Source organism: Polyodon spathula, chromosome 19 (assembly GCF_017654505.1).
Source record: "Polyodon spathula isolate WHYD16114869_AA chromosome 19, ASM1765450v1, whole genome shotgun sequence".
In the NCBI taxonomy this organism is placed as follows: Eukaryota; Metazoa; Chordata; class Actinopteri; order Acipenseriformes; family Polyodontidae; genus Polyodon; species Polyodon spathula.
In genome coordinates this window covers 29,727,730-29,792,652 of record NC_054552.1, presented here as the reverse complement: position 1 = coordinate 29,792,652, position 64,923 = coordinate 29,727,730, and the positions used below count along the sequence as shown (strand labels likewise).

Sequence of the window (64,923 nt, the reverse complement as noted above, 5' to 3'; positions counted from 1 at the left end):
GACTGGAAACAGAACAACATGGAAACAATCTTGGCTCTTGCCAACAGGCACCCATGTGTAATGTGGAATTGGAGCATGAAAACAAAGTTCACATTTTAAATGTTTGCCTTTTTTAAAAAACAAAACAGATATTGCAACAGGAAGATAAGGAGAATGGTGTTTTGTCTTACAGAAAAACAGAATGTACTTACATTGACATACAAAACACTGACGTTAGAAATGGTTCTCTCTTACCCTTATTGGTTTTAATAAACCATTACATAGGCAAGAACTCAAGTCATGAAATGAAGGGGAAAAAAAAACCTCACCAGTTTGGCTTTATATTGCTCTGCATCTGCTTTCATTCTGTCTTGCATCCTTAGCCAAGCTGCTCTTCTGGCATCATTCTGATCTCTGTTCAAACTGGGATCTAAAACATGACAAAAGAAAGTACACTTTTCAGATAAAATACATACCTGGGGTGGAAATCACTCATGGTAATGTGTTGACTAAGGTCCAATCTTGCTCTGTTAGGGATATTAGAGACTCAATCACTCATGGGTGTAAAGGCGACAGTCACTAAGCTGAAGCCAGTTTATCCTGCCACAAGGAGAAAGTAGCACACATTCCTTTCCCTGTTCATTTTTCTGTATTACAATTGACCCTGCATGCAGTATTTTCTAGCTATGTACAGCACCTAACAAGAGATACTGTAACACAGGAAGTGATGAAATGTTTGTTTACTTGACGTAGTTTCATAAAATGTCTACTTTATAATAAGATGCTACTTTTTGGAAGAGTTTGGAAATCAAAAATAAAACAATCCCTTGAGTCAAAAGTGAAATAAAGGATCAACATGAGACCAAACAATGCCAGGTACATGATACTGTTGTCATGGTAATTAAAAGGTAAGAAAATGTTTTTAAACTGCTCTGATGGGGCCGTGCACTTGTACACAAGCTCTGGTCAATGTTATTCTTTACAAGTGCAAGTAGATGTTATTCTGCTTTACAGGCAGGCCCTGTGCTATGTAAGGTGCTTTAAAATAAGTCATCCGATTGCTTGCTCACTGATAAGAGAATTAAAAAGCCCTGATTAGTATTCATGTACTGTACAGGATTGTTGCAGAAATGTCAGATAATCTATTGCTGCTCTGATGGGTGCAACTTGTAAGCAGGACTTGAGTTGCCTTTTCCAAAAAGAAGAAAAAAAAACTGAAATTCCCATCAGGTTATATACATTTTTTTTGCAGGATTGGAAACCATGTCGATCCATTCAAGCTTTTCATAGACAATCTGTTTCTGCAGGGTTGACTTGATAAGATTTCCATTTGGAAATCAATTTTCTTTGATGTTATTTTAAGGAGCCCACTCTTTGTCTCCAGAATCTTAGTATAATTCGATTTCTTTTTAAAACACCCTGTTTCTTGGAGTCTGCCTCTCATTTCTCTTTACTTAATATGATAGAAAAAAAAATTGACCAGTTGGTTTTCCAATTGCTGTACAGCTTCAGACAACACACAATGCTTTCAGTACCTCCCTATGCAAATTCAATCCATTTTACTTCATCTTTTTTTTAATCTTAATTTTATTTTATTGAAATCTTAATTCAATGAAAACCCTTTGTTTCCTCGCTCACCTCCAGAAAGAAAAACGGCAACAGTCATGCATGATTTTTTTTCTCCCCCAGGCAGGGGCTTTCAATTAATTTCAGTGTGTTGCTTACCACTGTCTCTTTTAGGCGATATATTGTGTTTCACATGAGGATCTACTGAAAAAGGGCTGGAAGGATTGACTTCACTTGTCCTGGACTGAAGAACAGAAAAAAAAGACTAAAGACACCTTAATCATTATAAAACCAAGCTTAAGGATACCTAATTATTACTATGTTTGTATTATTTTAATAATCGAGATGCAGTATGAAATGTATTGTGGGATGATTAACCTCTTTCAATCAATCAATCAAGCAATCAATCTTTATTTTATATAGCGCCTTTCATAGTGGACCACCATCACAAAGTGCTTTACAAGATTCAGTAACAAGAAGAAAATCCATAATAATAATTTAATCCAAGATCTCTCCTACTGGGTCAGCAGGAGCTGACTTCAATTGAGGTGAACCAAGGCTGGGTGACGGAGAACCAGAAGGGAGATACAGTTGCAAAGAATGCGGTGAGGAGGCAGGGGAGGAAAGACTAGCAGAACATTTAGTGTAAGGTGGGTTTGTTCTATATAGTATTGGGTATCCAGTTGGTTTAGTGTAGCGGGCTCTTGCCTAAAATTACAGCCAGCCTCCAATAACAAGCTAGAATCCACCCATTACAGTTTGAACAGATTGTGTATTAGTAGATTCAGGTTCTAATAAAGACAAGTTGTCCCATAGGTCTGGATCATTACAATATCATATATGATGTCAATTAGGCTATTAAATTGGACACTCACATCCCGCTGACTATCTGAACCTCATCTGAAAGACATTTCACACCATAAAGAAATAGAGACACAAGCAATGTTAACAATTACACCTGTTTAATGTCTGATTTATCACACACACACACACACACTGTTGATTAACAAATCACACTCATCTGGCAAGGAAATGAAAGCCCTCGAGAAAAGTGTCAAACCAATTTTCTTTTTCCTCATTATCTCAGCTCCCATTAATTAGCAAGCAGTAACTGGAAATAATTGGTGTGATCTGCTTGTAAATGATACATCGCTGGTCTCAGAAAGTAAGAAGAAAAAGGAGCGCGCATGTGTCGGTTAATGGCCTGCAGTTTGCTTACTTGGTCGACTGGGAGCTGTCTGGCCAGAGCGTTGTGCCGTTCTTGCATCCTCAGTCGAGCTGCCCTCATCCATTCAGCGTAGCTCTGGTTCAAGAGAAGTGCTTAAAGGGAACAGGGGATTTCACTGTGTGACGGCCTGACTCTAATCAGTAATGCAGTGCTAAATCTGAAAGTACCCGAACACCACTGAAATATTGAATTATCATTATACAATTGGATATTAATAATAATAATAATAATTGGTATTTGGATACTGAACTGCTAGTAACACGTATTATAGGTAATGCATTTATCTAATGTATACAAGTATTTCCACAAAATGTCTTTCTCCATCTTTTCACAATGTTTTACTTTACCTGTCTGTATGTCATTACATCACAGTAAATAAAAGGAAGCTGGAGCTGGAAATGTACTTTTTAGTATCATTCTTGAGACCCAAGCACTGTAGAACAAACATATGAATTGTAGACAGTATGAGAGGTGGATACAGAAATCTGCTCTGGATATACAGGACAATAACTAGGCTAGCCCAATCCTCCAGACTGTCAGCTGACCAGCTGCATGGTTTGGGCAGCTAGACTCCAAGTTAGTCACATATTAGCCATGGCTAGATATTTTAAATTATTTGGGTATTTTTAATAGTAACTAATTTATTTGGAAAACTGTTCTTGTACAATGCAAACTGAATGTCATTGTAAAGTTCCACTGTGTTTCACAAGCAAGGCAAAAAATAAGTCATTATATTACAATCATTTTAAGAGAGGGGTGTAGATTTATACCTGTAGAATTCCCTTGAGTACTGGAAATAGGGTAAAATAGGAATACAATCCTCAGATCTGAAGTGTTATCCCACAGTATGATCACACTGCACATATTCGTATTATAAATCCATCTGCACTGTACCTGGTGGCTTCTCTGCAAGGAGCTGGAGGTTTCCCTGTTGCAGGAGCATGGCATGGGTGCACTTTGAATAAAGCTGAGGGTTTACTTCTAAGCCTCGGTGTAACTTGTCCCTAGGGTTTGCTGCTGCTACTGCTGCTGTATATATTCTCATTGCACACCGGACTGGCTTTCACTTCCCAATCCAGCCAGTCATGTACAGAAACCATGTGCTATCTGTTTATCAGATGCTGTGTATGATAATTACTTACCAGGATCTTCAAAAGTTGAACTGCACTCCAGCTGTTATGGACAAAATAAAAAAAAGTAATAATTGAGATACAATGTGCAGACTGCAAACTATTCAAACAGACATGGGCACATTGATAAACACGTATAACAGGGTCTCTTGATAGATCAGCCTGGTATGGGTGTTAACTAATGCATTATTCTGATTATTTAGAGTGACTTTGCATCACTTTCTCTTTCAGTCATCCCATCACAATAAGCAATATTGTGGCCTGAATAGAGCACTAGGACTCATGACTAACCTCCAAAAACATCCGATACACTAGAGTGTGCCTGTTAACCTGTCCCCCTGCAGCTCTGCCTCTCATGGATGTAACAGATACATCAATATGCCATAGCAACATAAGACAGGCTTGGGAATGAAAAAAGGCATTTGTTCCATCAAGGTCCTTCCTTTCTTACCACACCATTGTCCCCTAAAGGGGGGGGGGGGGTCTCATTTAAAAGCACAGGATCTAGTCTTTTATAATGTTCCCAGTGTTTTAGATGCTACTGCGTGGTATGCTATTCTGACCTTCTGTTCTAAATTTGCTTTTACTCAGCTTCCATTTGTTCCCTCTTGTGCTACTCTTTGCTAAATTTGAAATAGTGTCGAGTTAACTTTATCTAAATCATTTATGATTCCACAGACTTCAGTCAAGTCCCCTCTTTCCCCTTCTTTTTTTTTTCTAGGCTGAAAAGATTTAATTTTTAATTTTGCACAAGAAGTGGTATTTCTTGCATCCCCTAATGAAATGAAAAACAACAGATACACCTTACTTGGTTTTCTTCCCTGGAACTCATTTCTGCTGTTTGCTAGCAGGGGGTATTTGTGGTTTCCTGTTTATTCAGGGCAAATGAGCCCTTAAGAAACACTAATAAAAGAAACTCCAGTGTAAATAATTCTACAGCCTGGTTCAGCATACTTCACACTTCATTAAAAGGTTTTGGCTACTTCACAGTGCATTCTGTCAAAGGTGCTGATACTCCTCATGGAGTACAAAGAAGGCAGCTGAAAATAGACTGATGCAACCGTTATTTAAAACCAACATTTCAGCTGATGCCTGCATCAGCATTGCATTTAGACTTGAAATAAACATTCCCCTATATACATGCCTCTTTCTTTCAGAAGGGGATGTGAAACTAAACAGAAATTGCCTTGTTTCAGTTGCGCACCAATAGCCTATTCCCACTGTTGCCCTACATAACATAAAATTGCCACCAAATGAACGTCATTGTGAAGCAGTCCTCTTTCGTTTGGCTATAGGAGCAGCAGGGCTTGCAAGTTTCTGTTCATATTCCTGATACCGCATAGCAACACAGAAGAGGCGGGCCAAGACGGAACGCCACACGTTCATAAAGCAGCAGAAAGGGTTAACCATATGACTCCATGTGCAGTGAGACAGTTCAGGCTTTTCAACTCACACCCTAATGCATTCTGGTTAGTGTAGTCCCTCTGTGAAAGGTACCTGAGAAAGGTAAACCGTACCAGAATGCATTGCGATACGAGTTGAAGAGCCTGAACTGCCTCAAACTGTCCTAGTGTACAAAGAGTCACATGGCAACCCTAGAACACCAGCATACCTGCAGGAGTGACATGAGCAGCCAGCCATGCTTTATCAACACAGCTCAGAGGCAGTAAGGCAGTTTACAACAGACTACACATTTAAATCAACTTGATGCGCAGAGTGTGGGCAAGAACTGAAACCTATCGGTCTGGGTTTTATTTCCAGCTCTGACTCACTGTTGTGTGATCACTTGACCCCCTTGAGCATCACCATTCACAATAACCAGTCAGAGAGGTTGATGATACCATTGGTGTTCCCATTAAATGATCAGAAAAACTATATTTTGGTTAAAAAGGGGAAATATGCTTACAAAACAAACATTAATAATAACAATGCCTGCCAGATTTACAGCTTTGAATTCGCTATCTAAAAAATCTCATTAGGGGCATCATGGCTATGCTTTGATCTTCACGTTTCTACCCATAGTTACAGCTTCTTAACCATCACCTGAAGGCTGCATCAATCAAATGATTTAATGAAGTCTGTGCTAACTGCATGTGTCAGAAATGTATGATTTGCTTACACTTCTGCATGAGAGACTGCTCTGTTGAAATTGAATTGTTCAGCAGGGCTAACCTGCCTTGTCACTGCCGCACTGCGTTTTTAGTTTTATTGCAAATAAACTAAAAGGTACCTATTATATGAAAGTATTAGCTATAGTATTAGCTGAAAGTAATTTAAACATACAGGTCTTTTTGGACTTTGACCATCATGTGCTTTAGTTGGTGTGTTTGTGTTTATTTACAGTAAACATTCTTATATTACAGTGTGCACACTCAGCCCCCCTTTTAAACCCAGATAATCACAGAGAAGAATCACAAACCATAGGAAACCATAGGAAACTGTTCAGGTTTATCATGATTCAATAAAATGACTAACTCAGGGCGCCATACAATGTGCACGAGACATTAAAGACAAACAAACAAAAAAAAACATTTTGGTCCAATGTATATGTGTTTGTTTTTTTTTTTTTTTGTTGTATGCCCCAGCAGTGGTTAATTTTAAAAATGTTATTGAGAGTTTCACCTGTGTTGAATGAAATGCACATCACAGAAGGAAAAAATCCAGACTGGCCTTCAGAATGGTTCTCAAAATGAACTCTAGAAGAACGGCTGAGAGGACTCCAGCAGCCAGGCCTCTAGCCAGTTTATACAGAGAGCGCACACTGCAAGGCATTCATCAAGCTGGCTTAAATAACCAGTCAATGGAAGCTAACAACACTGCGTGGGGATCTGTACACAACCTGGACTCATGGCGTCAAGATCTGGACGCGTGTGACTTTACTAGGATGAGCCATTTCTGTAAAAGATACACTTGAAGTGCATGTTGAATTTAGAATTTGTTTTTACACTTTTTCACCAGATGGTAGCATATTTTTGTAAAGGCGAAAAAAAGCAGTCATATTTAATACTAATAATCAAAATAATAGCCTCATAACCTGATAACGTATTTAACCTTAATCCATATGTGCAGTCCAGCAAAGAAGAGTTAAATGGAGCTCCCGTACACCACATCACAACATAATGAAAAGAGGGGAAAGTGAACGCATTTCATGGCACAGAATTAATTTACAAAAGAGGATATTAATGTTCTTAATCTAATAAAAAACATGTTTAGCACCCTGCAGCAGTGCTGCCTCTACACCTCACTGTTCTGCTTCTCAGGGAGCAGAAACGTGACGATTGGATAGCGGTCTGGCTGAGAGCGATATAATCAGGCAAACAAAAACTCTATCAAGGCCCCAGAAAGGATGCTGCCACAGTTCTTCAAGGCGTTTGAGTTCCTTTCAAGAATACGTCTATTATAATAATACTTTCTCACATGATTTATCAGCTTCTCAGACAGGTCTTTATCCCCCTTCTACCTATCATCATTTTTGAAAATGTTATTTTAATCAGCCAGCTAACCCCTTAGATCACTATTATAGGTGAAATCACAACCTCTCCCAATACGGACGGAAACATCACAAAGCATGGCATTTAAATGTGGATTCATAAAAAAACAAGGGTTTTTATAAAAAGGTTATTTCATCCATAGCTTTCAATGATAAAAACCTGAGTAAACTTTTAATGGATGTTCCAGAAAAAGATTATTGACGCACATGTATACTAATGTTTCTTTAGTTAACTAGCGATATGCTAGGGGATTAATTTACATGACTGGCAGGTAAAACATAAAAAATACTGAAAATACTTAAGATGACAACTTTGTAACACAGCAGGGACCCATGAACTAATATGCAAAAATTAAGTTAATGTTCTCAACATTTGCCAGTGACAGCTAAAAGAGCCATCAAGTACAATACAGCTATGCTCCAAGTACAAAAGGTGAGAGGAAACGTTTACAAATGAAACCAATGCAATGGGCATGCGAACACAAATCAAACACAGGAAATCAGCTATTTAATACAAATATTTTCAAAGAGAGCACACCACAATAATAAAACTTTTAAAAAATACTATCTTTTTTTTTTTTTTTCTTTAAAACACTTTCAGGGCAATTCACTTTTATAAGTCATTTGCATTTTTGCTGCGGTTTCTGATTTAATTTTTATTACACGTGTAAATGTCACATCACAGCTGGGGGAGTCTTGGTAAATCACATGTCATTGGATAACATATGATGGGGGAGGGATAAGGCTTGATTAAGGGGGGGGGGGGGGGGGGGGGGGATCCATTTGTAGGCCTGTAAGGCTGGAACACAGCAACCTGTCTGTTTTCAGCAGCACTGAGATTTACGAAAGCCAATATAATAATATTAAAAAAAATAATAAAATCCATCCCATCACGGTCAACACATATATTTAACATTTTTACAAATATAACAAAATCCAGTTATTAGAAACATAATTGAGTGTGTTTTTACTCCAATCTAAAACCCATATTATAGGTATGGCTCTTGATTCAGTTCTGAAATGGGATCGTTCTGACCCAGCAGTTGTATTCTGTGCAGTGTTAAACCTCAACATGCCACATTCAGCCTCAGCAATGCCTGCTATGAAACTGTTTTCCCGCAATCACCTTTTTTTTTTCCACACTGAGATTTCATTCTACATACACTGTATATTAAAAAAGGGACAACCCCAACAAAAATATCTTTTTTTTTTTTAATATTTAAACATGCACTTAAAATCAAGGCGTTGTCGGCCTGTTGCAGAGATAGATGGGTTGTCAGAGCGTTAATAGAGTAGCTCTACAACAGATTGTTGCTTTAATGTGGTCTGAAAAGTCCTTAATTTGTAGGGGGGGTGGGCTGCGTCTTCATCCAGTCATCAGACACGTCCGGCAGCAGAACTGGCGAAAGAGTTTCCGCTCACACAAGCGGTTCGATTTCACCATCTCGCAGAACACCTCATCAGCTAGAGGGCCAGTGTCAGGGAAACAGAAAGAGTAAAATAAAGTTCAGATCATCGGAAACAGGGGCTTGCAGATTCATTCAATACACGCTCAGGTCAGGTTACATCAGAAGAGACCATGCGGGGAAGCTGTTTGAAGGTTTAAAAACACATCCGGAACACAACATGCTACCTTTTTAAAAATCGGGTAACTTGTTTTGTTTGTTGGGCCTTTCACATCTTTGAAACGTCTGTCCTTTACCTTTTCAGTAATTTACTACATCCTGGTCAATCTGTATGATCACACCTGATACGGTCAAGTAGACAGACGTTTTGCAATGCATTCATTAGTGCAGTTATTTAAACTGTACTGGTGGTATGCGTTAGAATGCCAAGCCGAAATGAGACCACATAGATTGGGGTGAAGGTTAGGGATTGGTTTAGCCCGTTTCAAATCTGCACAACGGATCTCTAGTCAAACATCTACTTGGAATCTTAACATTTCTTGTACATCTCAGCTATACAGCACAATTACAAAGTTCTGGGACTTATACATGCTGCAGTCAGACCTGGATTTGGAAGTGCAATTTTTTTTTTTATCAGTGTAATTAGCAGAACACAGTGTATAAATCAATACAAGGACAAACACACAGTACATGTTTATCTTTTCAAGTTAATCTGGGGTTCAGGCAGTGGGAGCTGTGCCTGCGATTATGTAACTGAATGATTTCATGGTAAAGGCGTGCAGTGTACCGCTTGCTCTTAGCAACTGTTTTGTTTATTTGCGGCTGAAGATACTACAGTGTTGTGAAGCCAAGTCACAAGACCATGCAATCATTAATCTGGGTTAAAAAAAAAAACAAAAAAAACCCAGAGAGGATGATGGGAGCATTTGCTTAACATTAAGATGTTACACCATACACATTTACAGCATAAACTTGTATTAATGACAAGGTTCTTGTATTAGTTTGAAATTACAAAATTACACTTCTTATTCAATGATAAATTTTTATTAAAGGTTCCAGTGCAGTTCATCAAACACCATCTCGCTGAACAGATTCTGAAGGGCACTGAACCCTTAATCACACTGGTGTATATATATATATATATATATATATATATATACACACACACACACACACACACACACACATATATATATATATATATATATATATATATATATATATATATATATATATATATATATAACACACACACACACACACACACACACACACACACACACACACACCCACTTCAGCTTCTTTCGAACTGCAGTGTATTGAGGAGGGTATGAAGAGGAGTTCAAATGTCACCGCTGGAGGGCGCACTGCAGGCTCAAATGAACACTAGATTATAGCTCTCTACTTGTGGTTGTGGGGTCGTTTCTTCTCCCTTTAAGTGAATTGAGACCCTTTGAGGAGACACTCACTGGTATAACAAAGACTACCACAATCCCTTTGAATCACCGCAGTGGTGGCACGCGCCAGGCCCCCCTTTCCACTGTGTCCCTTTAATTGAACTTACCATTATTACACCTGACATTTGTTACACATGTGCCTCCCACTAAATTGTATCCATCTGTGCATCTGAAACAGTATCTTCCAGGGCCTTCGCAATTTAAACAATGCTCTTCACATCTGGCATGAAGAAAATAAAAAGAGAACAAAATCAAATAAACACACATGGCATTAAAAAAAAAAAGCAATCTGTATTTCTTGCTGCAGTTGAAGAGGTTGTGACAGCTCTAGCCGGTGTGGAACGAGACACTGCTGCCCTTTCTTCACATGTCAAGTTGCAGTGAGATGGACGATATTAACTGCCTGAGTAGATGTCTTGCAGTAAAAGCACTACCTTGCATTTCAAAGTTCAGGATTTTATATAGGAGGCCTTGTATACTTTCGTAAAGAGGTCCTAAATTGATTAAAAAACTAGGAAATGTAGAGCTGGTTTCACACAACCCTGATTAGCACTCATTTTTGACTAGCCATTGTTATTTTAGGCAAGGCAGTGGAGAATTTGGTTACATTGCCATATAGAATATGATCAGTCAAAGGGGCTTCATCCCAAGTTAGGAAAAGTCACAAAACGAGGAATACAACCTCATTTATGCTAAGTGGGAACCTCCACCAGTTGAAACCAAACCAAAACTAAATAAAGGAGACTTAAAACCAGTTAAAAAAAAAAAAAGACAGGATGTTACACAGTCCTAACGTTGCACTTTGTTTTTCTAAACTGCACACAGTTCATGATGGGCAGGGTTAAGATAGGAGAGCACTGCACAGTGTTCAGGTTTATTTGTCAGCAAACACTGACAGGCTACAGCAGCAGCACTGACTATGCGGGCTTGGCTGCCTGGTATCGTCAGGCTTCAGTCAGCGGCAGATTGTCTGCTGTCAATTGGGATTGATGTGGATGAGCACACGTTGCACTTCAAGAGTCCCTATAGTGTCTATCAGCAGTGGAAACAGACCATGGCTAAACAATATATAAAGAAAAACAAACCAAGTTACTTTAAAAATCTGGCTCCTAGCCAGGTTTCACCACTTGGAATTGTACCATTAGAAAATTCCTCAGAAAAGAAGAAATATTTTTGAAATGGTAAATATCAAAACAAGTGACAGGTGCCAAGAAAGAGAGATGAGGCGTGTAAAGGGATTAGCAAACCCCAACATGCTTGTGCTAAACTGAAGTCTACCAGAAGAAACACGTTTACTCATTAAAAATGCAAGAGATTAATTAATAAGACCTCACACAGGCCCAAATGCAAATAACATTCTGTTGATTATTTATGATGCGACTTGACAGTTACAGATTTGCAAGCTCAAAAGATAATTTGGCATAAAAATGAATTTAAATAAATTATAAAAGTGAGAAAGTACATGAAAATGACTGACAACTCAGACTACAAATGAAGCAGTACTGCTACAGGTGTTCTTCACTCGTTGGCTTCTCACAGTAGGGTATATATTGATGAAATCCTGTCCCATGTAGCTTTGCGAGGTGTGTTACCTGATCGAGGTCCTTGGCTGGGACCTAATCAAAACTTTTGACAACCCGCTAATCGCACTTAACAAAACCTGCATTTAATGGCTTTCTCTTTTTATGAATAATAGAAAGAAGATACTTTTTGTTAAGTGCAATTTGCGGGTTGTCAAAGTTTTGATCTGGTCCCAGCCCTTGTCTGCTAACACACATTCCCTTAAAACGAGCAGAGGCACTCTGCATCTGGAGCTTAAAGAGACAGGTCTCTGTACATCGGCTTTGTGTTCTTGCATTGGCAGGCTTTGTACAATCATATCTGAACAGACAGCAATTATTATTAAAATAGAAAATATGTGAGTAATGTTAACGATCATCCCTTAACCAATTACAGAAAAAATTTAATAAAATAATAATAATAATAATAATAATAATAATAATAATAATAATAATAATAATAATAATAATAATAATAACAATAATATATTATTCAAGCTCTTGAGCAGTTTCAGGTTTATTCACTTTTACTTACTATAGGACCATTTAAAAAATAATAAAGTTATTTACTCTGCAATTTAATTAATTGTTCTCAAGAGCTGCTGGTTTACCTCCAGCACAAATCAAGGGACTGCATGTCTGATTTAGAACAGCTGTTCATAGAAATCTACTTGTGTCTTGCATTCACCACACTAAAACACTGCAGCAAGCTCTGAGCAGGGACTGGAATTACACGCTGGGCTGCAGGTAGGGAAGATTTATAACCACATCTGCCAGTTGCTTCCTTTAAAAACTCACCTCAGCATTGATTTATAGGCATGGAAATATGGAGAGAGAAAAAAAAAAAAAATCTACCTACAACCTACATTTTGGAAACAGGTTACCTAGAAACCGCAATATAAATCATCTGAATTTCAGCTGGCAGTGTGACTCAACCAGCACAGGCTCTGAGCCTTAGCATGCTGACCTGCTGGACTCCAGTTCTGATAATGTGTAGGTCACATCACAGACTTGTTCAGAGAGAGAGTGCAGAGAGAGCTCTGTGGAATTACCAAGTATGGGACTGGCTGTCTCCATTTAGTGAGTAATAGGGAGGGCACAGAACCCACCAAAGCAGAATTTTTATATATGTGACAATGGATTGGCCACCACACCCTGAGCTTACTAGGTATCTGGATGGTGTGGTCCGCTGTAGTGTGATGAGGAAAAGCAACCCCAGCTGGTTCCGCCTCCCTAACCCCTGCAGCAAAGACTGGAGAGTTGGCACAGCCAGGACACTCCCCTGCACATCACACAGCCGTGCTTTTACCAGGCAAGCCACTCGTGAACCCCCACCACACCCTTCTCAACCCTTTCCAAAAGGGCGTTGCTGAGAAGGGCTGAAAATGAACTTTTCCCAACCCATTTCATTAGGAAAGGATAATGTTCCACTGACAACAGATCCTTACTACAGCAGCTATTTCCCGCAGTGAATTCATACTGGCTTGGGGTGCCACTTGCACGACATCAAAGACTTCTGCATGTATTGGAAACATGAGAGATGACCTAGTCTACTAGGAGTGAGTGAGGGGTTTAGTGGAGTGAAATGGAGATCCCCATCCCCTTGGTGCACGTGAGACAGCTTACTCATTACAACCTCTGCTGTGTATTTGAAGGATCAATTCAGACAAAGATATTTAATAAGCAATAGGCATGAGTGTGCTTAAAAGCAGGTAACAAATGTTCCTCCCCAGTCTTCTTTCATTCATGTAGCTGTGTCAATACATGGCGTATATCCAGGGAGCTGAAACACTGCTTTGATTTCGTGTAGCACCTACTTTCGGCAGACTCGCTGTGGCAGTCCGGACGCCTCCCCAGGGTAATATCCTTCAGTGCACGCAGGAACACATTTCCACTCCTGCTGCAGAAAGTCTCTGGCACACTGAATACATTCCTCCTTCCCAGGCCCTGAGCAAAGCAACACCACAAGACACACTTATTTAAACACAAAATAATTCAGCACATAACACGTTTTTGTCTTTCTCTCCTCATTAAATGATATGCGGGGTTTATGACTTGTATAATTTTTTTGTTTTGTTTTGTTTTTTTGGGCTGCTAGGCATTTCTCCCTTGATTGGTTCCATATTAGTCAAAACATTGATTAAAACATATTACAAAGACAACTTTGATGCTGGGGGACCAAGTTGTCTCCAGTCCATAGTTACCAATTATTGTATGTTTTTATTAAATGTTGTTGAAGCCGACACCCTGGGATCCTTCAAGAAGCTGCTTGATGCGATTCTGGGATCAATAAGCTACTAACAACCAAACGAGCAAGATGGGCCGAATGGCCTCCTTTCGTTTGTAAACTTTCTTATGTTTATTAAATATTGGTTCTTTTAAAATAAATAAATAAATAAATAAATAAAATACCAAAATAAATACAAAATAAATATTACAAGTTATATACCTTGATGACTAGTTTTAGAAGCTTACAAGGAAAGTTATTAAAAAAAAAAATCGACCTGACATTTATCTGTAGCATGCACGTTGATCTCCTGCATAAACGGCTGGCTATTATAGAAGGGTACATCTGCAAAATGCATTCTCTCTATGCAACATCAGTGGAATCGCATGATCTTACGATTAACATTCTCCACGAATCGTCAACTTTTGGAGTAACGACATAACAGCAGGTGGTGATCTCTGGAAAGCGAAGCCCTCCAGTTGTGTGAAGTTAACTTGTCTGTGAACTGCCCTGTAATTCCATCCAACACCTGGAATCGCTACTTGACCTGCAGTCGTGCAACCAGATCAGTTCCCAGACTGTGTCTTTATACACAGAGAATCAATGATTCCAGATTTGCCGAGCATGCAGCCAAGTATCTGGGGCAGACAGGTCCCTCGGCCCTGCAGTACTAGGTGACCCAGCGTGTACTGCCTTAGCAAGCCTGCTTCACAATGAACCCTTTACCAACTGATGGAAAGTGCTGAAAGCAGAGGCTGAGCAGCACTGTGTCAGCAGCATGCTGCTTGGGATTGAGCAGAGCAAATGCATGGAAGTGTATCAATACACCTAGAAATGAAAAGTGACATCTCTAAATAGGTACTGAATTGACTGCATGTAATAGCTACAGACAAGTACTGTTATTTATTTATTTTTAATCTTTTGAACAGTGGAATGCTAATCACCTGTACAAGTAGAGCAGGACAGATGGCAGGGACTGCATTTCATTTCCTCCAAGTTAAAATAGGTGCCGTCTCCACATTCAGGAACACACGTCATCCCAGCCAGGCTGCAGAAAATCAGGGGGAAAAGAAAAAAAAAAAAAAACAGAAGAATTTCAGTTACTCTGCTCCATGGAATGCACTGCCACCTCATATCAGAAGTGTTACATGAAATGATATAAGTCTGTAAATGTCAAACAGCTTTTTTTTTCTTGCTAACATGCAAACACTGGAGCAAGCTGAGCTGTTCAAATACAAACTGAACTCATTAAAAACAAAACTGGTCACATTTACCTGAACCCTTCACTGCAAGCAGTGCATCTATCGTAATCTCTGAAACATTTCTTGCAGTTGTCGTGACATTTCAGGCATTGCTTCTGATCTAATAAAAAAAAGGGCAAACAACACTCTGATGCATATATCATGTTTCACTTCATTTTTGACAGCTCATTCCTATAAAGCCAAATATTTAGGATTTGATTTGCTAGTTATACAAATATCATTCGACTGGCTGCCCAATGCCACCCACACAAAATAGAACATCACCCCCCCCTAAAAAAAAAACAAAAAAGAAAACACAGTATTATGTTTCTTTGTATGCGAGGTAAAAAAAACACACCCCCTACTACCTCATATAGAACAGTATAAACAAACCACAATCAACACCTGGTGCCATGACAGCTCACCAACGGATTTATTGCACAGTGTCAAAAATCCACTTGAGAAAAAAAAAAAAAAAAAAAAAAAAAACAGTCTGTTTAATAATCTCCATTCGGGGAACGAGATTTGTTTTTTAGCGATAAACAAGTATTATTGTTTGTCGTGTGCTTTATATTGTTTGGTGTAAACACACACGGTAGCCCTGTATAGAACAGTATAAACAAACCACAATCAACACCCTGGTGCCATGACAGCTCACCAACGGATTTATTGGCACAGTGTCAAAATATCCACTGAGAAAAAAAAAAAAAAAAAAAAAAAAAAAAAAACAGTCTTGGCACAGCTTTGTTAATAGATTCCCAGCATCAGTAACCGTTTCCATTCAACACATATTCATGGGTACAATTAGTAACGTCAATATAATAAACGATGTTTTGTAGGCACTCTTTTTTTTTTTAAAGAAATCGCTTCCGTTCATTGTCGGAGCTGTGCACAAAATATCCAAACTCCACGATTTAATAACTTTCATTAAAACACTGTAAACAGCTTTCTCAGCTAGAATCAGTCAAGCCGCAACTTGATTAGATTTACAACCGCATTACTTATAATAAATTTCTCTCTGGATAAAGTAATTATAAGAATCCTTTATACTGTAATTACTCACTCAAAAAAAAAGAAAGAAAAACGACCCAGATAAAGCCTGCTACCACCTGGCACCACACATTATGTGCTGAAGTTAATGACTCCTATCTCTTACTGTCGTCTGCGAAGAACCCCGATGGGCACGTTGCTGAACAAGTGCGGGCTTGGTCATAAAAGAAGAGGCCCCTTCTACAGGAGGTGCACTCGTTCTGGGCCCTGCTGAAACACGTCTCACACCCCTTATAGCAGCGTCGGCACCGCCTCACTTCAGCATCACTGTAGAACCCCAGGGGACAGGTGCTCACGCACGTCCTAAAAACACACAAGAAAAACCACAGGTCACAGAAGAACACCTCCAGCACATTGGTAAATCAGTCCCAGTCTGGTTAATGCTCCTCTGCCCCATTGTCTTAGAACATACTTTAAACCAGTCCTGGTACCTGCAGTGCAGGAAAGTATGTTATACTGAATATAATGCTGAAGGTATTGCATTGCAACTATTTTCTTACTTGCCAATGTTATATTAACTTTTACAGTAGTAATTTGCTTAGTCAAATCAATGCGCCCTGGTCCCAATTAGATTCAATAATGAGGGTTTCCACTATGTGCACATTAATAATAAAACATATTACATACCCCCAAGATGATTCATATCACGGCACAGACACACGGCATCAGTTTTAATCCTTGGATTCAGATAAAAACTCAATAGGGCCAAATGAGAGGTCTCTTCTATACTGGGGAATTACAAGTTTACTGGGGAGCTACAAAGACTTGAACCTACAAGTTAAGCTGCACCAGACATCCCATAGTTCTATGCATTTTAAAACGCATACATTTATAATAAAACACAATACTGTATGGCTTCTTGTACTGTACCTGCCGGACAAGATGTTTCCAAGGCTGAAATGGATACAGTTCAAACAGTGATCAGCATCTGGGCCGTCACAGCCCTGATCCCCACATTCGGAGTGGCAAGGACCTACACAACACAGCAACACATTGCTCAGAAATGCAAAACACCACAGGACAGGTACCACAGCTAGACCATCAATAAGGATTTCCCTTTCCCAAAAAACTGGGCAGGACGCCCATTTGAGAGGATCTTAAAATGGAGTTCTAACAGAAAAGGCACAACAGTATGGATATAAAAGAGTACCATAGTAACGGCAAAGTGTAATAAAGCACGGCAATAGAACAGGTAAGCATTGTACAGAATAGAAAACGTTTAGAAGGGTTTAAAAGAAACACAACAGGAGTGTTCTACCTTCAGAAACCTTTCAAGGTGAAGACAATGTACAAGAAATGCAGTTTTGAGCTGCGTAATGAACACAAGGCATTGACGCGAGCAAATGGCTGGGAAAGTGGGGATTACTCTGCAGCTGTTTAAACTGGACACTCTTACCATTGTACTCATCCTCTTCCTCCATGATCTCCTGCTTCTCCAGCTCAGTCAGGCTCTTCTCCCCTTCCGGAGAGATCTCCAGCTGCCGGGAACGTGAGCTGTGTGATTGGTAAGGGTGCTCCGAGGTTCCGTACAGCACCAGACTCCACTCCCTTAATTTCCCTGCGTGCAGTAAACAAGGGGGGTAATCATGAAAACACTCCCCAATCCAGCAAAATTAAATTACATTATCTGCACTACGCCTTTTTTAAAATTCAATCAGCTTTTTAAATCCGTGAAGCCTTGTTGTTTTTTACGACATTGAAAGAATGTGGAGTAATATTTAGTCAATTGGGGATGTCAGAGTTTTTGACTATCTTTGGGAAAATGTCAAGCTTTATTCCGATCTGCTCAAAGACATAGAATGACTGTAATGTTTTATTGTTTTATTGTTCCCAAAAAGTTCAAACTGGCTGCAAACTCGTCTTAAATCTTCAACTCCAAACTACCCAATGAATGAGGTGCTTCAAGAACTTGTCAAATCAAGCATACACTCATTAAAAACAGTGCCAAATATTTATATAAAAGCCCTCACCATCAAAATTCCTTGGCAGGAACAAATATGAAATGAGCCATTTTCAGCCCCCTGAATCATCTTCGTCACGCCTCTATCATGATAAACACAGCAGCTCATTCACAAGATACTTATACAAACTATGCATCTTTTGCTTTCTAAATGAATTGTTCCAGTAGTGCTTTTTGTCTGTACCGTTTCTCCAAAGTATTTTAGCTGGAGGGCTGTGTAAGTTGCATGCACCCTTCGTTGGTGTTGGTAATCATCAAGGCGCTATTCTGACTCCTGCTTGCCTCCAGAGATCACTTTGGAAAAGCTGTTGCTCTTGTGAAGCCATAACCAGTTGCTCCAAGCACTTCCGCGCCTCCGTTGGGCAAAATTGGCAGCCAGTAAATTGTCAATTGCAACCTTAAATTATTTGTAACCCGTCTTGAACTACATTGTCCTTTTCCACTTTGTTGGTAGTCTGCGGACTTGATTCCCATTTAAATGGAAGGAGACGAGCACAAAGACACCAGGTCAGCAATTACGGCTGCATTAAATGCAGTCTTCACCCCTGAACCTTTGGCACAACCACGGCTCATAGTTTCACAGCTGCTCGAGCTGTCTGCCGCTGACCATTTTGCAGAACAAGCAGAAACGGTAATTGCAAGGTGCTCCTAATCATTTGATCATTTCAGCAAACTTGAATGCATGTCGACTGTGAATACTCTAAAATTGTATGCTGAACAGAACAGAAGCTCACCATGCTGCCTGAAGCTAGCCGGTCCTGCACTTCAATACCTGTGTTCAGTTACTTTCAGGACATTTCGTACCAGAGAGGTTCAAGCAAACAGGAAATGATCACAAACTCACCCAGAGATTCTGGGTTGCGCAACTGTGAGGGCGAATCAATGATTTCCAGAGTCCACTCTCCTTCCGCTTTCTCTCCCCAGCAGTGAACCGTCAGGAACTCCCAGTTTTTGAAGCCATCGTTCGAATTATCAAACGTCCTGCACACAAACACAGCAAAAGAACAAACAAGTGCACAGATACGCAGGAGCCGTTAGCCTCAAGTTCCAAGCAGCTTTTCTTTTCGTCACGCAACCAGCTTCCCACCATCCCCCATTTGCTGGATCTGTTTGAGTAATACTGGAACAAGTTTCACACCCTGTGGTCTGACAACTGCAGCTTAAAAACACAATCTTAAATCACTTTCACATGACAAAATGCTACATGGAAATTCAAATAACGGTTCCAATGTACTCAAAAGTTTTAACAGCAGTAGCAGGCATTGCATGAATAGAGGGGATCAGAAATGTCAGAATGGACCAAAACTGACTGACCACATACTCATCTAACAACCAGGCATGTGCAAGCTAGACTCCATAAAATAGGTTCTTAATGCAATTAACAAGTTGTGATGATATTTTAAAACAGGTTCTGGTCACGGTCACAGTATAGCCAGAGCTTACTGGTTTTGGAAACCGACAGCAGAGGTCTGTGTAAATAGACAGCAATCTAGTTAAATATAAAACTGGAGCAGGTCTGGCTGGCAGCAAAGAATGCAACATTATTACACAGTATAAAACTCAAAGCAAAGTCTGGAAAACGAAGCTATCCAAACAAGAAACATCCGAGAATGTTGTGCTAATAAGATGGAAATGTTTTTAACACCTTGGTTGCTACACTAATCGAGAGACGAAAGAAATAAAGCCTCGGTCAACAGAAGGGTGTCATGGGGGAAAAGCACCCTGTCAGGGCACGATAACCTTTGCTTGAGGAGCCGAAGCACCTTCACTGCAGCCAGCAACACTGTCACTGACTCAAGGCAAGAAGGGGCTTTCATCTGGCAACGCACAGCCTCTTGGGCGTAAACAGAAGAGCATTGCAAAGAAACATCCAAGTTTTTAGAAAGAAAAAACAGCTTGAAATCATTTGGATCCGTTACGAAACATCAATTCAAAATTTGATTTACGTATCAAAAAAACAGGGTGTCAACTTGTATCCTTAAATGGTTATTCATTTTTAGTATTTCACAATCCATAGACTCCCATTGGGGTTACACATATTATGTAATATGTGCAACTCCAGCTTATAATATAAAAACGTTGTCTGTTTCTAAAACATCAGGCCAATGATATAGAAAGATTTCTCTTTCTTTAGTCCTGATGTTAAATGTTAAAGCTTTTAGATAACTGTTTTTCAATATGTCTAGTCCATGTTTAATATACAGCTGTTACTGTCGTCTTCACACGGAATCAAAATATTTGAAGGCGTTACTGTATTACTGTATAATTATGCAAAAATGTGCATAGACTTATACCTGGAAAATGCAGTCCCTGTTAACAAGCCCAAGGTGTTGATAAATCTGCATTACTACACACCAGCATGGCAAGTTGTGACAATAACATTGATGAAAGACTGCATTAAAAAGGTGTAATTGGATTTCCAATAGATTTTCTCTCTTATAAAAGTCCTCCTTACAAGCCCAAACATACTTTTACATGGCACAAAACACAGTTTAATTGATAGACAAATTCTATTTTAATACAACAAATGTGGTTTTACTTGGTATGTGCACTCAACATCTCAATTAGAAAGAGACAGACTTCATGGGATACTGCATAGTCAATTGTTTGTTTTGCAATATGGACAGCAATTTGTAAATAGCACCCAATTATATCTATTATGTTCTTGCTTAAAGAAAAAAAAAATCCTATTAGAAAAACAAAATTCCTCCAGCTATAACTTACTTCAGAGAAACTATAAACCCTGTCTGCTGTTCCAGCTTGTTTCTCTAGTAATAGAGCCAATATTCTGGCCTCTGCTTGAACAGCTTTCTTTTATGTCCTGTTAATATCAGATCCGGGGTAGAAAAACACTGCTAATGATCTTAAATGGTTTTTAAAAAGATTTGCTGAATCTAGACTTAATTACAACATTGTTTTTTTGTTTCTGAAATATTTATTCTACTTCTATTGTATTTACATTTTGGTCACCTGCACAAGATATTCTATATTCCAGATAAGAGCTGGATGGCTGGTAATAGGATTATAATAGTATCAATATTTTTCAAGTTTGCCAAGATTTCCCCAGTGCACATTCACAAATGTTTTGAAAACGTCCCCTGCTTGTTAATTTAAGAAAACATTCTGTTAAAAGGTACTATGACATTGTATTTCTTTATTTTGACTTGCGACATTACCTCCAGATTCCCAATTTTACAATACAGTGTACATAAAAATACTTACAGAATAAGGATTTCTTAAATACTCATCCCTACATTATCTACCTGCCCATGCCTGCCTTTTCAAGTTGTCAATGACTGACTTTCTGAATTAACAGGTGCTATAATCCACTCACCTTTTTGCCAGAAGCTGGGATTTGGTGCCCGATGGAGAGATGAGGTTGACCTGGAGATCCCCGCGGCGAGGATGTACGATCGACACTCTCACAACGACGTGCTCCAGATACACCACATGCTGCTCCGCATGATCGGAGCAACCAGTGGACGTGACGGTCGACTTCAGTGACTGCTCAGGACGGATATATCTGGAGTGAAAGCCGAGAGGATAGATCAGGATAGATTAGAACCAAGGCTGGATTTTATTTATTTATTTTCACAGATTTTCGTGAAAATGATCCATTGTCATGTAATATGTAGTTCTTTGTGAAAATTCTCATTTCTGAAAAAACAGTGTGTGTGTATATGTATTTTCAGGTGACTTTCTTTACAGCACTTAGGTTTACAGATCTGCTATAAGTGGTTATGCACATTATATTAACATGTTATTAAAATGTGCCATTACCAGCTACAGATTATGATTATAACTAATTTTAAAGCATACAAACACTTCTAACAGATCCCTAAATCAAACAGTTACCAAAAACAGGCTGATCATAAATGTAAAAAAATGATGCACATCCACTAGAAAGTTTTATTGGTGTATTTTCTTCAGGGTATTGACTGCTGGCTTTCAAACACACAGGCAGCTCACTAAATAAATAAAGAGACTTGGAAGGAGGTTCAGAATCCTGCCGCGCTCCTGGGCTGCACCTGCCCCGCTGACCCCCAGCGGAGACATTTACTGGCACCGTCAACTCCCCAGGGCACCGTAAACGTTTCAGCATTTCAGGATAGAGGATCTGATGCATTATGAATTTAAATTTAAATTTGGTCAACCAAATGAGTGGCCAACTATAAAGACTAAAGCCAGATTCAAGCCTTTTAACTCCAAAATGTAACTCGCAACTGCCGTTCAGGGTCTGCTTGCATGGCCTCCCTATCTGGGCTTGAACTCAAAATCAGCACCTCAGCACAGTGTTGGGGAGTCCTTTGGGTCAGATGTTCCTGTCTCACTGACGTGAACGCAAACAACGAGGCCATGGCATCTTTTCAAAGAAGATTAGGGGTGTTCATCCAATATCCTGGATGGATTCCAATGAAGATCAACATTTTAGCCTTGCTGAAGTTAGCCTGGCTAAGTATTCACTAACAGCAGGGAAGGAGGCATCAGGCTGTTTTTGCTGAAGCCGTTTCTAAAGGATTCAAATGAAAATATACAGCAGAAATGTTAACCAACCGGGCATTCTTCAGTTATGCTGGCCCGCCAAGTGACCGCCACATATGTTTCCATCACATAGCCAAGCTTAGTGTTCACACGTCAAGGCCCGTCAGGAAACAACTCTGTAGTATCTCTTGAATGGGTGGCTCTGATTACTCCTAATTAATTCTGATGTATCCTTGACGCATGTCCTTAGGACACTGAAATCAACCAGCACTTTACAGAAAGTTTACCACAGGATTCATTAATTAAATAACTGTGATGTTTTAAAACAAAGAAATACATAAAAATGGTCTACTGTTTTGAGTAGTTATCTTGCCTACTTCACTAGCTGTCGGTAACTTTTATAAAAGACTTTGTAAAGTGGAAAAGAGGGAGTCTACATACATCACAGTGTACAACAAAAAAAGAAGCAACTTTTTCAGTGGGAATTCATCTCCTGGCATGTTCAGTTTTCTATCTTTTAAAGTTGTTTTTTCGCACAGCAGGTTTCAAAAGGTGTCAAGGTCAAAGACATGATCAATAGCAATATATATATATTATATATATATATATATATAATATATATATATAATAATATATTAATATATATATATATATATATATATATATATATATAATAAAAAATGTATTTTTTCGATTGTCGTCCCAAAACTTATTTATACTTTTTTGGGGGAGTAGAGGCAGGTAAGAGACTACAAGTTAACAGATATATGCAGGTAAAATGAAGGCGTTAGCTGGGTCACTGCCGTAGTTACGTCAAGTGGAGCGAGCCTGAAGACTCTCCAGACCTAGAGAAGGAAGTGGCCCTGGCTGACTTTTGGGATCATTTGCCTTGAGGCTGCAGGTCAGGCTGGGAAACACCTGGATGTTAAGCAGGGGATTTGAGTTCAATCCTCAAGCTGGGTCATTACTGTACAACGCAGGTCTCACAGAAACAACTTGTTAAGCTAGCAAAACACAAGAGAGATGGCTTGTAAGCATTTACATATCTTGTTCCATGATTACTTCACAGTTGCACAACCATTTGTAGGGCAAAAACATAAAATACCTTTAAGGTGGTAAAGCAATGTTGCTGACCTTAATTTAGGGGTAACAAGAAACACTGCAGTTTCGAAATTGCAGGATGCTACTGAAAAATAAAAAAAATAGAAAAAACTATACGAAATATAGCCAACAACGCTTTCTGCCGCATTGTGTGCTGAGCATTTAATCACAGAGGCCAATTACTCTATTGATTTATTACACAGTATAAAAGGTGCATCTCTGTAATGCTGTCAAATTATTCTTGGATTACTCCCAGGCACATCTTTCATCACTAAATCTCAAACCATCTTATCTTAATTGCTGGCTTCAAAAGATCAATGCAGTTTGCGTTTAAGAAATCCAAATCAACAATCCAGATACAAATGTTTACACTATGCTACTGACAATGGGTCAGGACTGTCGCAGCATTTACACTCAAATGCAATTTGTAAAAATAACTGTTGAAGTTACAAACAGTAACAAACAGTTGGAACATTTTTGGTTGCTTAAATTAGTGTCCAGTCATGCAAATATCTTTTTATTTTCGCAAAAGAAAATTGCACATTGCACGATTCTTATTGAATATATGGAACTGAAAATACTATGCAATGTAAAATACAAATGCAACACAAATTATCATTCAATTTAGAGTACATGACTGGCTTTTGAAGACGAGAAATACACTAAGAGACTCACACACACTGATGGACAGTTTTTTAAAAAATCTCCTTCTTTGATTTAAATGACAATGGTATTTAGAGCTGCCAGGTGTTGGATCAGTTGAATCGCCCATAATGTTTTTAGTATGACCCGCTCCCACGTACACTCTCATCATATAAAGATTACATTCATTAACGTTGTAATAATGCTTATTGGCCATGGACAACAGATTGGTAACTTGCACGGTTTCTGTTGATTCAACAAAGGCACTGACTTAGTTCATCACATATTGTTATGCAAGCTTACTGACTGTGTTCCAAGTGCCGGTCTGGCAGTTAACTGTCAAACAGAAAGCATTGAGTTAGTTAGGGGTGAAAGATTTGACTTTGTTATGACAATAACTTCTTTTCATTTACAGATAGTGAAGTAGCAAATCCACCAGCTGTCATCAAATTAGTAATGATTCAAACTTCTCTTGGGTCCCTGTGCTCGATTTAAAAAAATAAAATTATGATAATAATAATAATAATAATAATATTAATAATAAAAACATATTTCCATTTCAGTGGGCATCAAGTAAATGAGTTATAATTGCTTATTTGTTTATTTAAAATGTTATTTAGATTCTATAGCATAACATCAATGTACATCAAAGAACATTGGAAGTCAAACTTTGCATTTACTCTTGTACAGTAAAGGGGGAGCTGTCGACAGGAAGGAGGTAAAGCACTTTCTTTGCCAAGACTGCACTTGATTACATTGTGATAAATCCCAATACTGATGTAAGATGCTGGACAGGTAGTGAAGGGCAGCCCCTGTGTAATCGTCCCTATTCTGTGCTGCACAGCTCATGCCCTTCCAGCTCTTGCTGGCAGTACAACGGAGGGGGGGGAGGGGCTGGCTGCCTTGCTCACCTGGGCCTCCGATCACTGCTTCCGATGCAGGTGTGCTGCGGGGGCACACTTCTCCATTTCTTCGCTTCTACAACCATGGCTTCTGCATCCACCAATCCAAACCCATACAGATGGCTGACTGAGGAAAGATGCACTTTTGAGAACAGCAGCTACAGAACTGGGTTTCTGTTATAGGATTTGGTTCAATCAGATCAAATCAGATTTAACTTCTATCAAAAACACATTTTGACAGGCAAGTGAATTCAGTTATATTTAATAGTATTTGTGCAATCTTGTGTTGGCATAACACTACAAGCCCTTTTAAACAGCACAGAGTTATGTGGATCAGAGGAGTTCCCCCATGGTTACTAAAGAATGCACTAACCTCTACGGCCAGCGGCATTGGTCTTCCAGTCAGGTGCTTTGAGGTGGACAGGCCGGGATGTCTTGACCAGGAGATGCTGGACGTCTCTCCAAGTTATTAACGGGCTGAAAGAGAGGGAAAGAAATGGTGCTGTTGTTCCAATTCAACCAAAACCGAATTGCACGCTCCAAAGTCAAAGCTGTGGATACAAGCAATGCAATCCTGCGCTCTCCCACACCCCGTCGCTTTATACCTAAACACTGAAGGATGCCGGTAAGGAAAGTAGTAGACTACAGTGCCGTGATCAAAGCTGAATCTAATCTGTTCTACTCTTTTGCTAAATCATGAGCACTGCTCCCTGTAGGCAGATTATTGGAGATATCATAAATGTGAACACTAAGACACACTAATTGGCAAAATACATAACTAAACTATCCCACATGATGAAGCTGAATGAGAATGAAACATCACAGGAGATTTACAATTAATGTTACTCACTTAGCACAAGAGACATTTATGCTCATTGAACAACATTGAGATACATCAGTCCCCCTCTGCATCAACCCTCTTTGACACATGGCACCCTTGATACTACATGTATGAGCTTCATACTAAACTATTGCAGCACAATAACATTACTGCCAATTGTTTTGATCAAAGAAGTTTGATCAAATTTGGGAAATGTTCCTAAAATCTAGCAACATGAAAAGTCACTATTGAAACTAGGTGGAGTGGCACTTTTACTAAATATGCAGCCAGGTAAACAAATTCATGAGACCAGTTTTCAAATAATAATAATAATAATAATAATAATAACATCCCAAAAACTAAACAAAGTTGTTGGCGACCTCAATGTGTATCCCTGACATACTTGTAACAGATCTAGATCTCCAAGGGTAATGTGGATAACAAAACCATTTCACAACATCACTTCACATTGTTTCACAATAGTCCTGGTTATCAATAGGACTTCTGTTTTCATTCTCTACGGTGTTTATACACACATTCTTGCCAATGGAAACATCTTGAAGGGCAGGGGGAATAATTTAACAGCATATGCATAAATGTGTTAATAGCTACACACGATCAGGGAGGTTTTACATACACTACTGCAAGCCAAAGAAATAAACAATTCCACACAAGAGACCACGATGGCATTCCTATTAAGTTCAAAGCCCAGTTCAGATGATCACTGGCATTTCAATCAGGATATCTATGGCACATTCTATTAAAACTACTGCTAGACTTTCACAGGTTTTTAAAGTCATTTTTTATTTTCTTTATGGTAGTTCCTTTTGTGTGAAGAAAAAAAAAATAGGAGGGGCGAAAAAGGAAATGCAGGTTTTGGAGCAATCGGCGTGTGTGGTCTGCGTTTCACTTGGAAAGGGTTAGAGAATAATCCAATCTATAAACACAGCATCTAAATAATAAACCTCTGCGATTTGTCGTGGGTTCACCTGTTAAATGTTCCTTGATGTATCCTATCTAAAAATAAAATAAATACACTGAACAGAAATGCCTGTTTTGAAACACTGAGTGCACCCAGTTTAATAGACTGGAGCCCTGCCTAAAAGGCCTCACACACACATAAGCCCCCAGTAATGCTGTCCGAGGGTCAGTGATCTTACACAATCTCCCTCTGGGGCTTACTGTAATGTTTGGATCAAATAAAAAACACTGCCATGGTTTTGGACAATTAACACGCACCTTTTCTGTCCCAGAGATAGCCATCTATTATAAACCAATGAGCATTACAAAAGAAAAAGGTTGTTCAGTTTCTTTTGTACTGGATCGCTTAGGAGGCTTGAAATATATGTTGTTGTTTAAATCAGGTTTTAAGATTCTAAAGTCGTGTTCTGTTTAGCAGGCATTAGCGGATGGGATAATGACCTCCCAGCTCTGAACCGGACTGGCTGACACAAAGCGTGGGGTTTAGAACTCCTTGTATATTCTCATCCTGTTCTAATCCTCCAAATGTTTCCTTGTTAGAGTTCCAGTTTCAAAAAGCTTCCCAGAGTTAATTACAATTATGTAATGTGTATATTGCAATTACAATGTCATTGTAGCTGAAACATGGTAACCTGCATGATTATAATTATACCATATAACTGATTGATTACAGTTCAATTACATATTTATTTATAATTTGATCACTATCCTTATATTTTTCAGCCACTTTTGGTGACCCCCTTTGTTTGAAAATAAATAAATAAATAAATAAATAAAGTACGTTCTGTATTTGTACCTGTGACAATTGCTTGGTTGTTTAGAATAAACAGAGTAAACATGTTAATGTGTGGAGTTGTTTGTTATTTTAGTGTAACTGTAATTATAACCAATTACTGCAGCATAATTATAATAGAACAAATTTGCACTGGAATTGTAATTGCAATTTAACAAACAATTCAACTGTAATTAGAATTCTAATTGACCCCAGGTCTGTTACAGACTAAAAGTTGATACTCACTTTGCTTCCAGAGCCAATGCAATGACCCCAGCGACCATGGGGGCGGAGACTGAGGTCCCTGTGTGGCCATCAGTGCAGCGCTGGCGCAGGTCTGTGGTCACCTGTTCGGGAGAAAAAGTCACGAGTAGCCAGCAGGCTACAGAACCCCAGGACCGCTCAAGTTCTGTAACCCGTTTACTTCACGTGCTTCTGCAAGACACTCTGAACTAAACCTTACAACCCTTTCAGTGAATGACAGCTCTGTTACGAGTAAGGGATTCCAATAAATCTATCAAGAGAGATCTGGATTTCAACTCAAACATTTGTGGTATTTGCAAATGAAAAACACCCACCCACAGAGTTCCACAGAACAGCCTAAAAGCAAGGGAGGGTAATCTATGTCCTGCAAACAATTACAGGACCAGTAAACGTTGTGCAGACGTCAGAGATACTGACTGCGCAGCAACAAAAGCTTTAACTAGGTCAGCCTTGTTTTAGTTATGCATGACCCCACCCACTGAAACTGGGTTAATGACATTTAGTCCAGAAATCTTACTTTCTGGAGCTTGAACCCTTCCAACTACTGAACCAATGAACCCTTCGCAGTAAACAACGAAAGAAAGAAACAAATTTGAAACTGCGTTTCCAAGTCCTTTGTGACTAACGATTCAATCCAATAATAAAATGCTGTACTCAACAATTTTCCTGTCGTAGAACTCCCCGCTGCTGTAGGTCGTAGCCAGCGTGGAGGCGCACTCCTCCAGGTACCAGGGCTTGTTCCCGTTCTCCGTGCTGCTGCTGACGGAGATGGTGTAGATGCTGTTGGTGTAGCCGTCGCAAGAGCAGTGGTCCCCCTGCCTGCCACCGTTCCCAGAGGCCCAAACAAAAACCGAGCCCAGGCCCTTCCGGCCCTGAGTTCAAAAACAACAAGCCCAGAGAGTGGTCAGCAGAGCGTTATCACAAGGCAGAAAAAAAAGACCCACAATTAATAGTTTAGGATTAGTGACCTACAGGACGTCTATTGAAGGGCTCGATCATTGTGTGCTATTAATTCCTATACACGTTTTAACCTGTTCACCATGGGTTACCAAATCAGGGAATGGATTTCAAAAGACCAGCATGAAGAAAAAGAATCAAAGCTTGCTTTCGTATTTCTTGGTGATAAACTCGCAGAGAAGCACCTTTTTAATGCCCATCTCAAAGGCCTGTTTGGCCAGCAGACCTGGGCCGTCCACCGTCTTCCCATCGTCATCCGGCCCCCAGCTGGCACTGTAAATGTCAATGTAGTCGGGTCTGATGCCAAGAGACTTCGCTTCCACCATATCTGTTACATCTCCATCCAACATCCGAATGCCTGAAAGCACAAAAACAGGGGCATAGCGGCACACAAAGAGCCATAATTGCAATTAAAAGCCTTTGCTGGTTACTGCAGAGAATTGAAAAGACGTCTGCAGAACTTGAAACAATGTTGCTCTGTTTATTATTTTAATGAGCATTATAGGGTGAAAAAAAAACCCAAAACAGCTATGATTCATATCTCTTTGATTACCAAATTACCCCATTTAAAAATAATAAATAAATAGTTTAAGAGCTAAAAAATACACCCACAACTGAAAAAGCTGTGAATTACGCTCAAACAAGACAGCCGTATGGCTGCAGACGTGCTCGCCTTTTAAAATGAAACTGTGTTTTTGTTTCCATTCCATTCAAAAAAAATATCCCTGCTCTGTAACTGTCAATGTCATTACTGTACAGCGAAATCACACAGCCTGCTTTGTAAGGATTGGTGAGTTTAAGCAAATGAAAATAACCAGACAACAACAACAACAAAAACATTCCTTGTTTCCCACTTCCAGCGGCAGCAACAGAGCAGGGCAATTCCTCAAGTGGAATAGTAATGCAGTCTATTAGAATATGGCTTGGACAACAACCCTTGTTCCGAGCTAGCAAGTGGGTTCTGAAATGGGACTCCATCCATTAGCATAGGAATGAAGACTGAGTGATGGAAATTCAGTTGCAGTTTTCCAGCAGTTTTAGCATTAGAGGTCTGCTTTCATGGGGAGTGATGTCACTAATGGGATCAGTCTGAAAAACACTTATTTTGACAAACTCTGATATTTCCAAAAAAAAAAAAAAAAAAAATTGCAATAATGTTCATATTAAAAAAAAAATTAAAATTAAAAAATGCAATGACTGCATTTGACAGAAGTTCCCAACAGAGGCACCTGTGGTATGATTTTGTATTGTATTTTGCACTTGAGCAGACAGCTCTAAAGAACAAAGCAAGTACAAACGGGTCTTAAGAGAATAGCTGGGATCAGCACAGGGTCACATTCCAATAAAACGCCCAGGTTTCCACTTAAAGTAAAAAAAAAGGTTCATTTAAATGCTTCACACAAGAAGATCACCCCTAGATAAAGCAGCTGATAAATGTGTCTCTAGTCTCTCCATAATGCCTGTTATTAACAACCCCATTTCAATATCGCTCTCCTTGGGTGACACGTGATGCATGCCCTTGCATCAGACAAACAGTCCGAACAATTGCCGCAAGGCAAGTGGGATCTTGGCAGCTTGCATGACCCCATTAGAGTGTCTGGCACTGTTCATCTGAGGGTTTAGAAAGCAATTATTCACATACAATGCACACTTTCAACCTCCATTTTTGATAAAAAAAAAAAAATGTCCTTAGCATAAATTCCTCAAAAATAATTATTTTGTGATTGCACGACTGCCCGCCCACTCAGTGGCTCTGAATTGTCAGAACTTTTCTTCACATGAAACCCCCTCAAGGTTAATCTGTGCACACATGTGGAATCATCGGAATCTGAAGCCTCCTTACCTCCTATCCTCGCATTGTATGCAATACCAACAATACAGTGGGAGTTATTTGCCACAGCTGCAACTTCCCCAGCACACCGTGTACCATGTCTAGGGGGAAGAAAAAAATAAGGACTCGGTTAAAAATCGCTCTACAATCAAAAAGGTTTTTCATGTACAAAAAAAAAAACGTTGGATGTTAAGCGAGGCCCACACATTTCAGTTCCTGGCTGGTCACAGTGCAGGCACTATTGCAACCAAACACCTTCACAACTTTCCACTCTGAAATACCTCACGAGACCCAGTGAACACTTCACTGCTATCAGAGGGGAAGGGGTCCTTTAAGATTTAGATTATTTATTTATTTATTTTAAATAGATCGTTTTAATATTTTTGTGAAACAAGAATGGCTACGCAATGAACTTCAGCAAACAAATGTGCTTCTGTCCCCCTAGACTTAAATAAACTAACTGTTGGGTATGGAGAGAGAGAGAGAGAGAGAGAGAGAGAGAGAGAGAGAGAGAGAGAGAGAGAGAGAGGAAAGAGAGAAAGGAGTGAGAGAGAGAGAGAGATGCTCACAACTTTCCAACGATACCAGCACTGAAACACTAAAAAAAAAAGTTCAGCTGCATCAGCCAAGCCGGAGCACAGCTGCCAGAAAGTGGCAGCCACAAATCTGTTTATCTGCCAGGGGGCCAACCATGCACTTGAGTGGGGCAAGGGGATGCCAGGCTCACTCCAGTGTTCAAATCGCTGCAAATCTGGCATGGGTGCATGCGTAGATTTCAAATATGGCTTATATAAGCTTGCATATTAAAAACTAGCAGTTAGCAATAAACAAACGGCTTTGCTTATAAACATTTCAATGTATTAATAAGCCAATCTAGTGAAAATAGAATACCAGCGTGCAGTGTGCCGCCTCTTCTCATACAATGTCACATAAAGGAAAAAGCCGATTTGCTTTAAGCCACATTATTGATATTAAATGTATCCTTCAGCAGCAGCATCTAAGTATGGGGCCTTACCCAGAGCAATAGTGCATCACGGTCATTATAAACCCATTCTACTTCTGCCTACTGACAGGTGCTGCATAATACTGTAGAGCTTCTTCCATGAACCGGAAACATCACACTGAACATGAGTGTGAAAGGTGAAGGGAATAGAGAAGCTTATTACCCTACCATAGGGCAGCTAACAGAGGATGGCTGGCAGACAGGCAGAGCAAGGCTATGACCCTATACAGTATAATTACATGGGTTACCTGAGGTATCAGTCACAGCAGAAGAGCCCCCAATGACATTGCTGCAAGTTTACATTCTCAAAGTATAATTCAGTAGCTCTAAAAACACAGCAGAAGCCTCTAAAGAATTAAGGTGGTTGGGTGATGTATTCTATACTGGCTAAAAAAAAACAGGACACCTAAACTTGCACCACCTTAAAATAGAGAGGGGCTGTTAATTAAAGCAGTGGATTCTCTTACTGCATTAGCTCACCCTACATGTTTTCACTCGTAAAGCTGGGGCTCTGACAGAAACCTAGTTGTCAGCAGCAGCACTGGCAGAGACAGATTGGCACATACTTGTTTTCATTGCTGGCGTCGTAGCGTGGAGTGGGATCATGGTCGTTCCCATTGACATCATAGCTTGCAAGTGAATCCTGGAAAACAAATGCAACACAGACAGACATATATACACACATGTAAAATTATAGAATCATCATGACCTACATCTATTCCATGTAAAACTACAAATTAAAAACAGGCCAGTTCCAACACATATCCCCAGGTTGGATCAGATTAGTTTACAGAAGGTTTTGTTTTTTATTTTTTCACATACGTAATTCTGTGCCAGGTCTGGGTGGTTTTTCTCAATGCCGTCATCCAGGATGGTTACCACAACATTCTTGCCCGTGTACCCTCTCTGCCAGGCTGCCAGGATGTTCATCTCTGAACGACAGTGATTGCTCTTGTCACCACAGTGCTGAACAAAAGAAAGACAACAGCTGAATATTCAAGCACTGTGGAAAAGCACAGAACAGGTTTATATACAAAAAAACAAAAAAAACAAACTACCATGCATGTGCCTCTTGTATGGATTACAGAAATACGAACCAGTCTGTCACTGTCATTTCTAAAACCGTCTCCTAATCCCTTGCAGTTCCCTTTGTGTAGCGTTCTTATTGCACAATTCGTTCCCTGGAGACAAGCCTTGGGAAAGCTGTTCTATTAAGAACATGTTCACCAGCTGTCTTACAGTAAATCTCCCTTTTGTTTTGTCTCAGCTGCCCGTTTGGCTTTGAAAATCCTGCCAGGATTCTTTACCGATTTATTTCACCATTTCAAGTAAGAGGAAGATAAATTACTTTGTGAGAATGCCTTCACTTGGAAGATTTGGAAAATGCATTGTGACAAATGAGAAGAGTCTGAATGCTGAGCGGCATTGCAGAGCAAACACCACAGAGACCAATAGACATGCATGCAATAGATGTGCATCTTACAGTAAAGGGCATTGGTGCATGATCTGATCACTGTCAGCTTACCTGCAAGATCCACACTGTAAATGTGAAATGCATTCTAATGCATTTGCCTGCAATCACAACCGTTAAAATGAGTTTCTACTTCCGATACTAATGGAATTAGCTCCTAGTGGATGAATGTTGCATTCATGCTCATTTTAAAAATAATTGTGTGTTTTCATGGTGGTAAACATTGAAATAACATTCTAATGCTTAAAAATGTAAAGCACAAGTTAGGGCAAGTGTTGTTTTGTGTTGAGACTAATACAAGAAATACTATTCTGAAATTTGTGAATATATGCCCACACTTAAGTTTTACAATTCTGCAGAGCTCAGAAATCACACTCCAAGTTTATATGTAGAGACTGAATTAGTAAACTATATTTAGCTTCTCACTTGGGACAACTGAAGTAAATAACTGTGGCACCCTCATCTCCTTATGTCCTGTGGTGTTGTTTAATCCATTCCAAGCTCAACTTTACTAGGATTTACCTCATAGACGTCTGCATCATTGCATGCATGGCCAAATAGAAAGACTTCTTATCACACATCCTTTTAATTAAAGAATCTATCAGTAGGTACATTAATGCAGGATGCAGCCCTATTAATATGTGGGGCAGAGGAGAGATTAACAAAGCCACTACATTACGAACAGTACATACTTGTCTTCCACTAATACAGCGGCAAATATAGAAAAGGTTAAGGGTTACTTACTATGTACCACATATTGGACCATTTGGGATCGTTGAAGTGGATAAAATTTAAATCATTCCGTGTATATCTTTTCACCCGTGTTTTTACTACTTGCTGTTGGATCCAGTTAACCTAGAGAATTAGGGCAGTGATTAGAAATGGAATAAACTGGTGATTTAGCAATACTGATAACATTTGACAAGAAACAGCTATACAGTCAACAACCTGGTTTAATGTGGACACCACCCCTTTAAATATTGCTTAGTCTTTAATACCATTAAAAGAAACAAAAAATAAATAATAAAAAAAAAAAACATCAAATCCTCATATGTATTTAGGTCTGGAACTAAAATCTCTTCTATAATGCAAAGCCAGTATGAACATATTTCATCATGCAAGTGTAAAATCCTACACCAATCAAATCTATGATACGCTCCAACAACTCCACTATCAGAGGGCTGGAAACCACAACGGAGAATGCAATGAAGCAGAAAATGGCTTTACACATACTATATAATGTGCACACCAATAAAAGTTAATTTGTTATTCATCTACACTGTAAATTCTTGAACTGTTTACCCAATCTTTTGACCAGGCACCTGCCTCAGGTCAGAGAACACAGTTTGTGTTCTCTAAGTGCTGTAGAGCGGTCGTGAGAGTTTTTCATTTTAGCAACTCCCTCTGGTGGACACTTAACACATTACCAATCACTGAAATACTGCAATCAATGACATCTTCATTCCCAATTCTTAGATCAAACTTTAAAAAACTCAAATCAGCCGAGTAGACAAGCGTCCCACTAAAGACAACACTAGCCGAAACGTCTTGCAAGCTTTGTCACGCAGCAAGATGAGATCAGCAGAGGCTGCAGTATTGGGTAGGGTGCGGTCACCGAGTGTTCAACACCTCCCATTCGCACACACATCTTGGGACACGGTCGTATCTGTTTGAGTGTCCGCCAGCAATGAGTAAATGAGGAGCGCTTTCTTTTTCTATCAAGATCAGAAGAGGTGAGCTGAAGAGTGTGTAGAGGAGAGACTGTTGATGAGGAGCGGACACTATTTCAAGCCAGCCACATTCTTTATCGGATATGATAAAAAGGACATTTGTACTTGCTAGTTTTATGTATTTATAGATAATATAAACAGTGCTTCAGATTTGCTTTTATATAGTTATTAAGTTAATAATTCAAAACAAAAATGTACATACAGTATGTACTGATATGGAAAAATCAGTTTTGCATCTAAATGATGCCTTCAAAAACTTGACAGTCAGAATGACAAGTTAACATATTGTGGATTAGTGTACAATTTAATAGTCCTACCAAAAGGTTCTCTGAAACGTACCTTTGGGTCCATGTGGATAAAGTTATGTTCCCCCTTCATAGTGAAAGCAGATCTTTTAACAATTTTGCTGTGATGAAAATGGTAGTGACCATCCAAGCTTCCAATCTTAAAAACAAAAAGAAAAGAACAAATACAAACATTGTGAGATTTGGGGAAATTCTTATATGAACACATTTATATTCCAGCAAAGTGAAAAAAAAAAAAAAAGCAGATAAGAATGAGCACTTTTCTCCTACGGGTGCAACCTTTAATCACAGTATACTGAAAACATTCTTGCAGCAAATGCAGATTTGATGAGTCAGGCAGTTCAAGATCTAGTGTTCATTAGCCCAATCAGTCACAGCAGGTCATTGTGACCTAGATTCAAATACTCAATGAACATCAATAACATGTTTAATCAACATTGGATGACTGCTTCATGAGAGAAGATCAAATTAATAAAACAAGAGGAAGCGGCAGCATGGTCAGTGATTGAGAATGAATTGCTTCTCATATTTTCTCATTCCAAAAATATATTGTATGGAGTGTATAAACACCATGACAACAGACCCTCCCTCCACGCCACCCTCAAGCGGTGCTTTAGCGGGTCTTACTGGTCAATTTACTGATACAGTTTAGGAAATGAGAGCGCTGTGGTGATACAAACATATTCCACTGATAAAGTTATTTTTCTGTTGTGTACTAGTACAATATGTTTTGCACACTGTGTTCCAGATATCTGATGTACTAAATGTGACAGATATTAAAACTGAATTGTCTCCAATTTTCAGTATCTTCAAGCAGTTTGAGAAACAATTGCTAAATAAAGTTACATATGTGCAGTGTGCTGTAAACCAAGTAAAACATCTATTACTATCCAATCATATCAAAATAATAAGCATCAAGCCACTATCAGCTAGGTTATTTTTCATCACAATTTGGTTCCTTGGATACAGAGTACCTACAAATGCTTGCAAATTATACACCCCCCCCATAACAACCCCCCTGCTACTCTAGTGCTGAAAACAATCAAATGGGAAGGCTATTTGAGGCTAGCTGGTCATGCCCTTAGAGAACAGTATCAGAGTCTGCTGACTGTGACAGAAATTAAGTTACTAGAATAGGCAATGGGTGACAAGCAATTTTTCAATGGGTGTCATGTGGGTTGTGAATATAAATTAAACGTCAAAATGCAAATACTCTTTGTTGTATTCCAATCAACCGTCATTCACTGAATAGAGTATATTTTTTGTGCATTGCCTTTTTCTCCACTTTCAATTGCTCGGTGTTTACCAAGGTGGTTGGTCTTTGCATTGTTTTTATAGCGTTTCACTTTTTAACCCTCTATCCACAGCATCAGCCAACCTGTGCGTGTCTATGCTGTTAGCGCCCAGGACACAAATCAGGTGATGCCAGCAAGAGAATCTAATTAACTCAAAGGAGAAGGGCAAAGGGAGCCTTCTGCAAGACCTGTTTGTCAGCCTTAAGCGACCAAACAATTCATTTACACAAACGCAAGCGGAGTTGTCTGCATCGCCCAATCAACACAATTACTGCACTGCTGTAGTTCGCTCTTGGACAGCTGTTCTGAGCTGTGAATGTTCATTTTTTTTTATAAACAATGACACCAAACTAGTAACGCCATAGCCGTCTTCCCTCGGTGAGTCAAGCTTCTGTCTTCCCTGCGTATTGCCCCAGTCCACCACAAGATGGCTTTGAATTGTTTGGAAATGCATTGGCCGCTGGCAGCTAAAATAAAGTTGGAGACCACACTTTATAACACGAATTATCCCATTCCCAGTGCACGTAGAACCAGCCGTGTCCCTGAATCATCTTGCACTGAAACAAGCAGCTTTACCGGTTTAATTTGGAAAGCTTTCCTTATAACTTGTAATGTATTGCATGTAAACCACGCTTCTCGTTTACTCTACAGTACGGTGCCGGTTCCTTTATGATACACATACAACCCGAACACTACTGTGTGTTGCTATTCCTGCTAAACACTTCGAATCAACACCTTTATTTGGTATTTAAGCTGCTGTAGAAAATAAACCGATGAATGATACCTTGTGTGTACTGCAAGATAGAACCACTGTTTGCTAGAAATTACATTTAAACTACTATTTTTTTCCCCGTGACAAATGCATACAGTATGTAGTTAACTGCATCTGCAATAGCAACGAAGCAAAACCATTTATATAAAAAAAAAATGTCTTACCTGCCCTAAATTATTATAGCCATATTTTGTAGCTAGTTTATCAGCTTCTTCAGGTCCTCCTGTAATTCGAACGGCCCAGTGATTAGTGTAAATATTTCGAGTAGACAGGGATTCACAAACAAAAAAAGTTAAAAATAAAAAAAATCTAAAACTCAGATGCATGCTGGCACAGTGTTGCATGATCGTAGCGCTGAAGAAACGCAAATAGCAACTTTTGCAATAATAATAATAATAATAATAATAATAATAATAATAATAATAATAATAATAACACAGTGCTTCTTTTAATTTGTGCGAGAGGCGTACATGTCCTCGGACCGAGATGGTTTTACATTCCCTGTGTGCACTATATATATATATATATATATATATATATATATATATATATATATATATATATATATATATATTATATATTTAAAAAAAAAAAAAAAAAAAACTTCAATTAGAAAGAAGTGGCTCGTGCCGCGCTAACGCTCCACTATATGTCAACACAGCAGCCAATGCCGAGACGCACTCCCACTCAGCCTATAGCAGGAGAAAATAGAAGGTAAATCTCGAACCGGCGTCAGAAGTGCTGGGTTGCAGCCAGAGATCAGAGCAGCTAGTATTGTCGAGCTGCACACCTTTAACTCCGCGTAAATCTGAAGTGAGGGAGTCTGGAAAAACTATTAAAACGACTAACTTAATCCGCGAGGGATTGTATTGCTACTCTGTACTGTGCTCGGCTGTTTTGTTGTGTGATGAAATTATTTTAATTTTCTTCTTCCGTTCCAGTAGCTCTGTCAGGTGGCATAGCAACCCATTTTGATGTTATATCGGTGTACATAGCTGCACTAGGTGGTACGTAAAATAATAATGGTATAAAACACTAGCTTTCATTACCTGGACTGTATTGACATGGAATGCATATTGGTTATATAAAATGAATACATTATTATTATTATTAGTAGTAGTAGTCGTAGTCGTATTTTTAACTTGTTCAGACCAATATGCACCGCGGTATATTACAAGTTCGACAAAAGGTTCATTTCAGCAGTTAGTAGTCTGTTTTGTAATTGTATTCAGTTATCTGTTGCGCGGTTGTTTGCCCTCATTAGCATGTATTTAGTTTGTAGCTTGCATGCCAGTGAGGGAAAAAAACAAACAAACAAACCCTTATACACTTGAAGTCTGTGCAGAGGAGTTGTAATCAAACATATACTACAGCTCCCAGTTCCAGTCTGCAGTTCCCAGGAGGCCTCAAAACATCAAACGTCCAGACGATTATTTGTGGGAAATACCAGTACACCACAATTCCATTTACCAAATATTACCGTCCGTTTTTGGCGAGTTAATAAATGCCTAAAATTGCTGATAACAAACACGAAAGAGAACATGCTTATATTAACAGAACAGACCCGAGTGTTGGCAACACTATTCCCAGCACTGAGATTAAAGAATCCGCAGAGTGGGTGTTGGTTGGTGCTAATGAGATGCAACAATTACGTAGAAAAGTGAGAATGCTCTATTGTCTGCTTTGGACCTTGACAGTAATCGATTATCATCGCCTTTGAGTGATTGAAAACCCAACGGATTAACCAATGATAATAACTGTTACTATTGAGCTATAAGTGTATTTTCTGTAGGTGACACGGATACACAAAATTGAAGAACTATAAAAACAGAACTGTTGATGTAAAACTCCTTGATACCCTTTACTAATTTCACAACAGTACAGTCTTCTTGTTGATTTGCATTCAAAGCAGGCTAAATAGATGACGGTTTGAGCAGTAAATCTTTAGAGGTTAATAACTTTAATTTGGCTTGACCTCAGTGCACACTGGGATTTTCACAGAGGGAAAACTGAACTGCTTTTATTCTGAGCCACGATCCTACCAGTAAGCCAGTGAAAGCTGTTCTTGGCTGTACCACGCAGTCACTATTATCTATAGCTACCTCTAGATATAATTCTTTTAACATCGTGGATGTGGCAACAAATATATATATATATTAGCATGTTGTTATGGCAACTGTTTACCTTGCAATTTCCCCAAGCATTGAGAAAGAAAGTGGTTTTCAGACTGATATGATTGTGGCTGCAAAGGGAATCATTGCTTACTTGTTTGACACAGTAATGACTGAGCCCTAGCTTTGCAGTAACTTGTCATGGTCACTAAGACTGTGTCAGTCACTGTCGCTGACTTTACAATCCGAAGCCCAATTAGAGTGCCCTGCTGTATTTGATGCTGTGTGCTTCCCAGGCTCCGAACAAATTCCTGCAGAAGCTCATTTGAAATGTGTACTGAATCCAGTGAGAGACACTTGTTCTACATCTCCAACAATGTTCAATTAAATGTCTTCCTCATGTCTTCTACTTTACCTTTGTAGAAGTGGCTTGCCAAGAACTCGGCAGGTTTTACAGCATATTCTACATGCGATAGATACCACTGAGGAAGCTATAGTTAACCAGACTGTATGCACGGCCAGGTTTACCTCAGAATTTATGACTGCGTGGTGGAAGGGCACTCCCTTGAATCATTAACAATCTAATGAAATGTCTTCTGCTCTACATTTATAGCAGAAGTTGTGCATTATTAATTCAGATGGAATCAGGTCATTATTCATTAATGAAAAAAATCTATTTAATCTGTTCCACAATCACATACAGTAATACACTACAATTTTAAAGCCTGTGTTTACTGCATGACTTCTGTAGATTACCCCTTTGATTATCTTACTGGTAACCGGTTATAAATTAAATCTCTAAACTGCATTATAGCTAAAAACAGACATTACAATACATTTTTCACATAGAAAGTGAGTGTGAGGCTCAGACTGGGGAAGTTATCTTGGGTAAAACAGTGTCCTCAAACTTAGTGTGGTGCAAAGATAGAGACCATAAAAACAAGCAATGCCCCACAGCAAACTTGTAAGCTGCTAGCTGTCGTGCTATTCACAGGTGAGAGACGTTTTTTTGAAAGCCTTGATTTTGTCTCTTTTAAGTGTTAAGAGACGGTTCGGCTCAGGAGTGACTCGCCAGTATCGTTGCTTTCATCCAGAAAAAGAAGTCATGCTTCTCCATCTCCCAGGAGAGTCAAGGGTAAACATACCAGGTAATTACTGGCCTTCTTTCAATGAGAAGCATTAGAGTGCAGTGTTTCTGTTTCTTTTACTTTGCTAACCAGCAGAGGTTAGCAAAGTAAAATCTGCTCCAAGTGAAGCTCAGAGATGAACAACTATAGAGCAGGCACATAGCAACACAACTTAACAGCTGCAAAAAAATCTATGTAATGTGCAGAAAAGTACTTTGCACGATTCAATCTGATTTTACTAGTTACAAAGCTAGTAAATCATTCAATAATGAGTCATGTGGTCCAAGGAGTAAAAAGCTCTGATAAATATGTGGTCATTGTACTTCTGTTAAGCTGAAAATCTGAAAATAAAACCCTGCTACATTATGTTTAGTAACCTGCACACAGACATAGAAATAGGTGTCTCCAATGGCATACCAATTTCTCATTGCATTGTTTATTGAAAGCAATGTTATTCACTATGTCTGATTCAAGGCTACAAAAGATTGATCTTGTTAGCATTGAATTTTGGCATTGTACTAGATCTTCTCCTCTTTTTTTATCAAAGGTGCAAAAACCTGTAGTTTTAAACCCAGTGAAGACTCCCGAGACCTTCTAAACCAGAGGGTGAATGTCAACTTACTCTGTTTCTTCCTTTAATTGAATTCTGGGATTTGAAGGGCAGAGTGGAACCCTGGTTACAAACAAGACTTTTCAAAAAGACATGATGCAGTTTTTAATACATTTTACATGTTAACAACTAAAACCTAAATTGGTATTCCGTGTTGTTTATTAATCAGCCTGGAAGATCACAGGTCTTGTGTCAGTCACACGGAACTTGTTGCTTTTGTTGTTTTCGTGCAAGGGACAGCGTCAGTGTCTGAGTCTATTTCAAAGGCAAAAGAATGTTCTTTAAACAAATTGTTTAATTTGCTTGCACAACATCCAACACAGTCTTGGGCAATACAAAATCAGAATATCAGAGCAACCTCTACAAGTTAATTAACTATCTAACATGGGTGGCAAATCAATAGAAAGTATTAAACAAGGTCAATCAATGACAATATTAGTTCTGATTTGAAAGCAGCACTTCGGTACCAATGTTAGCTTGCTCAAACCGGCCTGTATCACACTGTCTTTTAGAATGGATTCCTAGCGGGAGAAGCTGGCCTGGGAGAAGCTTTAGAAAAATGTGGCTGCAGTTTAAGTCATTTTTTTGTGTTGCTTGCTGCTCAGCTGGATGTAAAAACAAATACACAATCTACTGTCAGGCTAGAGCTGAGTAAAAGCAAAATTTGCCCATGTCAGATTTTTAGGTTAGATATTTTATACGAATACCAAGTTGCCTCTTGTAATTATTGTATTATTTTTCACATGATTATATTATTCACATTAATATATTTCAGAAATGTAGCCTGAGCCCAGCTGCCTGTACTCTGATGCAAGCGTGGAAGCTGCTGGCTGTGTAAGGGTTAATAAAGTACAGAGCAGACGGCTCTTTCTTTGATTTCAGGGTTTTAAGTACTTTGCTTTACATACAAAGCCAGGTTCTAACGCCAAGGACTCTTTCTATTGGCATGTCTGTGTAAGAAAGATTAGTATAATACACCTCTGCCTTGTACTCCCGTTGATTACTAGAATTCTCTGCTGAGCACTTGTGTTCAAGTGAGGTTTGTACACATTAATAAGCATGCTAGATTGTACGAAACCTCTATTTTATACCATCTACAAAACTCCACATGCCAAAAATGCTTTTTACACATCCATTTCAAATACTAGTTGTTTTAGAATGGACTAACTGTACGTGCATTCTTCATTTTAAGCAAGGTTATCTCAGGATTCAGCGATATATAAAAATGACATGCTATGCATTTGCGTGACAGCTAACAACACAACAGCACTTGCGTGCAGTCTGAACACAGCAGTACTTTACTGTTAAATGTTCATGTAAATGCAATGCTTGTGGCCAGTTAAAGAATGCCTCTGGTGGATTGAAAGTTTTACAGTTACAGAGATGCACCTGCTATGTGCTTACATTTCAGGTACAAAAATAAGCCTTATTTCTTGGCCAAATATAGGTACAAAAATGTGGCAAACCGTGTGTCTTAATGTTTTATAGTTCCATCCAACTTTTAGGTCATTCACATAGCCTGCAATATGTTGTGTAGTTCACACTAGATAAAAATGTAATGCAACTAATGGTATAACAGTAAAAAAAAATGTGGATACAGTTAACCAAAGTGAATCAACCCTTTACTGTTGCTGTTGATTTTCTAACATCCAAATAGTGAACTAACCCATCCAGCTATTATGTTGAGAAAAATGTATTGAAAACATATAGTTTCAACAACAGTGAGAGTCGATTGACTTTGGGATGCGGGAACTGGCATTTTGCTTAGATTCAATCTCAGTATTATAGCACCAACTTGTGGTTATTTGAAGAATTACACCAGTTAGAATCTTAATACAGTAAAATTCCTTGTAATTAAACTAATCTTTAACTAGCATCGATTCTCAGCTGAAAATGACACCTTGCCCCCCAGCCACCCTCAGACAGGCAGATACAGAAGCAGTAGTTGTATAAAGTGTTTAAGTCCTGGAAAAAATCATTTAAATAACACAGAGCTGTAATTTAGTGTGGGTTTTAGTAGCGTGGGTTTTTTTTTTTTTTTTTTTTTTTTAATTGCACAATCTTTGTTCAACTGTACAAAAACCTTTGCGCTACTTGCTATATTTTTGGAGTTGTTTGTTAAGCAAAGTTTCTGAAACATTTGGCACAATGCTAAACTCCACCTAGCTTTTACCAATAAAAGACAAATGCTTGTTCCTGCCAGACCTGGTCCAGTATAAACAGAATAACCAGCATTCTAATCACAGAGTTATTTAAAATAAGGTAATAAACACTTACTAAATGTCCCGAAGTACACGTTAGCTGGCCCTTAGCAATTATGAATTTAGACTGTGGATGTTTGTGCCTAGACAATGCAGTGACTACACACATTTTTTACAGCCCGACCATGAATATATGTATTTCCTCAGCTGACTGACAGTTTTGGGCAACTTGACAGGAATGGTGTTTTACAAGCTCATATTGGGAATGTTTGTTGTATTGTATTCACCAGTGCAAAGTAATGCCTTCATTTTTTTAAAAGGACAAAAACTTTCACTGGTGCTAACAAGTCAAAAATCAGGGCGATCATATTATGTTGCATTTTTATTTCATATTTACTGACAGTGTAACACAGGGCCCATGCAGCTTGCAGGGTATATGTGTATATGAAAGGTATAGGTTTTCTACCGAGGCTAGAGAGAAACAAATAAAGCATTATACAGTATATTAATATAATTGTATTCCTGTCTGTACCTTCTTTAAAACTTAAACTTAATCAAGAAATAACATATATGAAAAGGTTCAAGACTGGCCACATGGCGGTAAAGGTTACTGAATTTTTAAACCAACAAGAAGGGTCTTGTTAGCTGAAAGGTCGTTTTTCTTTGTATGAATTTGATCATTCTAATTTAAATATGGAAATATTTCACTTTAAAAACAGCTATATAGATTAAAAGTTGCGGCTGCTTTCTGGTACCTTACCACTTCGTTGTAGTTCAAACTGACGAAAAGCAGACCATGTGACCTACAGCAAAGGTGCCAGGTTGCTTATCTAGAACTATGTATCTGGAAAGCCTTCTGATGCATTCAACCAGGGCTGGAACTGAACCCACAGTGGAGGTGAATTATTTCATATTGCAGACCTCAGGAGACACCAGCCCACTCTGCTGTTAGAATGTACGAACACTTGATATAGTTGAATTGAATACTTCCCATGAAAGTATCTGTTTTCCAATAGACCATTTTTTAATTGATATGGTATTCTCAGCCCATATTCTCTAGCTAATTCTGGGTCATGTGTAGACAATGTTGAGGGGGGATCGCCATTCCCAGGACAGAGCAGTAGTGCCATGCCTGCAGTGTGGACAGAGGCTGTCAGACCAAAAAAAGGGCTGTTATACCACAAATAAATAATCTGATGAACGAGAGTACATTTTAACCTGTAATTCCGGTAATATCAGACCAGTTGGAACCATAGGGGTGAAAGTATATGTTTGCAGTCTTGTGGGAGTCGAGCTGGCAGAAGTGACTCGACATTACAAAGTGTGTTTTACCAGCAAGGTCCTCCGCGTGGTGCTTTACTGCTTCAGTTCTTTTGAATAGTTTCTGACGTTCCTAAATATAAACATTCAAACTGCAGACCAAGCTCTGTATTTCCTGGTGCATTTCTGCTTACATTACTGTTTTCCTTAATGTGTGTCTACTGTATGTTCTGTCCACAGCCCTACAGGTGTGCAGCTACATACCAACAAATCCTGCCTAGTCACTCCATGCAATGCTAATAATTTTAGAAGGCAGCCTGTTTGAAAATACTGTTTGCAGGATACTTGTTGTTTGTATGCTCCTTTTGTGAAACTGTTTGCAAAGAAATGGCTTGCACTAGATATAATGACATGCACCAGATGTAAGTGCTATGAAACCTGGGCAATTCCATTGATATATTCATCATATTGAAGCTTATGTTTACTCTTGTATTGGTTCACCTGTTGTTACAGCTCAGTCGCTAAAGACCATTTCAAAGAAAGCACGCTGAACTAAATTAATAAACCACCATGGACCGAGCCTATTTACTTTTATGTGGTCTTGTAGCTTGATGGTATGTCTATACATATCAGTAAATATATGTATAACAAGGTTTTTGTAAAGATGCAGGAAGTTCTAATGTGTGTGCTGCTAAACTGTATAAGAATAGAACATCAGCCCCCCACCTCAAAACATTAGAAAACAGAAACTGCGTCTACACCAGAAAAAAGAAGCAATGCATGCGAAACATAAATAACCCAGCTCTAGTACAAACGGGCTGCTGTAATTTGTGATTCACAGCAATAGGGCTGCATGTTTTAAATGTCCTCCTGAGCCTCTTTGTGCTCTGCATAATCCCAGGCCTGCCTGATGCTGCCTATAATATCAACATTAAGTTATAAAATTATTATTATTTATGTATTTATTTATTTGGCAGACACCTTTATCCAAGGTGCCTTTCAGGTGTTACAGGGCAGTACAGGCTTACAATGCAAGAGTAACACTTAAATACAGTATAGTTTATAGTAAGTGCAAATAATACTACTAAAATACAATATGGACTAGGATGCAACAAGTAAGGATTACAACAAGTATTGTTGGATATAGGTTTATCGACAATGACATATTAGTAGTGCAATAGTGCAAGGACAGTGCACCAGCAGAGGATCCACTAATGCGGTGCTGAGGTCAGGCAAGACCAGTGCAGAGTAGGAGGGGTGGATCTTCAGGAGGCGGAGGAAAGCAGTGAGATGGAGTAGTACTGAACACAATTCTAAAAGGACAGCTTCATAAAGATTGAATTCTGGCTTGAACCAAGGCTACAACAGCTTTAAATCTTTTGCTTAGACATTGAGAAACCCACATGGAAATTCAACAACAGGACAGTAGCACATTACCTTCAATTTCAGAGAAAGCCCTGCCTTCCTGATCTAGCGAGGCATGTGGCTCACAAGGGCAGGCTAGCAGCAAGGGAGCATTATCTGTTTGATTGCAAGGAAAGCCCAAAGCAGCTTCACATTGTTAGGAAATTGAAAGGTGTAACCCTTAAAGCCCTACTTCATATTTAAACTTTATTTCTTCAAGGTGTGGGAATACAACAACCCCATAATCCATATTTATGATGCCTTATCCAGTCAGACACCATTTACTCCAGATGCACTATTACCAGTGCTTCTGACTCTCAGGTGGTATTTTTCACTGTTTTTGGGTTAAAAATATTGTTACATTTTTTATTTTGGATCCTGCACATTCATATAGCGTAGGATGCAATTGGATACAATCATTTCTTATTGTATCATACTGTGAAACAAATTAAACATCTTTATATTTTTAAAGAGATCCTATTGATTGGTTAAGAAAGTATAATAATGAATTATAATAGAACACTAATGAAGGGATCTGCCAGGTTAATAACCAGATGATTTGCCGCTAGTTTGAAACTGGATATTTAAAACCTGAACTTATTTTAATGGATTCATCTTAATGCACAATGTATCCGTTCTAGCATTCTGCATTTCTGTTCCATTTTCTTTTAGTTGTGGTTACAGCACTCAAGTTCATTGTGTGTGGTTCACCACAGCAAGGGATGGATCTTACCTTTTTTAATCTTACTCTTTGTTAGGGCAACCCGAGGTGTAAACTCGGAACCAATACAATATGAAGGTACATTTAGCATGATTTTTATTTTATATTTAGAGAAGACTACCATCTGGGTCTGACCCGTGTTCAGTTCATAAACCATAAGAAACCATAACCATAAAAAACTTTTTTGGAATGCTGATCTTTTAAACAAATACTCTTAAACATGACTTTTTTTGCAAATTAAGAAAAGTGTCACGTCGTAAGATATATAAAAGGCAGCATCTGATGATGAACATACAGAAACAGTGTTGCGTCGTTCCATATCTGCTATATATTTTACCTTCTGCTTTGGAAGTAAACACCAACCCACCTACTCCCTCATCTCCCCTGGCTGTTACACATCTACAGAACTTTTTAACCTATGAAACTACTTCAGACCTATTTCCCCTTTTGGATGTTTGGTACGTCATCAAAATTCTACTGACAGCCTACGTGTTAGTCTTTAGTTGACTTTGGTGGGCTAATTATAATGCAAAAACAAAAAAAACACAGATTACAACTCACGATTTCCAAATGACACAGTCAAAATGTTGCACACATTCTTGATTGTGAAAGACAACTACAAGCCCACATTTTATGAACACATTTGTCACTTCCTGGGCTTACTGCCTCCTCCTGTAAATGCATTAAAAAAAAAGTTGAGAAGACATTTTTTAAAAAATGAATTATTTATCGCCTTCCTTCCTTTTCAGCTGCATGCTGCCCTGTTTTCATACATGAAGTGTTAGATGAGACCCATTCCATTGGTTGCATGGTTAAAGGAAGAGTCTGGCTGCATGCCAGTTTGGCACTCCAATGTGCAGTTAATGACGGTGCTGGGGCTTGTTCTATGTTCATGTTTATTTCAAGCCTGATGCTTTTAATAATTTCCATATCTGCATATGTGTCCTGGCAGCTACTCTGAGCAACTGCACACCCAGTAGCCTCAGCTGTGCAGTCATCAGTGTCTTGATAACAAATACATACATTTAACAAACATATAAATGAAGATGGATTTCCCCAAATCCATGCAGACTATAAAATGTTTTCGTACTGTACAATGAAAATACATCAGTAAAAGGCACGCTCACTGACAAAATGAGAAGGGAAAATAAAGGTTATTTTATTGTATGTAAACTTGCACTTTGATTTAAAAAAGGGAACTTATGGAGAACCTATGACACTGGGACACTTTCAGGACTGCACATGATTGAACTACCTAATCGCTTGTGAATAAAGCACGTTAATTTGATGCAGTGGGTCTTGTTTTATATTTGTTAATATGAGTTGGGCATCTTTCAAGTAAAAGCATTTCTAAACCCGAAGTTTATAAGTCTAGATCAACATCAAGCTGCAGTAATTTTAACCAGACAGTGCATCGACTGAGCGGTCCCTAATTTTAGGCTTTCAAACCACAGTAGAACATGCAATCGCTTCACTGCCTAATATGTACATACACAAAGGTTATGCTACTGTAGCGAGTGCCGCGTCATACATTGGTTTCACCTCCTCGGTGTGGCAAAAACATCGCCTTCGCTGAACCTGCATGACGTCACAAAACGTTGTTTTGTTTTTGACAGGGATGCCTAATGTATAATAATAATAACTAGGAATTTTTAGGAAGTTGTTAAAAAAAAAATACCCATTATATTAATGCAGTAGCATACTACATTAAAAAGTTAACTCTGACCAAAAATGCAAAATGATATACTGCAGAAATAGAATTTATGTTAACATAGGTAAATACATGTCAAAACCAATGTGTGGTAAGTGGAAAGTGTTGAGCACGTACGCTTCTTCTGATCCCAAATAATGTTGTCGCAAGTTTTTTTTTTTTGTTGTTATGTCATAAACTAATTGACCTGTCTTTCAGTGATTACTTACTACTAGAAAACGCTTCACATACCAAGTTAGAATATTTGCCATATAAGGAGGAACGCACCTTTCATCACACTGTGTTTCTCTAGCAGGACTTCTGCATCCTAGTCGCAAAACAACGATGGTTTATTGGATGTATTTTAGAACCTGTTGAAATTAATATTCAGTTTAAATTCAAAGTTTGTTTGCTGTAATAAAGATACATTATAATGAACCGTATCTCAGTCGCCTACACAGAATCCACTTCCATCTCATAAGAGCGCCGCTTGAAGTGAATCTAAGTAACAAGGACTTTACCGGAAACGAAAGTTCTTTTCTTCTGAACTTCTTTGGTAGCAGCCAGTGAGTCAAACAGAGGAAAAGACACACGCAGAATACATCCCCGGCGTTTAAGTTTTGCAGTTCCTGTTTTTTTTTCCCCTTCTCGCGTCATGGTGAATGTCAACAACTGGACAGTAAAAGGGGGCAAATATATACATTTTCTGAGAGATAAGCTCGTCTTCAAGTGATTTCACCCAGACATAGCGGATCTTAGCTGTTCTATATCATGGAAGATGTGAGTATGTTCTGCAAGGCACTGCACACACTTTCGTCTGCCGCAGACTCTAGATTTTACATTACTTGGGAAAAGTGTTGTTGAAGCTACAGCTGTTTTAAAAAAAGAGTTATTTACAAACAACCCTCAATGCAAAAGTGTTTTCTGTTGACTTCCAGGAAGTTTCAAAACAAGGTAACACAGTGTCTACGCCTTTTTTTTCTTTCTTTTTTTTTTTTTTTTTTTTTAACAAGACAGACAGCTTGTCTTGAGCTTACACTACCAACTTGCTTTACATCGCTGAAAAGCCATCGGTTCGTTTAGCAGTAGTATAAAACCGGGAAAAATAAGGCGATATCTTAAAATCAATAGATCGAAGCATTTTAATAATAATAATAATAATAATAATAATAATAAATAATAATAATAATAATAATAATAATAATAAAGCAACTGCTATTATTTGACAGTAGAGCTTTCATTATTTTTTCTCTTCTAGTTCTTGATACAGTAATAGATGTGGGTATAAGGAAGCACTTATTTATTTTTCTATTAAGTGTTTTTATTGTTGTTTTATTATTATTCAGCTGTTTTTAGGTACACGTTTACAGACAGTCCAGGAATTAGAAAAAAAAACAAAAAAAAAACGCCCATTCAAAGCATATAGAACGGGGCGTAGAACTCAAAACTCAAGACACTAATTTTAGACCTGTTGATTCCTCCGGTTTATAGAGTTCAGATAAAATATGGGACGCTTTTTTAAATATTATTAGTCCTGCTAATTAACTGTAACTACACGGGAGGGTTCCTCAAATTAACACCAACAAAAACTTAACCCTTTCAGTTTGTTTTTATAATTTCTTTTAATGTTACGACCCTATAGATTGCAACTGACATGTGTTTATTGCCAATTAGTCACACATATTTATACACAGTATTTATGTAACTGTTTGTTTGACAGGGTTGTGTTTCACGCCCCACTCGCCTGCTTACACATTTAGTTTTAGAGTATACTTTTCAATCAAAGATGCGCTATTTTAATTAAGCGACTGTGGGTTGGGAGTTTAGTTTGTCTTAGCACAAGCCATACAGCTGTCCAGCATTGCTTGTCAAGCAGCTGTTAAACGGTAGAGCTTGTCTTCTGCTCCAGCCTATTAAAGTGCACCATACCACTTCATAACAAGGATCAACCTGGCCACAGTGCATGACACCGGCCAGGCTGGTATATCTTTATTTTTCAGTTATATGTAAAAAAAAAAAACCCTTAACAGTTTTGTGCACTTGACTTATGATGATCTCCAGATAAGGAAGCCTCATGGTGATGAAGTCTGCTATTCAGATGAGGTGATTAAGTTGTGGTTACCTCATGAGCAGGACAGATTGGAAGTCATTAGAAGCACAGTTGATGGTGATTAGGCTGTTAGCTACATCGCTCACAAAATGAAGTGTAAATCGTTCTCTAATCTGATTCTGTAGGAAAGGGTTGGTTACATACACAGTACACCTCATAAGGAGGTAGGAGAGTGCATGCCTACACACTGAAAACAGGACTTGCCCTTACTGTATTCGGGGAGGGGGGGGGGGGGGGGGGGGGGTGTTAATTTGATCGACCTGTACCCTGCTGGGATGAGCAGCAGCTGAATCTTATTTAGAGCAGGATTCTGGTGGATTGCATCAACCACTTCATTTTAGGGGTAGTCCCAGGATAATCAAGGGCAGGTGGTTGATGCAATCCAGGGTGATTCACCTGTGCTGTAAAATGCTCCAAAAATCCAGTTATGGCTTTCCCCAGTAGGGTATAGGTTAATCAAATCAAACCCTTAGAGCACCCAACCTTGGAGACTTCCGTTATGTAACCAACGTTTCCCTCCCCTTTGTGCTGTTTATGTACCAGTAATGTGCCTCTTGTGCCTGAGTCTATGTTCCAGAGCCAGCAATAACAGGTACTGCAGAGAGATTACCACATGTGTAGCTGCAGTAACATACAATCATTCACTTTGAGTTGTAGTAGCAGCATTTGTCTGCATCATCCCAATAATAAGATGTATTGGTTTCGATTAAAAATATGTGTGTTGGGTCCCAAGGCAGATTGAAGAAATGTGTACCAATGTTTAAGTTCCCTGTTTTTAAGTGCAGAGGCAATGGCATGTTTTCTGAGTAGAATAAGACCATTGTGACGGTATCATATGAAACCATCGAGGAAGGAGCAGTTGGGTTATTGTTCTGAATAGTTTCTTGCTGGTTTCATGCTGTTAAAATGATGGTGGTTCTCGCTGGCTTTCCGCTTCAAAATAGGGCTTTGTAAAGCTTTTGGGTGTTTTCTGTACAAATAAACTGCCCTTGAAAGTCCTGCTTTTTGCATGTTTCATGTTGATCAGAATAGACTAGTACTCAATTGGTTCAACAGCAAGGGTATGTTGTCTTGTATCAGAGAGGTCACTGGGTCTTGTAGTGTGGGTGGGGTAATACAAAGTACTGCTTGGATAGTGTTACACCAAGGCCTGCTCCTTCTGGCTGACCTCTTAGACCTGGCTGCCAAGTATTATAGCTGTGCCTGTGTGAACTATCAATAACCCACTGGTTTCCAGCTTTGTCATAACTTCTGGCATGGGCACCTGGCTGTTTATTGTAAGGCTCATAAAAATGCTCAGATGAGTTGGATCGCCTGTGGATTAAGCCTTGGTGAAGTAAAATGAGGAAGCAAATATAACCACAATTCAAAGTCAAATGTAGATTCACAGCTTGTACTCATAAGGTTGATTGCATGCACTTTCCCAGTGTTTATTTCCTTATGTTCAATGTCCTCTTTTTCTTCTAAAATCAATGATTATGTACTATAAGAGGCAGTAAATACAAAACAGTGCAGTCTTGATAAATTAGTATCAATGTGCTATTATAAATGAGTATTTAGTAGTGGTGTGTCCATGTTACCCATTATAAAACAAGTGGCTCTGTTTTATGCCTAGTACCGCTGGTGCAAGTCCACTTTAGACAATGGACGTAGCGCCATAACTCACTTAAAAGCGGAGCCAAATGTGTTTATAAGTTTCTAGCTGTGCTTAGGGGTGTACTTGCATTGCTCTGCCATTTTCTTTCATTTGTATTTATTTTTAAAACAGTGGCAACCACTTTCCTTCGCCTACAGTCAGGCTGACTGCACACAATAATGCTCTCCTTGCATTTACCCGGTACAGTAGATAAGCCTTTCCAATACAAACAGTTTTCATGAGTGTTCTTGCAATTTGAGTTTAGTTTCATGGCTAATTTTAAAATGCTGATTTTACATGTGTACAGTATTTATACATTGGTGTTTTTTTTTTTTTTACAATAACATCAGTACTAAGATGGACTTGCGCTTCTGCCTAGTTTTGCACCTGTGACCCTAAAGCACTAGTAGAATGCATTGCTTCAAGGTGACAGTGTGTCTGTTGTGACCGAGGATCCAGATCTCCTGGCTCTGTTTCCATTGACACACTTCAGCTGAACTGTACTGGCGCAGAGTGCACACGGGGCAGAATTTCCTCACCTACTGCAAAGTTTGTCAATACTGGAAATCCTTCACTGTATATATAAAACAACAGTAACTTACCAGATCAGCAGTTTATTTATTTCAATTTTTGAATAACTGTATTTGTTACCATGGTAATGCTTTGCAGATGTGGCAGCTTGTGGCAGATGTCGTCACAGTATCTGCTGTCTAAAACAAAAAACGTGTTCAGCAGTTCCTTAGTGCAGTCTTCACGGCACCCACACAATTACAGGATCTAATCACATTTTCTAGATAAACTGTTTTATTTGTTAAAGCTTAAGAACGCCTTTACCCTGTACATGATTCAGACTATAATATGGTACATGGTAAATGCTAACTGTAGCAAAGCCCGCCAGAATTAAAACTGTTCAACCAGCTGCAAGTTACACTGTCCCAAGGATACTCTTTTATTGATGGTGTTGCTAGCCTTATAATGTATTAAAAAAGAGAACATTACAAAATTATAATAACTGCATACAATAATTAAATTCTCACATGCACAGTTGTTGTTTTATTTTGTTATTTGGTGTGCCCCTGTATGTGGTGTCATAATTAAAATTGAATCCAAAGACGTTTCCTTAAACTTTGCAGGCTTCAGCTGATGACCACATGACCAGAGCTCTGTAGCAGAGCTATGAAGAGAAGTGGACCGTATTTTAGTCTGGATTACAGTCACCTTGTTTCAGCTGACCAAATGCTGTTGTGGCATTAAATCATGCCAGCCATTAAAATTGGAGCACCAGGAGGAAAGAATCTTCTCTAATGTATTCTTCTTTCTTTTTAGGGTCACTTTATGTCATTTTTTGAATGACCCCACAAATGTTATCTCCCTTTAGTGGGCGGTTAATTTGGGTTTCGCCGTGGTATATTGCTCGCTGATGATGTGTTCAGTTGGTATTGCTTCTTAAATGAAGCTGTGAAAGAATTGCTGAGAGTTGAATGAATGTACAGTGCTCTGTATTTGCCAAATTCGAATTCCATATGGCTTTCTGCTTCATTAATCAGTTATCTACCCTGTTGTCTTCCCATGCTATGCAGGGTGTGAAGGAGGATAAAACCCAGCAGAAAGCTGCGAAGTTTGACGGGAAGGCTGGCTGGATTAAGAAATCCTATGGGAAGTTCCTGGTTACATACAAGGACCGCTACATCCAGTTAGAGAATACACAGCTTCTGGTCTATGAAAATGATGTAAGGTTTCTTCTTGAAATTACTGCTTAGTTGATGCGTTTAGTTCATGACAGATGGTAACGTGAACATGAGTCACTGGACAGAAACACAGCCCGCAATCAAATTAATCAAGGGGCACTATTACAGTGCAGTAATAGTTTAGTCAGTCAGTTTGGTCAGTAGCCACAAGTATGCTTATTTATAGCCTTGCAACAGAACATTTTAATAAGATGCATGTCAATAACATGGTACAGTAACATGTCTGGTACAGTATCTTTCTGATCTGTTTCTATATTTTGGTCTGCTGTGTAGGAAGAAAAGACTTGCATAGAAACAGTGGACTTGGAAAGCTATGATAAATGCCACGAATTACGAAGCGCTTTTAAAAAGAAAAACAGGCTCATTTTAATTCAAGCTGCCAAGCCTGTAAATAAGGTAAGTTTTACTGTATTTATTTGTTAATAGTAGGCACGGCAAGTCTTTTAGCTTTGCAGTGTGTGCGGATTATGATTAGTGTTTTGATGTATGATTGTGTTTAGGCAGACAACATACAAGAATAAATTCATACACGCTAATTAAAAGCAGAAAAGTGTGTGTACGTATTGGAGACGCGCAAAAACATACAGGGATAGACGGTCAGATATTTATCATTTACACCAAAATGTACATCATTTAAAAAAAAAAAAAATTAAATGAGACAATAAAAATAAATACAGTAGGTATTTTAATACATTCAGCTTTTTTGTTAAATGTTTAATTTTTAAAAAACATTTTTAAACTACAGTAATGTACAGTAAATAAAAAGCTTTGAGGATCATTTTGCATTGATGACCAGACATTGTACAGCAGGAAGGATATAGTTTATATTGAGACAGGCCAATTCAAATGGCTCACCCCCATGTCTCTCTGTGTGTGACCGCAACAAACACATCTCCTTGACCATGGTCTGTGTTCAGTGCTCACAAGGACTCTTTCCTATATAGTGTCAGGTGTCAAATGAACGGATGCTGTGTGGTTTTTTTGCAACCTGTATGTTTATGGTATATTTAAATGTTGTCGAGGTGGCCTTGTCCATTTGTTCACGCTCTTTTCTGAAAGATCTCGTGTACCACTCATCACTTTTTCCCACACTGTCACAGCGATCATGTTGGTCTATGAAAGCTATGTAAGTGCCTCATGGTACATGGTCTTTACATAGAACTCCATGCAATCACTATACTTAAAAAAGTTATTTCAAAGATAAACTACAGGATCTATTGAATATTTTAAAAGATAGCAGTGCAGTTTTATGTAGAATTCCATAAACAGCCCATGCCCTGAATATCCTCTCTAATACATATCCTGGAGAATTTTTCAACCAGGGATTTGGAAATATCCTTACCTACCCCTTTTAACAGCCTGTTTTCTTTAAAAAAAAAATTCTAAGAAACATTTTTCTTGTTGAGTTTACTTTTCCTGCCCCTGGTTTTGGCAGAGCTGCCCTTTTCTCGAGTCACAAGTATTTCCTCAGTGCATTAATCACAAACGACAGCACAGTTAGCCGTTTGGGCTCTTCTGTGTGGTTGATGTCACACACCTCTTTTCTGTATTTTCCTTCTCAGGTTTTCCATGTACTGTACTCTAGCGAGGCTCTTCACACACTCTCCTGGTGATGTGTGACTTTTATATGTCTTTTTGACACTTACCCAGGAAGGGAATATTTGTGGCCTCATCAAAACAGCCACAAACAGGCAGTCTTGTTTCAAATGCTATGCCTCTCTGCATAAAAATAAAACCGTGTGTTTAACTTTGCTTCTAAAGAACATGATAAAAGAGTGGTTTCTAAAAGCAGAAGTAATGCACAGAAAGTGGAAGTGAACTCTGAACCCTGAAGAAGGCCTGTGAGTGTTGCTGTGAAACGGTCCATCTCTTGTCAGATCCCTGGTTCAGACAGACACACAGACCAGTGCATTTGGTTCCACATTTTGAATGCGCAAGAAAACAAGATTCAGATCTCTGCTATATATACATTTTAAACCGACCAAAGCCAATATAAGTCTTTCATTTGTTTAGAAAATAGACACGTGAACATGAAATCTTCGCATAAAACACACTTTATTAAGGAAAAAGGACAAGCTAAAATGGAAGCTATCTAGAAGCCAGGTCCAGAGACAGCAGTAACAGTGAATTTGTAGGCTGTACTTGTCAGTGACCTAATTATGACCTAGAGGTTCCATCCTCTGCTGGCATAAGAGGGTAATTCATTTTCCATACCTACTCTGCCAGCCTTCTCTGTTGGACAGCTACAGTACTGTACAGTATATGGAACATGTACAGTATATGGAATGTGTACTGTGTGTGAATGTCTTGAATTCATAACAAGGAGAAGATGGACCTTGCCACAGATAAAAACATCACTGCTCTCGCAAAGCTGCTGAAAATGTTAATGCACTCTCCACACACATTGAATGCATCAGACTGGCTGTGTGTACAAAGTCGTCACTGTCTGCATTAGTCTCACGCCTACATTAGATGGAAAGGAAACATGGAGAATGTACTTGCAAATGAAACGGGCTGCATAAAATATACAAGCCACTTCCCCTTTTATTTGGATTTTGGCCTCATGCAGCATTTCCGTCCTGAAGCAGTCACATGACACAGTAATGCCTGCTGAACAGGATTCTTTTGCAGTTTGGTCCAGTGGCTTGAGCAAACAACAAGAAGCCAAGAGAATCTGGCTTTGGCTTCAACTCGTTGACCTCATGTTTGATTTTGATCAGATTGGAGCAGGTGTACTAAACTTTTAATCCATGCAAGGTCAGAATTTCTAATAGTTAAAGAACATTCTCAACATTATAAAAGCTGTGAACTAAGCAGCCATCCTGCTGCTGCTGTGTGCAAGCTCTGCTTTAGCAGTAATACTACAAGAAAGGTGTACAAGTTTCTTTCTGAAGAAATGTCTTCAATGGTGAAGAGAATTGCGAATATTGGTAATTCTGACACAGTAAACATGTTTTAAAGTAATGTTTCTTTATTCAAGATCAGCGTTATTTTAATTAATTCTGCACAGAAGGTCTTTATTGCCTGAGTATGTGTTTTTATTACTCCTGTTTGATTCCATACTATTCAGAGCGCAAGCAGGACTGTATTGGAATGCTGATACCTTGCAGTAAATCGTCCCACACAGCTGTACCATAATGTTCCAAAGCTGTCACACCATGAGAATTGAGTACAGGATGCATTTCTATTACCTGTAGGCAGAAACGTTTTAAACCGACGGCATGTGATTTAACCCTAGTGATGTCATGGGAAGGTTTTCTTGCAAATTTTAAATCCCTGTTCACTCAGCGACACCTGGATTAAATACAATTGTGCTGTAACATCAGCTGACGTCCTAAGGTTGACTGGGTTGTATGCATTTAAAAAAAAAAAAACTTGCTAACACATAACTAAAAAATGTGCGCATTTACGATGCCAAAATACATTTATAAAATAGATGCTGATCTTTTGTTTGTGTGTTGAATAACATTGTATTCATGCTAAGATGAGCCATTATTATTTAAAATTGTTCCAGTAACACATGGCCCTATTTTCACAAGTGCCATAGTGACTCGGCGTGACTTAGTAAGGTCAAAGTTCTCAAACTTTCAATAATTCCATCTGTTTCATATTTTATTTTGCTATCTATATTTTTTATTTCATGACCCCTCAATTGGGACATTTAAATAAACGCAGGTTAATTAGGGCAAAGGGAAAATCAGCCCATTCCAACTGTCCTATGGGAACAAAGAGTAAGTAACAAGAATAGCTTATACTGTATACATCTAAGCAAGGAAGTGTTTTTATTAAGATTTCAAGTCTTAGTAGTGCTGGCAATTGATCCTTAGAGCTACAATAGAAAACTGGTCACAATTGGCTGACATGCTAAGTTAGCCCTGGCAACCTTAGAATCTAATTATGAAGCTTTGGCAACTACTATGTGTGATGTTTTTAAAAGTAACAAAGACCTTATTGGACTGCAGCTCAGTCTAACTTATACAGTCTCAAAAAGAGCTCTCAGCTTGGTCAGTTAGAATCCCCACACTGCTGAATCCTAATTACTTTATAGATTGCATTTCTGTTATTTGGCTGGTTAGTAAAACTTCAGAAACAGAGATGCAATGTGACTATAAATTATTCTGAAAATTATGTAAAGTTTTCTAGTTAGAAGTTCCTTGGGATAGAAACCACAAAGTACAAACCAATAGTAGTCTTATGCCATGCAAAAACATGCTTAAAAAAATTGTATTTGTTTTTGATTGCTTTTAGTTTAGTGTCACAATCACAAGACAGTTAATAGAAAAAGATTTCCAACACGCCATTAAGTTTATTAGGGTAAAGACACTTCCTCTATGTTCGTTTTTAGAAATGTATGATTGAGAAGCAGATGGAGAGCCGTAATGAATCCATAAAACCTGCAATAACTATTCCCTTTACAAATATGGATGATGTGTGACAGCACTAAAACCTGTTATAAATCCTTCATGATTTAATGACGAAACAAAAGATGGATGGGGGTGCAAGTTTATTACTTTTTTTTTAGAAGCTCTAACACTTTTAACCTACAAATATTACTATACACTGAACTCACTGTATTAAAGGTATGTTGATGGTGTAGTTTTAGAACTGTGACAATGAAAACACTCTCTTCAGTTTGACTCTTTCTGACATGATGAACAGAGTAATCCGACTGGCAAAGGGTGCATTGCGCTTAATTGTGCATTGTTAGGCTTATTGGTCAAGAAATCTCAGAGTTCAAGTCCATAATATTTCAATTCCAAGCCTCCCAATGGCTAACCGCTATATCATTTTGGTTTCTAGGTACATGATATCAAATTCCAAGCTCCGAATCCTGAAGAGAAGGAAGCCTGGATCAAAGCCCTTCGTGACGGGATCAACAGAGCTAAAAATAAAGTCTTTGATCAGGTATCCGTTTCCTTGTGCTTTGTAGTTTTCTGCAAAACAAATCCGAGAAGCAACTGGTTGGTTAATCAGTTTTAATGAGCTATTTTTTCATTGCACTCTAATGCGGACACTTCAGTATTTAGCTAATGTAAAAGAGAATCCCAATTTGAAAAAGGTGGATGTGTTGAAACTGATTAAATGTATTCATAAAAGCAGGAAAGCAACAGCTAGGAGATAGGATTGTCCAAGGCTGGACGGTCTTTGAAAGTAGCAACGGTATTTATTGCGGAGTTAGAATATCTGTTCATGCATGTAGAAAATAATATTTAAAGTACTGCATGTTTTTGTTTAGGTTTGGTTAAGATAATGTATTGAATTGCTTTGTTAGGTTAAGGTAGAAAGCTGTTCTTTAGAACATGTGACCCGCACAAGACCAAAAATGCAGCAAACGCGAAGACCGCCTACAAGAATACATATGAAGGAGGTAAGCCTTGCAGTACCTGCCATAATAACAATGAAATGAGAGTTTCTTTCACGTGTGAAGGTAGTTTCATTCAAACAAGAAGCTTAAGGTGCATATTTGCTTCTGATTATATAGGATCAGGATTTGTATTTATCATTTTATAATTTGTTTTAAATGAATGCCGTTTTGGTATAAATTAAGCGTCTGTATCAGTATCAAGCTTTAGACCAGAAAATGTATTCATTCTTTTCACACGTTTCAGCTGGCAACCTCTTCGTCAGATGGAATCCTGAGACTGGATCTTGACATTGTGGACAACACTCCCAATGGAACCCCCCCTGTTCCAAATGACACAGCGGTTCTGTCTACAGAAACTGCCGATGAGGATTCAGCTCCCCCTCCAAAGAAGGTTTTCAAACCCCCAATGCCTCCCTCGAAAGAAAACAAACCCAACCCTGAAGAAACTGAAGAGGAGTCAGAAGACGTTGAAACTGTAGAGCTGCCTACGCCCCCTACCAAACCAGACATCACTTCTAAAGACACGGTCAGCGAACATTCATCTCCTCCTTCTCCACCTGACAAAGTGCTCAAGCCACCCATGCCTCCTTCCAAATTGAAGAAACAAAGCCCTCCAGCAACTGACAAAGAGACAGAAGATGCTCCTGCTCATAGCAGTCTTCCTGAAGACGCTTCTGAGCCCCCGGCACCTCCTACTGAACCAAGCAGCACTTCTGAAGACAAACCTCCCCCATCTCCACCCAGCAAAGATCTCAAACCAGTTATTCCTTCAAAAGAAAATAAACCAAGTCCTCAAGCTGGTGTAACAGAGGATTCTGCGGAAGTTCCTGTTGTTGCTCAGGATGGAACCCCAGAGCCTTTCTCTAAGGAAATTCAACCTACTAAAGAGAAGGCTGAAGATATTCCAGTTGCTGAAGTTGGTACCGTTGAGGAAACTGTACAGCCTGCAACACCAAAAGACCCATCTCCAGAAACTGTCAAAAATAACTCTGCCCCTCCTGGTCCTCCTAAGAAGAAGCAGAAGCCCCCTAAAGAAACCATCCCACCAGATACCAACAAGGTTTCAGTAGATACCACACCTGCAAAGGAAGTTATGAAACCCCTTGCTCCTAAAGAAAATATTACAAGCCCCCCAACAGCTAAAGAAAAGGTAGAAGACACTCCTGTTTCAGAAGAAGTTCTGAATCCACCTGAACCAATTGTAGATGTTCTGCTTGCTTCAAAACCAGAGGGATCATCTGTCACTCCTTCCCCTGGCGACCCAGTACCTCTTCCTAAGATTGTGTTTGAAGATGAAGAAGGGCAGTTAAAAGATGGTGCCCAAACCAGTAATTCTGAAGGTGAATCTGACAATGGCGACATCAGAGCTTCAACCATAGCCCTATATGGTAGCAGGGAAAATCTGGATGAGGAATCAAGTGAAGACCCAGCTGACACACCAGAGAACACTGAGCAAAGCCTCAAGGAAGGGATGTCCCACAAAAGTGATCCTGCTGCTTCTACTGAGGAACTGAAGCATGAAATCATTCAAGGTGCGAACAGAACATCTTTAGATGGCCATCAATGGCAACAAGAAACCAGGAAACGACAGTTAGACACACGCCCCCCTGTGCCTCTGAAATATGTGTCAAAAGTCAAATTTGCTTCTTTGGGCGATCTGTTGTCCGAATCCAAAGTTAAAGTGCAAAACAAACCGCTTCAAGAACCCGGTTTAGGGTCTGAAATCAATGATCTGGATGAACTGCAAAACAATATAGCCTGGGAACTTGAAAAAACAGAGGCGCTCCTTCAGGAATCCCTGGCAGCTGATGGAAGCAAAGGGATGTTAGCGGGTAAGTCACCGCAGATAGGAGAGTCACCAGAGGAGATCCTGAACAAGGCTTTGGAAAAGCTGAGGCAAGCCAATGAGGTCTTACAAGAAGTAAAGAATATAAAAGAAAACAGAACAGAAAAAAATGAAAGGAGGAAAAGCTGTTGACTGTTTTTTATAAAGCAATTCATGTAAATTATAAAAATGAGGGTGTACATTAATTATTTTCTAATAAGGAGCTGTAGACATACCCATTATTGTTGCACAAGAAATTCTTAACCTCATATGTTACACTTATATTACCCATTTCATCTGGATTACTGGTATAATTTCACATGCATATTAAGTATATATTTGCATTAAGTCATTGTAAACACTGAATTACTAACGCTGTACAGATTTCTCAAATATAATGAAGTATAAGTTTATCTTTGTAAATGGTTAGTACTAACTGATATTTTAATGTTTTCCTTAGGATAAGGGGCAGTTCTTTCTGTGGCAGAGGCATGCTAATAAAATTCACAGCCATTAATTAAAGTCATGGAAAGTAATAGTCTGCCAAGTAGTTCATTAAATTGCATGAAATTAATGGTGTAAGAATATGAAAAAGTACTGAACTGGATGTGAGTGAGCTTCAATACGGTATTTTTTGTCATTTTTATATATACCAGAAATGTTTAGAAGGCCTACTTTGTTATTTTTATAGGCAAATTACAGGAGGGTTTTTTTGTCATGTTGTGCATGTATAAACCGAAAATTGCATAGGTTTTTAAGTTAAAAGCCTAAACACCATAATCACATCTAATTTCTACAACAGAAGCTGCTATCAGCATGGTTTAGCTGAATGTTAGGCAACTCTGTTAATACTGGTGTGATGTTGAACACCGTATAGCACAAATGCTGTATCCGGTGTGTAACTAAACCAATGTCAAAGTGTATTCTGCAGTGAGCATGTTCCCTAAGCAGTTTTAATATGTAAACATACACTTTAAAGACCTGTAGTGTCATAAGGAAGGTTTTTTGGGGGGTAGAGGGTTCATTTATTGATATCATGTGCTCCGATGCCTACAATCAATAGCGGGACTCTCAGTTACAGATCTCCTGCTCAGTATGATAGGGGCCCCATGTTATGCAGTTAATACAGTATCACTTCTGGGTGTCGCTGTAGGACCCCTGCTGGTATTCTAGAATCATGGGGGCCTCCACTTAGCAAGTTTCATTTTGAGGGGCTTTGTTTTCACAATAGCATCCAAAGAGGCCGAGTGACTGTTATCACCCTGGAAAAGATTTTTTTGTATACTAGTTTGATGTACAAATGAGCAACAATCCTATCCTTTGTATAATCAGTAATACGAGTCAGTACGTGGGTGTGGTATATTCATTGTGTGATATTATATTACACTATTTAAAAAACAAACATCAAAAACAATAGTTGGCTTATAATGTACTAATTATCCTAATTACTAATTATCATACACAAAATCATGTAGCAGATATATGTATTAATCATATACAGGAACTAGCTGGAATGAATTATGAGTTATAAATAGCAGTCTGTATACTATAGTGACAGCCTAATGAAGAAAACTAGGGAAAGATATTTAAAACTGTATTTGCTGTATATAGAAAACTGAGATGGAAAGTCTTCCTTTCCAACCATTAACAATGTGCGTTTGTATAAGCTGTGCTTAAATAATCCTCAACGCCTTAGCATTAGATATGTAAAAGAAAAAGCTACTTTAATGTATGTTTACATCAGGGGCAATGTAATTTAGCAGAAACAAAGCAGGTTCTCTTTTTGGACAATTGTCTTGCAATTCAAAAATGACTCCAGGCTGTACTTGTATTTTATCACGGTGTCAGTTTCCAAGCTGTGTGACTGAAGTGAGGCAACAACCTGTTGTGTTACAATGGTGTCTGGGACTGTCAAACCTGCTGCTGTGTACACAAACAGGCCAGTATTGCATTAACATTGACTACGCTTTTAGTTTGAAAAGTTTATTTGAAAAGTTTTGTTTCACTTTATCGCTATGTCAGAGTCTCTTCTCTAGGTGAGATTAATACAACTGGGTAGCTACGAGGAACCATATTGAAAGCGCTTATATGCTAGTGTTATTGCAGGGTAGTACTGTACTTCACAACGTCTGCTTTATTCCAGGACACATATGGTTTGCAGACATGCTTCAGTTTACTATACATTTATTATTATTATTATTTTTTTATTTTACAACCTGCATAGTTTTTTTTCTGTTGTTGATCCCATTCAGGTGAAAAAATGAAATGCTTTTGTATGTTCGACTGAATCGGTCTTCAGGTTTTACCCAGAATACTTTGCCTATTTAGTGAGCAAAGGAAGTTTACTATCCTTTGCAGCCGGCAGTCTTTTCACTGAAACTGTTAGCTGGAGAGAGTAGATAGATGAAGGTATTTTAGACAGGAAGCTAATAACACAAAATGGGTGTTCAAACCTCAACATTGTTTATTGGGTAAGAAAAATAAAAGTATTTTATTCATGCGTGCAGTGACTAAAATATATCGGATAAACTATTTATTTAAAAAAAAAAATATATAGCACTGTTATGTAATATATTGTACTGTAAAATAAAAAGGCATGTACTAATAACAAGATTTTATTTGTCTTTAGTAATTCTGAAAAAAAAATCTAAAACTTGTTGCTGTGTAAAGCATGTCTAAATAAAGGCAGCCTTGTTTTCACCACAAACTGTTGTGTTGAGAATGCTGTTAAATACGGTCAAGCTCCTCATACTGAAATCACCTCACTTTACTTGAGAAGCTGCTTTTCTACCTCCAACTTTCAGTTTCTTGTAAAAAAAAAAATTTCTGGATCCCTTTTGTCATCAGCATAAGAAGGAAATGTGCATTTGCACTTATTTACATGAGGCTGTCTTCCACCTGATAAGGTACTGTGTATGGCAGTATATTGTACAGTAGAGTGCTAATGTATCAGAACACCTCAAGGCTTGTCATATTATATCCTTTATATACCTACCTGCATGAAAATTTCTGAGCGTGAGAATTTTAGTTTCCACTCAGTAATCCGTGATATAGAAACAATGTGAGTCGCTCTTGTTTACACCCTACTGTACATTTTCCACAGGGATCACGCTGTGCTAGCAACCGCCACTTCAAGGGACCAATGAACCGCATTCTCATGCAAATAAGGAGCAGGCACTGATATGTGGATGTGTGCTATGTCCTGTGAAATATCTGTTACAACTTTTGTTTAGCCACTCGTGCAACATGTCCACAAGGGCTTAGGTGCATTTGCAATGCAACAGGATGACAGTAAAATGCCTGAAAGGCCACTGATAGGTATGTAACACAATTTCTCTAACCTTGACTGAAATAGTCTTGTGCAATAGAGGCACAGGCACCTGTCTGCCCGGTTATAGTGTCTTTAAGTTGTGGTTTAGATATGTTTAACCTAGCAAGCATAAGGAGCCATGCTAATGAAACCTCTGAAGCTTGCAGGTTGTGTGGTCAGGGAG

At 38.7% G+C, this 64,923-nt stretch overlaps 2 protein-coding genes across 4 annotated transcripts; one reads left to right on the top strand and one right to left on the bottom strand.

Annotated features, from left to right (window-relative positions):
* Positions 1-8,591: 8,591 nt before the first annotated feature.
* LOC121294515 (proprotein convertase subtilisin/kexin type 6-like) lies at positions 8,592-38,655 on the bottom strand. 3 transcript variants are annotated; one of them, XM_041218310.1, is made up of 22 exons: positions 38,349-38,655; positions 37,786-37,844; positions 35,589-35,693; positions 34,264-34,374; positions 32,871-33,014; positions 32,615-32,691; positions 31,058-31,146; positions 29,400-29,572; positions 28,917-29,129; positions 28,240-28,340; positions 25,794-25,897; positions 25,430-25,547; positions 21,628-21,816; positions 19,138-19,274; positions 17,730-17,891; positions 17,204-17,306; positions 16,440-16,636; positions 15,317-15,404; positions 14,987-15,090; positions 13,633-13,762; positions 10,364-10,476; positions 8,592-8,866 (listed from the first exon to the last, which is right to left on the bottom strand). In XM_041218310.1, exons 3-22 carry the CDS (start codon positions 35,625-35,627, stop codon positions 8,760-8,762), a joined length of 2,499 nt encoding a protein of 832 aa, XP_041074244.1. In that variant the 5' UTR covers positions 35,628-35,693; positions 37,786-37,844; positions 38,349-38,655; the 3' UTR covers positions 8,592-8,759. The 3 variants fall into 3 exon arrangements, with proteins under 3 accessions (XP_041074244.1, XP_041074242.1, XP_041074243.1); XM_041218308.1 differs by lacking the exon at positions 38,349-38,655 and having other exon boundaries at positions 37,786-38,155; XM_041218309.1 differs by lacking the exon at positions 38,349-38,655 and having other exon boundaries at positions 8,592-8,857; positions 37,786-38,154.
* Positions 38,656-49,049: 10,394 nt separating this feature from the next.
* Positions 49,050-64,129, top strand: LOC121295007 (pleckstrin homology domain-containing family O member 2-like). The gene is made up of 6 exons (XM_041219273.1): positions 49,050-49,525; positions 54,072-54,221; positions 54,513-54,635; positions 59,040-59,144; positions 59,512-59,607; positions 59,849-64,129. Exons 1-6 carry the CDS (start codon positions 49,517-49,519, stop codon positions 61,580-61,582), a joined length of 2,217 nt encoding a protein of 738 aa, XP_041075207.1. The 5' UTR covers positions 49,050-49,516; the 3' UTR covers positions 61,583-64,129.
* The last annotated feature ends 794 nt before the right edge of the window (positions 64,130-64,923 follow it).

Excerpts from the sequence above, each read along its gene's own strand:
- LOC121294515 (XM_041218308.1), bottom strand. The coding sequence starts at position 37,965 with ATGCAACACTGTGCCAGCATGCATCTGAGTTTTAGATTTTTTTTATTT. Across the intron at positions 25,548-25,793 it reads CAATGCCGCTGGCCGTAGAG|TCAGCCATCTGTATGGGTTT; the intron begins GTTAGTGCATTC and ends ATCTTTCCTCAG. Across the intron at positions 19,275-21,627 it reads TCCCAGCTTCTGGCAAAAAG|GACGTTTGATAATTCGAACG; the intron begins GTGAGTGGATTA and ends GTTTGTGTGCAG.
- LOC121295007 (XM_041219273.1), top strand. Across the intron at positions 59,145-59,511 it reads AAAATAAAGTCTTTGATCAG|GTTAAGGTAGAAAGCTGTTC; the intron begins GTATCCGTTTCC and ends TTGCTTTGTTAG. Across the intron at positions 59,608-59,848 it reads CAAGAATACATATGAAGGAG|CTGGCAACCTCTTCGTCAGA; the intron begins GTAAGCCTTGCA and ends CACACGTTTCAG.